General features: G+C 42.5%; 1 protein-coding gene across 5 annotated transcripts; it reads right to left on the reverse strand.

Annotated features, from left to right (window-relative positions):
• Positions 1–10,347: 10,347 nt before the first annotated feature.
• ZNF330 (zinc finger protein 330) lies at positions 10,348–49,241 on the reverse strand. Of its 5 annotated transcripts, none has more exons than XM_056562915.1 (10): positions 49,088–49,241; positions 40,191–40,320; positions 34,443–34,462; positions 34,267–34,337; positions 30,197–30,276; positions 22,174–22,300; positions 16,293–16,397; positions 16,089–16,135; positions 12,990–13,107; positions 10,348–10,962 (listed from the first exon to the last, which is right to left on the reverse strand). In XM_056562915.1, exons 2-10 carry the CDS (start codon positions 40,308–40,310, stop codon positions 10,688–10,690), a joined length of 963 nt encoding a protein of 320 aa, XP_056418890.1. In that variant the 5' UTR covers positions 40,311–40,320; positions 49,088–49,241; the 3' UTR covers positions 10,348–10,687. The 5 variants fall into 5 exon arrangements, with proteins under 5 accessions (XP_056418890.1, XP_056418894.1, XP_056418892.1 ...); XM_056562919.1 differs by having other exon boundaries at positions 49,131–49,151; XM_056562917.1 differs by lacking the exon at positions 49,088–49,241 and adding an exon at positions 49,030–49,059.
• Between the last annotated feature and the right edge of the window lie 22,848 nt (positions 49,242–72,089).

Here is a 72,089-nt window from a genome sequence, read left to right on the forward strand (position 1 = left end):
CACTGCATCTGAAGTATCTGTGGGCCTTGGAGAAAATCATCAGACCACCTGCACCATGATTGTGGGGGTCCAATGAGTAAAGCTGTCTGCAAGAACTCTGCTCCTGGGATCTTTGCCTCTGGTCTGACTTCTAGCAGACTAGAAAAGTAGATTGCAGATAACACTGATCAGTGCTATGACACATATGTTTCCTATGGTAAAAGTTTAGATAAAAATTTTTTTTTTGAATAAGCCCCTCCCGGAATAAACATTTTAATTACTTTTTTCCCATTTTACAAAAGCAAACAAACAAACAAACATATAGGGACATTTATCAATGTTTGCTTATGTATTCCTTTTTTTAGTACCTTTTTCTTTACTTTTTTTTTACTTATGTGTGACGTATTTATCAACTGGTTTCAGCCTGTTGATAATTTTCTTTCAAGTAAGCAATTTCTTCTTTTTTACTTTGGTAGTAGCTTTTTCTGCTCCATGTTAGAGCTGGAGTAAATTTAGTCATTTTTTAACCTTGTTGCGACTTTTTTTTTTGCGCAGTTGTGACTGTCGCAGTTAATAAATACCTGACTACCAGTAGTCCATTTTAAAATTATTACTTCAAAGTTAAGTTTTTGAAAACTTGCTTTTCTCGCTTTCCTGTCAAAATGTCGCACGAAAAATCGCGTAGTCGCAGGTGCGACATTTTTGCGACATTTTTTGTAAAGAAAAATCATGTTTGGTATCACTACATGCAGAAATGTCCAAGCTATTAAAATATAATTTTAATGATCCCATGCAGTAAACGGCGTAAAGGTAAAAAAAATGTTTTACCAATTCCCAAATTGCTGATCTTTGATCACAAACCAAAAATGCAATAAAAAGGGACAAAAAAAAGTCACATATATGCAAAAGTGACACCTTTAATAACATCATGGCACAAAAAAATGAGCCCTGCATATAGAAAAGAAATGAGCCCTGCATATATAAGAAAATATTATAGGGGGTCAGCAGATGACATTTTTAAACAAACACTGGTCAACAAAAATAAAGGGAACACTTAAACAACACAATGTAACTCCAAGCCAATCACACTTCTGTGAAATCACACTGTCCACTCAGGAAGCAACACTGATTGACAATTAATTTCACATGCTGTTGTGCAAATGGAACAGACAACAGGTGGAAATTATAGGCAATTAGCAAGACCCCCCCCCCCCAATAAAGGAGTGGTTCTGCAGGTGGTAACCACAGACCACTTCTCAGTTCCTATGCTTCCTGGCTGATGCTTTGGTCACTTTGAATGCTGGCGGTGCTTTCACTCTAATGGTAGCATGAGATAGAGTCTACAACCCACACAAGTGGCTCAGGTAGTGCAGCTCATCCAGGATGGCACATCAATGCAAGCTGTGTCTGTCAATGTAGTGTCCAGAGCATGGAGGCCCTACCAGGAGATCAGGAGACATGAGGAGGGCAACAACCCAGCAGCAGGACCGCTACTTCTGCCTTCGTGCAAGGAGAAGCACTGCCAGAGCCCTGCAAAATGACCTCCAGCAGGCCACAAATGTGCATGTGTCCACTCAAACAGTCAGAAACAGACTCCATGAGGGTGATATGAGGGCCCAATGTTAACAGGTGGGGGTTTTGGTTACAGCCCAACACCGTGCAGGACATTTGGCATTTGCCAGAGAACACCAAGATTGGCAAATTCGCCACTGGTGCCCTGTGCTCTTCACAGATGAAAGCAGGTTCACACTGAGCACATGTGACTGACGTGACAGAGTCTGGAGACGCAGCGGAGAATGTTCTGCTGCCTGCAACATCCTCCAGCATGACCGGTTTGGTGGTGGGTCAGTAATTGTGTGGGGTGATATTTCTGTGCTTGCCAGAGGTAGCTCGACTGCCATTAGGTACCGAGATGAGATCCTCAGACCCCTTGTGAGACCATATGCTGGTGCAGTTGGCCGTGGGTTCCTCCTAATGCAAAACAATGCTAGACCTCATGTAGCTGGAGTTAAGATACGTGGAGGGAGAGAGAAAGAGATGCAGGGGGCGCTCCCTGAAATAGTATATTCACTGATGTGCACCCTCCACCACACCAATCAGTGAAATACCGACCTTAGGAGGGCTGCACTGGAACTTGTGCAGCCCTTACATTGTGAATGATGACCTTTATATGAACTGCAGCTCTCCCACCGGCATCGGACTTCTATGTTAGAAGCCGATAGGAAATGCAGGGAAACAATGGAAAAAAAGCCGGGCTAATGGAGGCGCTGCTCAGATGTCGAATTGACGGAGAGACTCAGGCGGTACAGGATAACGAATTTTATTAATGATATAAGGACAACGCGTTTCGGCATCTGCTGATGCCTTCCTCCGGTCCACTTAACAGTTCCCAAACTTCATTGGTGTTCAGTAAGGGACAACTGGTTATCGATCCTGGTAGCGTCTGTACCGCTGCACAAACACCACGTTGCACCACAGACCATCCTCCCCCTCATCAGGAGAATGCCCAAGTGTTGTAGGGAGGTCATATGGGCTTGTGGAGGCCACACACACTACTGAGCCTCATTTTGACTTGTTTTAAGGACATTACATGAAAGTTGGAGGAGCCTGTAGTGTGGTTTTTCACTTTGATTTTGAGTGTGACTCCATCTCCAGACCTCCATGGGTTGATAAATTTGATTTCTATTGATAATTTTTGTGTGATTTCGTTGTCAGCACATTCAACTATGTAAAGACGAAAGTATTTCATACGAATAGTTCATTCATTCAATAGGATGTGTTATCTTAGTGTTCCCTTTATTTGTTTGAGCAGTGTACATTTCATTTTAACAAAATAAGTTTGACTTTTAAAAAGCAGTACAATAATAGAAAAGAATGGGTATCCTTTTATCGTACTGAGCCCCTATAATACAGCTAACATGTCAATTTTACTGTATAGTGCACTACATAAAATATGGGTCTGTGGATGAAAAACTAAAAGATTAGGAAAAAATGAAAACGCAAAACTGAAAAGCGGCTGTGTCTTCAAGGCCAAAATGGGCTGTATCCTTAAGGGGATAGAGGTGCTTATAAATATTATTTATGTTAACGTATATAAACATGATAAACTTTATTAAACTGCTTTTTCCAATATGATTATTGTATTTGAAATATCCTATATCTAATGTGAAAAAGTAGTGATAAACCTACATGATACATATTACTTGGACAGGATAATACTGAACATTCTAGCATGGAGATGCTGGCGATCAATGCCTCTTATTATTCTTTGCATTAGCTTGCCTTTAGAACCAGATGTGCCAATATTAATTCTTAAAGCCACTTTTTTCTTTGTAAAATCTATATTTTCCATCACTTTTTATTGCAGTATTGATTTAGAATCATGTAACAATAAAAGTATGCATTATTCACAAAAAGTTCTGTATATTCATATAACTTTTGTTTTAGAGTTTACATATTTTATTAATATTGATTTTTATGCAGCTGAAATTAAATTGTTACAGTTCCCTTTAAAATTTATATTTTTATAGATGCAAAGGCCTGCTGAGGGATCCAAAGTCACAAGAGTCCAAACTAGGTCTCCAGATACATGTGGTGCCCCATTTAAAAGGGGTACTCCCGTGGAAAACTTTTTTTTATTATTATAATTTTTTTTAAATCAACTGGTGCCAGAAAGTTAAGCAGATTTGTAAATTACTTCTATTAAAAAAATCTTAATCCTTCCAGTACTTTTTAGGGGCTATATACTACAGAGGAAATGTTTTACTTTATAGATTTCTCTGTTATCATGACCACAGTGCTCTCTGCTGACCTCTGCTGTCCATTTTAGGAACTGACCAGAGCAGGAGAAAATCCCCATAGCAAACATATGCTGCTCAGGACATTTCCTAAAATGGACAGCAGAGGTCAGCAGAGAGCACTGTGGTAATGACATCAGAGAAATCTAAAAAGTAAAAGCATTTCCTCTGTAGTATACAGCCCCTAAAAAATACTGGAAGGATTAAGATTTTTTAATAGAAGTAATTTACAAATTTGTCTAACTTTCTGGCACCAGTTGATTTAAAAAAAAAGTTTTCCATGGGAGTACCCCTTTAAAGTGGTACTCCACTGGCAAGCATTCAGAACATTTAGATCCGAACCCTGTGTGCACGGTGCAGGGGTTGGCCACGCCCCCTCAATGCAAGTCCACGGAAGGGGGCGAGACAGCCATCATGCCCCCTCCCATAGACTTGCATTGAGGGGGCGTGATGTCACGAGGGGGCATGGCCGACCCCCCGCAGTGTTTGGAACTAAATGCTCCGAACGCTGGCCAATGGTAATGGTAAAACACCCATTTATTCCTTCCAGCACTCTCCTACATGTGTGGTGTAATGAAGAGCAGCTTTTTATTTTTGTTTCTATATATCCAGTTATTAGGACAGTGTACAGTACACAGAAATCGTAACATTATACATTGTGTGCTATGTACATTTATATGCCTAGACACAGCAGTACCAAGTCTAAATTTTGCATGCTACATGTAAGGATATGAATAGTTTTTTTCCCGACACTCCTCCAAAAGATTTCCAACACACTGTCCATAATGAATCATGTGTTTATTTTAGCCTTAAACAAGGCAAATTGAATTGTAAGCCAACTTAGGACATGAGCCAATGATGATTCACATTCAGAAAAGTCCTAATATCTACACAATGAGAAATCCCTGAGAAAGACACTATGAAAACTACGAGAGTCATGGAATTTGACCTTCAGGGACTATAACCTCTCATTCTAATGCTTATATTACACAAACATTACTCTGCAGGTGCACAAAGGACTACTAGAGAACACATGCTCGTATGTGTCCTATTCCTTTCCTCTTATTATTCTTCCCTTAAGGCCTTAAACTGATGTAAATTTCATCAATACTCAACCCCAGCATTAGGTCTTGAAAGGCTTGGCATGGACCACGGCACCCAGCAAAGTAACCTTTAAAACAGATGTTTTAGACTTTCATACAAACCAGCCCAAGCTTTAATCACCAGAAACTATTTGCTGAGGGCTATATATTTGACTTCTAAAAACTGCAGTTGCTCCCTTAAGATGTAACCTTGCAGTATAAATGATGCTCATTTTATATCCAGCAGGTGCCTTGTGCACCTGGTGTAAAAGCCTTCATTTCCATTTGTCTGCTAATAACAGATGGCCTTAATCTTAAGGGAGTTTGCAGGATACAACTTTATTTCAGCTGCAGCTGAGACTTTCATTTACCAGCTGGGTGCCCGCTCCTTGCTGCGGAAATTCATCCTAAGAAAGAAGGAAAAAGCAGAGGGAACACTAGACACATAATTAAAACGGGTTAAGTCGTTCCAATAGAATGAAACGCAAGTGTAAACACTTTTGAAACAACGACGGGGGGTGGTGAAATTGATGATCTTAAATGGAAAATGTAAGTTGTATAAGGACCATGTAATTATATAATACTACTGCAATGGAAGCTCACGCTCTATTTATTACGATTCGCCCAGGTCATTAAAAAAAATAACAAGTGCAGTTTAATGAAAAACAAATACATTTTCTAGACAGATATTAAACATAAAATTAACTACATTTTCCAGAACCTAATGTCTGGGCAATTTTGCTTTGTTGACCTGCATAAATATAGTGAAAGGTTTACAGGGAATCTTCGGCCTTTTCAAAATAAAAAAAAACAAAAGTCTGCAGCATCATCCATGTGCAGCTACTGTTTAATGGATGCGAGTGCTTTCTTTTTTTTCCTTCTACCCTTTTTCATTTGGTGCCTTTACTTTAGGTGCCTGATCTGCTAACGAGGGCCTGGACTTCTAAAAGTGTCGTGACCATCATTCAGTTCTTAACAGGAAGAGCTTCAGGTTAACACCATGTTGAGAGCGGTGGTGATCAACCTCATGAGATTACGGAGCTGGACTCTGTGGACGGTCAAGGGGGTAGCCACGACAGCTTTTAATGCATAGTGAACCCGAGGTTCTCCCTTAGAAGATTAAGCAGCAGTGAACACCCAGTTGACAGTCTAGGCCCTTGTTATGATAATGAGCATAAAAAATGAGGGGGAGGGGGTGCATAAAACTTAGCTTTTAAGAGAATAGAAGGATAAAAAGTCACCAGCAATAGTGCAGTATATGAATAGACAATCCACTAGTGGGCTATACAACAGGGAAAAAAAACCTACACCACATGTTAAAACATAGTAGGGTAACAAATCCACAAATAAAGCATCTCATACACAAAATTCTAAGTTAGCCCATTTGGACACATACGCCTTTTCTAGAAGTAATCATGTCAATAAACTGCTATTTGACCCTACTAGGTTTATCAAAACCTCTACAAAGAAAGCTGGCCCATTGCCTATAGCAACTAGATTGCTTATTTTATTCTTTTTTTTTTTTTTTTAAAGGCTTCTGAAAAATAAAATGAGCAAAAGTGGCAACAGTATCCATGAAAAATCCAGCCGACTGCCCCAACATGAAAAGCCACTGGCAGTCTGAATTGTGTTAAGGGAATACTCTCCTAATATTCCTATTTCTCAATATCTCTGAAGCATATAGGTAGACTACCTTTTCTTTTTATTTTAGCTGTTCTTAATACACCTAGGACTCTCTGCATTGAGCTACAGTTGTGCACAGTTATTAGCTCACATATACTGCTCTTTTGCTTATTTCTTATTTTCTTTGTTTACTTAACTTTTTTCATTTAGAGGAATACTTAAAATAGATAAGAGTGGTGAAAGGAAACAGAAGTGAATGTATCAACACTGTCAGCTTGCAAGTTTTTCTGCTTGTTTTTTGGTTTATGAAAAACAAAAACAAAACCAACAGAACAATGGGGGGAAGGGGGTCTTGCCAAAAATGTGTGGAGGAGTGAGAGGCAAGGGACTTTGCATCACTAGTTAAAGGGGTTTTCCCCTATGGTTGTCCAGCTTATAAATTGTCATATCTGACTGCAGCTCTATTTAACCAAGAAGACAGAGATTTGGGAGACTCAGTAGTCAGACTGCTATCGATCTGACCCTCATCACCTATCCTGTCGGGTAACAAGCTGTTAGATCAACATTCACATACCAAAAGTAAATCCTACATCAAAAATTTGAGCACCCCCTTTTAAGATATGGTAACTTTATACTGTTTTTTTTTTTTTTTTTTTTTTTTTAACAAATCATCCTACATGTATAACTGCTTTTTGTCACACATGTCCCAGCAAAAGAGATCTATCACAGACTGAATGTTTCCCATAAGGCCCTTTTACAGGGGTGAGGATTAAAGGAAAACTGTCAGCTTGCTCCCTCCTGCACTAACCAGTGGTACTGGCTGGTAGTGCAGGGGACGCTTATCAGTTTAATGCCTACCGTGCCCCTCCGTTTGGCTGAAATCTTCGTTTTTCAGTATATGCTAATTAGGTGCTAACTGGCAAAGGCAGGGTTACTGGCACTCTGACGTCAGCACCGCTCGTCCGCAGCGCCGGCCAGATCATCAAAATTCCTCCCCCTCTCCCAGCTCTGTGATGAAGAGGGAGAGGCGGAGGGAGGGGAGGAATATTGATGAGCTGGGCGGCGCTGCAGCCAGTGGCGCTGACGTCAGCATCCCAGTTTGCACAAAAAAAATAAATTGGAACAAAAACATCTGCTCCAAATTCAGAAACCTCTTATTTCACCTCTATAATAATCATACCAAAGGGCCTTACCATTTGTTTGTTATGTGTTGTCAAGGGCCACACTCAAAGCACACTGACCACCACAGTTCTATTTCCTAGGGCTTTAGACAGTGGTATACGAACAGTAAAAGGAACACACCATGTCTCTAGGGGGTAATTGTAGTGCCCCTATGCTGTGCTTTTAACGTGCTCGGACGTATAGAATCATAGCCTTGTGAGAACTTTGATATTTATGAAATTCATTTGAATACGTATCCTGAATGTCAGAGAAGGTCTGTTCTCTCTAAACAGTAATATCGGTATGGCTTACCTAAGCAAGTAAAGGATTTAGAAAATACTTACATAATACCGATGTATAAGCACTTTGCCATGAACCTGCACAAGGTATTTTCTCTCTATAATCTAGTGGTCACAGCATTTCATCGTTGACAATATTCAGGAAGTTACTGCACAGTGTAAAATTCCTGTTTGGCAGCTAAAAGTATTATTCATTGCATTATTTCCCCCCCCAGCATTATTACTGTACTTTTACATTTTGCTATCTAGTTGAATGCCTTCAATTTCGCAAGAATAGGAAACTGTATGCTGGGTTATCAAAGGTCAAAGCAAATTAATGAATATAATACTCACTTATCACTAATTTGTTTTAAATCCTCCTTGCCTAGAAGCAGGAGGAAATGGCGGTGACTGCAGGGGAGTCAAGGGGAGTACAGTGGTCCCTCAACATACGATGGTAATCTGTTCCAAATGGACCATCGTTTGTTGAAACTATCGCATGTTGAGGGATCCGTGCAATATAAAGTATAGGACAGTGGTCTACAACCTGCGGACCTCCAGATGTTGCAAAACTACAACACTTTTGCAACATCTGGAGGTCCACAGGTTGAAGAGGAAGTTGTACTCACCTGTCCCCACCGCTCGTCACCGCTGCCCGGGATGTCGCCGTCCATCGCTGTCGCCGCGTCCCCGGCGCTCCGGCAAGGCCTCTGCTTCCCCGGCATCCGCGCGCTCCGTCGCAGCCATCACGTTGTTACGCACGCCGCTCCTATTGGATGACGGGACGGCGTGCGCAGCGACGTGATGACGCCGATTGAGAGCGCCGACGATGCACGGGATCCCGAAGAGGACGCGCCGGAGCCCCGAGGACAGGTAAGAGACATCACCGGAGCTCACTGGGCACCGTAAACGGCTATCCGGCGGCAGCTGAAGCAGTCAGGGCTACCAGATAGCCGCTTATGCGATAGCCCCGACATAAAAAAGCATCGTACCTCTGAGGGGCCATCGCATGTTGAAATTATCGCGTGTCGGGGCCTTCGTAGGTCGAGGGGTCACTGTGTGTTTTTTTTTTTTTTTTCACATCTTTAGGGAGGTTTCATGTACAAGTGGCAAACTATCTACATAGAGCAAGAAATCTACAGGGGCATCCTATATACAGGGGGCAGACTACCTAAAGGGGTTTCCTATATAAAAGGGGAAAGATACCTACAGGGGCAAGCTTCTCCCAGTACAAACATCCTCAATATCAGCTCACATCACATGCCTCCCCAAAGAAAAGCAGTTCCAGCCATCACATTAAAAGGGAGTTCATTAAATGTTTGACCAAATATATTGGCTATCATTTTTTACAGCCTGCACATAAATATCCAAATGGTCCTCTGTAGAGATAAGGTTCCCCACTGTTGACTTAGAAGATACAAATTTTGTATGATCAGCCTTTATGCATTATGAGATATGGGATTCCAGAAATGTCAGTAGTTCCTTTTAGAGATGGCAGTATTCACACAGCAAGCCTAACAAATGTAAAAATGCCCCTCCAGCTATAATGACATACACCTCTCCTTGTGCTCCATGGTGTCCAAATAAATACAGACCTTCTGTCCATGCTGCAGCCAAGAAAATTTTATAAACGAAATGACCATTTATTATATAAATTCCCTGCAAAACAATGTTCTCCCCAAGCATGCTTATCTAGTAGTTCCTAAATTATATAGTGAATGCAACAATAGAAAGAGCGCTTCGGCACAGCCACCACAAAATTCTGAGCAAAATGGAACAGGTGTATGCAAGTGCAGGACAGTTCACGTGACCCTTTAGGTGGCGTGCTCAGTCCAGAGACATAGAATAATAACGTTCATGGAAAGCAGGAAGACGGCACTCACCAGACTGCAGGGATCAGAGGAATTTAATCGTGCTACCAACGGATTACAGCATGGGGAGATGAGGGGCAGCATGATTAAATTCCTCTGATCCCTGCAGTCTGGTGAGTGCCGTCTTCCTGCTTTCCATGAACATAAATTAGATAGTACAGTGACCCCCCAACTTATGATGGCCCCGACATATGATCATTTCAACATGATTGCCTCTCAGAGCCCATCGTATGTTGAAGGCAGCATCGACATATGATGCTGCTGTGTGTCGGGGCCATCGTACAAACAGCTATCTGACAGCGCTGACATACACTCCACATACAATGGTCATCCCAGAACCAATTAGCAGTTTCCCATAGAGATATGTATTCAACATACAATGGTTCCAAGGCCCCAGAACCAATTACCATTTTTACATAGACATATGTACTCGACATATGATGGTTTCAACATATGATGGTTCTCCTGGAACCAATTAATATCATATGTTGAGGGACCACTGTACTGGCAATTTCAAGTTAAATTTCATGTTCCTGGATAAATGAGTAATGCAGAATTATTTGGTCTTGAATGTATTTTAATACATGGACAAGAATCATATAAGCATACATTCATAACAGTTTTACACTGAGCAAGAGTTACTCAATATCCGATCAGTACTAAGATTAACGGTACTGTGATGTAAGCATTCAGAATGTTTGTACGGTGGGACTGATCAAACCAAATATTAAAAAGACCAATAATATGAAGCAAATATGGCACCTCACACTTTTGTTTGTACTGAATTTTCTCTGCACAAAATAACATGACCTTATATATTTTTTTACTGCTATGGGACTTGGTTGTTTTACAGTCATGTCATTGTTCAAAAATGCTTTTGCAATATGCATCATAATTCACTCTTGAGATTCTTCATAGTGGGCATAGCCACTGGCATATGTCCTGCCTAAATTTAAGTGACCAAATAGATCAGATGCCTCAGAGTCTGAATCTTTATCCCCTTCCTCATCACACTCCTCATCATCTTCATCTTCCTCTTCATCATCGTCTTCGTAGTCATAGTTTGCGTTTGAACCACCAGAGGCAAGATTCTTCCAATAGTTCTCATAGCCAGAAGCACCATCATCATCTTCATCAGCTCCACTCTGCCTGCCAAACTTCAGTGTGCGTGCTAGAGAATACAAATAAAATCACTAGTTTAATAGCATTAAACATCAAACTGGTTATAGGGACATGGTGAAATCTTATGCCTGGACGTCATTAAAGGAGTAGTCCAGTGGTGATTCAGTGGTGAGCAACTTATCCCTTATCCTAAGGATAGGGGATAAGTTGCTGATCGCGGGGGGTCCGACCGCTGGGGCCCCCTGCGATCTCCTGTACGGAGCCCCAACAGCCCGCGGGAAGGGGGCGTGTCGACCTCCGCACGAGGCGGCGGCCGACACGCCCCCTCAATACAACTCTATGGCAGAGCCGAAGCGCTGCCTTCGGCAATCTCCGGCTCTGCCATAGAGATGTATTGAGGGGGCGTGTCAGCCGCCTGGCCTCGTGCGGGGGTCGACACCCGCTATCTCGGCGGAGAGCCAGGGCCCCGTACAGAGAGATCGCAGGGGGCCCCAGCGGTCGGACCCCCCGCGATCTCAAACTTATCCCCTATCCTTAGGATAGGGGATAAGTTTTTCACCACTGGACTACCCCTTTAATGTGCAATCGCTGACCATGAGAACAAACAATGCTGCAAAGGGCCAGTCACATTGTTTACAGCCATTAACTGTTGGATTGCACCCCAATATCCAATCAACCATTGGCTAGTCTAGCCTGGCCAAATTAGTTTCACTTTCAAACTGCTCCAGTTGCCCAGAAAAGTCCAAGACAACAGACCATGATCTCCTAGGGCTGTGTTCATATTTCCTGGGCAACCGGAGCATTTAACTCATTGATGGCTGATCTGTCTTGGGTTTTGCCAAGGTTATTTTAGCCATCCTTTCTGATATACTGCATTACTTTACTTTGCATTGCCAAATACAGTGATCCCTCAACTTACAATGGCCTCAACATACAATAGTTTCAACATACAATGGTCTTTTCTGGACCATTGTAACTTGAAACTGGACTCAACATACAATGCTATGGAATCTGTGAAACGTGTCAATGGCTGGAAGAACAGACCAATCAGAATGGATATTTCACTGGTAAAACCCCCTGTATTCCTAAACTTCATGCACTGACTGGTGTCTGGTAGCGCCCCCTACAGTACAGGGAGGTATTACATGTTCTGTACTCTTTACCTTTATTACTGAAGTGCATGTACTGACTGGTGTCTGGTAGCGCCGCCTACAGTACAGGGAGGTATTACACGTTCTATACTCTTTACCTGTGCCAGGGTTAGCTGCTCCTTTGGGCATCAGGTGAGGGCGGCTCCATTTTTTTTTTTTTTTTTTTTTTACACTGCGTGTTCTGTATAGGACCCTGAAGAAGCTACTGTTCTCTACATGGAACAGTGTTTACCAAAGCGGTTGCCTCCAGCTTTTGCAAAACTACAACTCCCAGCATGCCCGGACAGGGAGTTGTAGTTTTGCAACAGCTGGAGGAACCCTGGTTGGGAAACACTGACATAGACAGCGATTACAGCTCCCAGCAGATCTTTATTACTTTTATATGTAAGGATTTGCTTTATCTGTATCAGTTATCTACTTATTTATCTTTAATCCTCACTCTTTCTTATTTTTGGATGACATCTTGGTGGCTTCAGAACCAATTGCCAGGTTTCCATAGAGTTCTGGTCTCAACATACAATGGTCGTCCTGGAACCAATTAATATTGTAACTTGAGGGACCACTGTACCCATCTCTAACACATTTTTCAAAGATTCCACAACAAAATAGCCTCCTCACTTTATTTATAAAATAAATACATTTCATTCTGTATTCTGTTTACTAAATATTTTAGGGACTTATGTGCACTGAGATGTGTTCATTTTTACAGGTAGTGCTGATGGAAATAAGCTGATATGTATGGGAGAGCACCCAAAAAAAACATACATCTGATATCCTGAGCCGAGAACCAGGCGATCTTTTACTAGTAAATTTTTTAACTGAGGACTAAAAAAATATTGTTCCCCAAAAATATAATCACTCAATGTAAATATTTTCAGTTAGGCTGCTTCAATAATAAAATAAATAAATAAATAAAAAGTCTTACTAGACATGCTCAGATTCTTTGTTTGCTGTGTCTCATGGCCACATTTAGGGCAAGGCGGTTCCTTCCCTTTCTCAGTCTTGAAGACTTTGCTCCGAGCATGATCATCGCAGAAGCACGCCTGTCCACATAACAATAAGAGAAGTTATTCCAACAGGAAATATTTTTACACTTGAAATAATAAATATTTCCTCATTTAAAAATTGAAACAAGCTGACAAATCTGCTGGAAATTGTAAAGGCTCTTCGCACAACCCCTTTCAATATGCCCTATGCATAGGGACTTCATAGAAGGGGAAAATCTATCACCACAACGGCTTCTATCTGAAAAGGACTCGTCTTCTTGAGACACTGGCTGGAACTATCTGACAAGCTGGTGCCCTTTTTCTTTTGGGAGCTGAACTGGATGATTAATAATTTATTTTGCATCTGCTTGAAGTTGGTTGAATTCATTTTCCAAAATTACCATCAATTCACTTTCAATTTAACACTTCTGGCATATTTATTTCCTGTATACGGGGAATGAAAACTAATTAGTAATGGAGCAACATCATTAGTCCTTATACAATACAGCGCAGGCTGTTACTGACCGTCATGTAAAAGGAAACAGATCAGAACTACAACAGGCTTAATTCGTTACACATGTTAAAAGCATAGCAAATGGATGCCAAATAAACCTCGGAAACTATTTACACTTATTACTGAAATAATTGGGCAATGCTAAAGTCAGGATCAGAAACGTCCAAGAAAAAACACAAGGAGGAAGTTGTTTCTTTTACATGAAATACAACCACGTGAAATGCAACAAAACCCTTTAGGTGCCAGGACAATTTTCACACTTTCAATATATGTCAATCTGAATTACAATATATAAAAAATTTTTACTACACCCCATTATTTTCTCAAAGTAGTCATCTAGCAGACTGTGAAAATGCCACCCAACACTTAATAATTAAGGCACTTCTGCCTCAAACCATAAAGTTTTATAAAGAAATAAAAAAAATGCATTCAAAATTATGTATGAACACATGCATATTTAACAAAATCAAAGGTTTTAGAAAAATTAAGCTCTGTTCACGCAACAGTATACTTTTTATGTAAGGCTCCATTCACTTCAAGGTTTGCTGATATCTGGGGTATTCATTGGGATACTTCAAGGTATACCATGGTGTACTCATGACAGACCCATTGATTTTACTTGACCAACTGAAGCCTACTAGTGACTATGTTTGGCCTATATATTGGCCATAACATTTTCTTGTGTGTGAAAAAAAATTCCCAGAATATGGTGACAAAAAACAAAAAAAAAAACATTTTTTAAAGTATTTCTTGAAATAAGTAAAAACACCAAAATCTCTATATATTTGATATTACTATAAAGAGTAAAGCTTACCGTGAATACCCTAAAATTAAACCCAAAAAATAAAATGTATATAATTTCAGCTTTTTTTTTTAATTCTATCTCACAAAAAATGTTTAAAAAAGTTATGGACCTTTCAAGATGGAAAAAAAAAAACACAATAGTAACTGTCAAATTGGCTGCAGCATCATGGAGTTAAAGGGTTATTCTAATTTTTTCCCCCTCAGCTTCTTTCAGACCATCATACTGTGCAATATGTTTTTATTATCTCCTTGCACAGCTTTGTCCATTTTCATGCATGGGACCCACTCCCAGAAGTGCTGTAGTGCAAGTCTTTTTATTATACTGTTGTCTGACCTTTTCCAGCATTCTATATGGTCAGAGACAGTGTAGGGTTGCAGGGTGGAAAGGAAAAGCAAAGCAACGCCCCCTGGAGACCATGTGACTTATGACATATTGTCTCTGGCCACATGGAATGCTGAGAAAGAGAAAAAACGAAATATAACAAAATAAAGAAAAAAATGCACTACAGGACTTCCAGGTGCAGGTCCAATGCATAAAAATGGGACAAAGCAGAGCACAGAGGTAATAGAAGTATATTACACAGTATTATAACTTGACATTATAGGCTCAAAGGCCAAAGATAAAGAAATCCTGGAATACCCATTTAGTGTTACTAAAGTCCAGTGTCTACATTACTTCATACTTACGTACAGCCAGTTTTCTGCACAGTCAGCAAAAACATCAGAATGATTTGGCAATAATACACTGCAGTTAATAGCAACAGTAACAAACACATTAAAAGTAGTTGTTACAGGAATATGTAAAAACGTACAAAATTCTTTGTAACATCCTAAGGGGAGGGAATTGTAGCAGAATGAACCCAGTTAGGTGTTTCTTCACTATAGAATTTATGGAAACTCAACATATATCAGGGGTGATTTATTGAAATCTGTCATGAGGCAAAGTTGCCGAGTTCCCCATAGCAACCAATCAGATTCCTTTTTTAATATTTGAAAAGGCCTCTAAAAAAAAAAAAATTAAAGAAGCGATCTGATTGGTTGCTATGGGAAACTCAGCAACTTTTTCTCTGGACAGGTTTTGATAACTCTCTCCCAGCATGTTTTGTTTTTAGAATCTCCCAGAATAACTTAATTAGGGACCATATTATACTTTGTATAAACTAGGAGTTTAATTATTTGGTAGCCTTGGGTGCTCTGATTTCAACATGTCTTTTTTTTGGGTTCCTACATCCCCATTTCTTAAATGTGAGGAATTTTACTATTTGATTGCAGAGCTACACTTTTTCCTGAACAGTCAGATTGGCGTGAACTTTATTTCACAAAGGGGTGTAAATGCTAGGATCAGGATGTGTTAGCCTGATTCACACCCCATGAGCCCGATTCATGACCCTTCAGACTTCAAATCCCACCTTCTGAGTCTAGCATTCACACCCTTTTTAAATAAAGTTCCCACCCATCTGATTATTTAATAAAAGGTGCAGATAGTCCTGTGTATATGCTATAAATGTCAAAATAGCAATAACCTTTCAACAGCTGAAAAGTGATTTAGAAATCTGTAAAACTTTCTTGCACCAGCGGATTTGAAAACCTTTTTTTCTCCATAGTACCACTTTAATAACACTAATCCAGTATACTTAACATCAAATCCTTATATTGCTACATATTCTTCCAGATTATTTAGGTTAGTTCATTAAAAAGCATGTAAGAACGGAAATGATACCTTGCAGCGGAGGCATGAGTGTTGCCCTAAACGATTACAAGAAGCACCTATTAATAAAAGGAAAGAAAGTAAGACATAGTCACTCACACACAGTCATCCAAGCAGAAAACTATTATGAGTATTTGGCACATGTAATCTGTAATCTTTATATATTTGTTATGACACCGCAAGATAGGAAAATCCCAAATGGAAAAAACAACTTACACTTAAAGGTTTCAGCCTCCAATACTTGGCAACTAGCCTGATGTTCAAACTGGTCGTCTTCACACAGGAAGTTATAACAGAAGGAGCAGCTGAATATCCTGCCCCCTGCAGAAAACAGAACGACACGTAACAGGATTATACCTCATATACAATCAAGAATGCAGATACTGTACTTCCCAACCTCAAACACAACTTCAACACCTCCTACTGTCCTGTATGGAATGGAGAACTTCAAAATGACATACTTCTGTTACCAAGTCTAAACACCAGCCACTTTCCAGGGTTTCATCCTATGCATAGTGCTCTGTGCGCTTCTAAGAATACACAAAAGCTTCTGCATCACCCTCCTATTCTGACACCAGTAAGCTTGGGACTGCATAGGAAGTAACCCTGATCAGCTACAGGTAAATAACCAAGTCAACTAAGTAGGTCTTCAAGTTTTTCTAATATGTTTTTTTTAGTCACAAAACACACTTTGGGGGAGATTTACTAAGATGGCCTTATGTAAAACTCCTGTTTGCTGCACTGGATTAACAGATATGCACGTGCCTTTCCAGTGAATCCAGCAGAGCTACTATGTGCCACGCTGCAGATATTTATGTAAGACCTAAATTGTAATAAATATGGCGTGTGCCGAAGCCACACCGCCTCCATATAAAACCGTGCCACCTCCCATTTGGCACGAGTGGTGTAGCCTGTAAAAAGTCACAAAATGTTTGTGCAAGAGGGGGGTTTACGCAAACACTTTGTAACTTGACAGTCTGGACCTGGCATGCATATTGATCCATGTAGTCACATTCAGATGTCCCCTTATGGGAGCTGTAGTGCCAAGAATAGGATTAGATCCCATCTGGGCAAAGCACGAAAACCAAAGCAAATTACCATTGGTCTTAAATGGGCACTGTCATGAAAACAAAAAATTGATATGTTGTAGTACTTAAGTACTACAACATATCTCTAATATAGTTTAATAAAAAAAAAGTGATTTTAAAACAGTTTAAATGCATTCTGCAGTGACGTCACTACAGAATTTCGACTCATTTCAGCCTGGCAAATGAGTCGAAATTCATTCACTGCGCGCTGGCTTCCTGTCTGTCAATCAAACAGGCAGGAAGCCAGTGCAGTAAAGTCCAGGAGCAGCCGCCCTGGCCGCAGCAGGCACGCAGCCTGTACCTCAGCCCAGTTGGAGTCTGCACTCTCTCTGCAGACTCCGGTAACTGAATTTGATTCCCCGTCACGTCCTGCATCCGGATTCCCTGTTTCTCTGCAGCTCGCCGCGAAGGGCAGAGTTCGTGGTCCCGGCTTCTTACCCCCATCTGCTGCCAGCGGCAGCGACCGGAGGTGAGGGGAGTTGGTATGAATGGGTGCCTCCAGTTGTTTCCCCACTACAACTGCCAGCATACCCTGTAAGCCAATAGATGTCAGGGCATGCTGGGAGTTGTAGTTGTGAAACAGCTGGAGGCACTCTGTTAGAACTAAGGGCGGAAGTTGCCTCCAGCAGGCATCAGTGACGTGGTGCCTGCTGGGGAAGTCTGCCTGGTAGTGAGCACACTAGCAGGCAGACAAAATGACATTTATTAGTCAATAAATATAAAAATAAAGGCAGGGAGGGGGTTAGGGATAGAAGGGACAGGAAAAAAAAAAAAAAAAAAAAAAAAAAAAAGAGGGTTGGTGGGAGCTACCCTTTAACCATTTGCAAACTAGAACTTTCTTTTAGAGCGTCTGAAAGTAGAGTTCCAGCTCTCTCAGCATCCAAATCTGACAAGTTATGCATTAATAGAAGGGAACATATTATAAACCATTCAGCCATTCAGGGTACTAGAACAGCTGGATTACAGCCATAGTGAGAGCTGTAAGTGGTCATACTGTTTGTAATTCAGCCTTCTGAGGTGTAGAGACAAAAAAATAAAATAAAAAATAAGGTGTTGCCTGGGCGGTTTGTATTTTATATACCTGCTCAGGGAGGGGGTAATTTAAAGGAAAAAGAACAAACCACTGACCACCTTCTCCTCCATACCGCCTTCAGTATTACGGAACTCCGGTCCCTGCTGTGTGCTGCTTCCAGGCTCAGGAACATGATGTCACACACCTGCAGCTGTGTCCGCAACTGATCACTCTGAACCCAGAAGCATGACACAGCAGGGACCAGAGCAGCTTTAAACCTGCGGTAGGCACAAGCGAGGAAGTTAAATATGCACTGTCAGATTCAAAAACTTTTTATAAGCTATACTTCTTCGCAAAACATTAACATTTCTAATATACTTAAGAAAATGTTATTTCCTTTTTATAGAAATAATGGCTTTTTAAAATCATGGTTTTGTCCGAGCTGAAGCACAAGCATGGACAAAGTCCAGTAAGTGAGGGTGGGCTAGCACTCCTCTGTCAGATAGGACTGGATAGAGAACAAAGGAGTCCTATCAGGCAGGAGAGAGAACAGAGGAGTTCTATCAGACAGGAGAGAGTGGCAGGATAGAGCACAGAGAAGTCCTATCAGACAGGAGAGAGCACAGAGGAGGAGTGCTATCAGACAGGAGAGAGCACAGAGGGGTCCTATCAGACAGGAGAGAGCACAGAGGAGTCCTATCAGACAGGAGAGAGCACAGAGGAGTCCTATCAGACAGGAGAGAGCACAGAGGAGTCCTATCAGACAGGAGAGAGCACAGAGGAGTCCTATCAGACAGGAGAGAGCACAGAGGAGTCCTATCAGACAGGAGAGAGAGAGAACAGAGGAGTACTATCAGACAGGAGAGAGAGCACAGAGGAGCGCTATCAGACAGGAGAGAGAGCACAGAAGAGCGCTATCAGACAGGAGAGAGAGAGCACAGAGGAGCGCTATCAGACAGGAGAGAGAGCACAGAAGAGAGCTATCAGACAGGAGAGAGAGCACAGAGGAGCACTATCAGACAAGAGAGAGCACAGAGAAGTGCTATCAGACAGGAGAGAGCACAGAGGAGTCCTTTCAGAAAGGAGAGGGCACAGGAGTACTATCAGACAGGAGAGAGCACAAAGGAGTGCTACCAGACAGGAGAGAGCACAGAGGAGTGCCATCACACAGGAGAGAGAGCACAGAGGAGTGCTATCACACAGGAGAGAGAGCACAGAGGAGTGCTATCACACAGGAGAGAGAGCACAGAGGAGTTCTATCAGACAGGAGAGAGCACAAAGGAGTCCTGTCAGACAGGAGAGAGAGCACAGAGGGGTCCTATCAGACAGGGAGAGCACAGAGGAGTCCTATCAGACAGGAGAGGGCACAGAGGAGTGCTAGTCCACCCTCACTTACTGGTTGAAAAAGGTTGAAGACAGACCAGAGTCCATTAAGTTCAACCTGTAACCCAAATTAATCCCTACTGAGTTGATCCAGAGGAAGGCAAAAAACCCTCGTACTCAAGGTAAAAGTTCCACCCCGACTCCAAATATGGCATCAGAATAGATCCCTGGATCAACCTTCTGTCCCTATAGATCTAGAATCCATAACCTGTAATGTTATTATTCTCCAAAAATGCATCCAGACCCCTTTTAAATTCTTTTACAGAGTTCACCATGACCACCTCCTCAGGCAGAGAGTCCCACAGTCTTACTGCTCTTACAGTAAAGAACCCCCATCTGTGCTGGTGTAGAAATCTTCTTTCCTCAAGACTAGAGATGAGCGAACTTACAGTATATTCGATTTGTCACGAACTTCTCGACTCGGCAGTTGCTGACTTTAGCCTGCATAAATTAGTTCAGCTTTCAGGTGCTCCGGTGGGCTGGAAAAGGTGGATACAGTCCTAGGAGAGACTCTTTCCTAGGACTGTATCCACCTTTTCCAGCCCACGGGAGCACCTGAAAGCTGAATTTATGCAGGATAAGTCATCAACTGCAGAGCAGAGAAGTTTGTGACGAATCGAATTTACTGTAGGTTCGCTCATCTCTACTCAAGACGTAGAGGATGCCTCCTTGTTATAGATACAGTCCTGGGTATAAATAGATCATGGGAGAGATCTCTGTACTGCCCCCTAATATATTTATACATAGTTATTAGGGCAACCCTAAGCCTTCTTTCACACCACGTTTTGTACATACGGGTGCTGGATCCGGCAGGGGAGGGGCAAACGGGGCGCTCCCGTACCCCAGCCGGATCAGCCCGTGACTCCATTTACTTTAATGATCCAACCGGAGTCAAACGGTGACTCCGGTTGGCTCAGTTTTGACCCGTATGCGGTTTTGGACCGGACCTAAAACTGTAGTATACTACATTCAATGTATTTCACCTGGCATTTCATTTACCTCATGAATACAGAGGAGAATAATTTGTTTAATATATTTGCTTTTTCCTGATCCCCGTTTATAATTTCTTCTTTAACCTTTTTGCTATTTACATAGTTAAAGAACTTTTTGGGGCCAGTTTTACTCTCTGTGGCAATGAGTCTTTATGTCTCTATATTTGCGGCTTTTATCAGTTTTTTACATATTTTACATTTTTCTCTATACCCTTTTAATGCTTCTTCACTGCTGTCCTGTTTTAGTAGTTTAAATGCTTTATTTTTGTCATTTATTGCCCCCTTAACATTTTTATTCATCCATATTGGTTTTCTTTTACCGGTACTTCTGACCCTTTTATTCCAATAAGGTATATACATCTTACAGTGAGAATTTAAGATATTTTTAAAAGTCTCCCATTTAGTGTCAGTATTCTTGTTTTTGAAGACATTATCCCATTTTATATTGTTCAGGGCTTCTCTGAGTTGATCAAACTTTGCCTTCCTAAAGTTCCTTGTTTTTGTGGCCCCTCGAGAGATTCCCTTATTGAAGAACAAGTTATAATGTATTATATTATGATCACTATTTCCTAGGTGTCCTTTTACTTGCACATTAGTTACTCTGTCAGGTCTTTTGGTTAATATAATAAACTGTAATAAACTCTGCGATGAAGCTCACGAATGGAGCTCTGATGTGAACTTGACCCAACAGTATACTTTTATCCAGGGGAGTTTCTTTTAACTTACAAGGCCAGCATGCATATGTGTTTGGTATTATGTCTTTAAAAGGGGTTATCCTGGGGCTAAGGTTTTTTTTTTTCTTCTTCTTCAAAAGTATGCCCATTGTCTGAGATATAAAAAAAAATAAACATGTACTCACCTCCAGTGTCCTGCTCTGGTCCCATGACGCGGTTGTCTTTCTGAGCTGCAGTTTGACTGTTCGGCCCAGGAAACTTCACCAAGACCAAATGTGTCATATTGCCCCTCAGCAAATAGCTGGCAGCAGCGATGTCCTGCCTCAGCCAGCAATTCACTGAGTATGACACATTGGACCTGGGTGCTTCTGGGGCCTGACATGTCACACTGCAGCTCACCAGGAGCAGGCATCGTGGGAGCACTGGAGGTGACCAAAGGTTTAATTTTTTTAAATCACACATAATGGGCAGTAAAAAAATAAAAAAAACACCTCCCGGTGGATACCCTTCAGACTATACATACAAGACTTTACTGGTGTATTGTCTATGTATAACATTGTATATCTCTCTTTCTCAATTGAACTTCCGCTAATGCTTGAATTGACATTAGCCCACACAACTGATATTGCTGCACTGTTTTTTAAGACACACATGTACTTTTTTCCTGCATAGTATACAAAACATTATTAAAAATCTTTGATAGATGAACTGTACTTGACTTTTAGTAAAAGGAAGCCAACTATTGTGTTTCTATATCCGGATGGTGCCCTACCCACACAAGATCTACTGATTTTCTCTACAATGACAGCAGCACACAGCATCTCATTCTTTCAAGCTAACGTTATGGCATTATCAAGGAAGCAGCTTGAAGCCTGCACTGCCTCACAAATGACAGTGTGTCCCCCTGGACATTAGGAAGTCTAGGATAAGGTTAATGCAGAAACGCACCATGGTCCCAGACTGCTCGTTCACATTCAACGCACTCAGCAGAAGCTAGAGGGCAGCTGCATGCATGGACGCTGAGACATTTCCTGCCGTGGCATACCCAGGCCTCACAGAAATCACAGATCGCACCCTGCAAAAAAAAATGGACAATGTAAAATTCTACAACTAATTTTTCCTATAAATCCAGACTATTAGAAGATGGTTTTGTTTTAGGCATTACACACAATATATAAGAAATGGACCTAAAAGAAAAGAGATATGTTACCAGGAATGGGGGAAAAAACTTGTGATATTAGAAGGCAGAAGATAAACCCAGGAGCACATACACATGCATATAAAACATACAGTACATGCACATGAGCACTAGCCATTGGTTCCCTAGATTTTTTCCTGTTTTAATCTTTCCTGATAAGGGGACTTTCCATTTTATGCTTTCATTGATGTTGTCAGGATAGGCCATCATGATCTAATCGGTGGGGGTCAGACATCTGGCACCCTTGCTGATCAGCTGTTTGTAAGAAATGTGGTGCGGTTCTACACAGTGAAAAAGACCTGGAAGCAGATGGTTCTTTACATTATGTAATGGCTAATCTGTGGGTTACTGTTGTAGGTTATAGATTCCAGCTCTGCTCACTGTGTATTACAGATGCCAAGGCTTTGGTGAACAGCTGATAGGTGGGGGTGTCAGACCCCTACTGATCAAATATTGATGGTCTGTTCTAGGGCATTACAAAATTGCAAAATAAAGTGGAGGTGCTTCATGTGCAGGACCCTATACAATAGGAATGTAACAGGAGAGAAACAATGCTGCCCACCTTGTTCAGTTTTGCTGGTGAGGCTTGTAGTAATGTTACACAATTGCCACTGTAGCAGCTCCTTCTGTCTCGAGGGAGAACAATGAAAAAAACGTCTTCTGCAAGAATAGATGGGCTCAACATGCAGTGTCACAATGCACAAGGAGCGTACAGCATAGGACTCCATAACAGCAGACATTTACCATTAGAGGTTTATTTGTTAGAGAATTACATTTCACGTCATACATTGGACGCTTCCTCAGATTTTTCAGAATCCAAAGAAGCATCCAGTGTTTAGTATAATTCTGTAACCAATAAAACCTGTATTGGAAAAATGACTTCCACTGTCTCAGAGTCTATCGTTATAAGCTATACACTCCATGGGTATTGTAACACTCCCTTGTGAGCATTATCCAACACCCAATCTTTCACAATAAGAGAATTTTTTCCTCCACTCTTCCTCTGTTTTTACATATCCTAAGGATAGGCCATTAAATATAAAAAAAAAAAAAAGTCCAGAAAAGGGAGTTAACTGGCTACATCTTAAAGGAGAAATGTGGCATATAACTTTAAGTCCCCCTGTGCCCGGGCTACAAAAAACTAGAGACACTTTAACTCCCCTTCCTACGTTTCCACGTTACTCCAGTATCTGTGTCCCGTTCCTCCAGCGCTACCTGGCTCCCTGCTTCTTAGGTTCCGAATGTCACAACGCAGTCAGCGTATCTCGTTGGCCGCAGCGATGTCCCGCCTCGGCCAGTGATAGGCTGAGTGCACTGTCATGTAAGGAGCTCGGGCCCCGCCTTCTCCCTGCTGCACAGACTCCTTACATGACAGTGCCCTCAGCCTATCAAGGGCCGAGGCGGGACATCGCTGTGGCCAACGATATGCTGACTGCAGTGTGACGTTCCGAGCCTAAGAAGCAGGGAGCCGAGTAGCGGTGAAGGACCGGGATGCTGATATCGGCGCAATATCGGAATGCAGGAAGGTGAGTTTAAGTTTGTTTTTTAGTTAATGCAGCCCTGGAACAGGAGGAGTTAAAAGTTTTGCGCTGCATTTGTCCTTTAAGCTGGTCATACACAATAGATTGTTGTTGGCCAAACAGCCAACATCTCAACTGATCTTGTCATAGACATGCATGCTTGGTCACACATACATGTCTTCTCAATGGGGAGAGAGGAGAATGCCCCTGCCCGACTCCTCTGGTGGTGGTTTATCTCCACTAGATCAAAAGGATCGAGAACTTGAAATCTACCCATACAATCCTTATCTCCTCCAACATTTGCTGGTGGTCCAGTCCAGCTAAAATCAGCAAGTTTGGCTATGCATATTTATTTATTGTATAAAGCTGGACAAATCTCAGGAACTAGGTAGCCAATTATGTTAGGCGATCAGTTGTTTAAATAAAGATAAATAGATGCCGTTGCCTCTTCTGTGGGACATGTTTGTTATCATGCCTTTCGAATGTAGTTAGGTGGAGAATACTTTTACCACCATTAACCTTTGAAGGGTCCCATGCTTTGGTATTGTAAAACCTACCAATATACAAAATATTGACTTGCTACTACTTAGATTCCAGCACAAGGTGGTAGCACGGACCACGTTGCCCTTATAGATTATAAGTAGATCTCATCTGACAAAGATGTTATTTATACCACAACATCCTACACATTGGCTTAATAAGGATTCCCCTTAAGATTTTTCTATAAATGCCATTGGCCTTGTGAAAGATTTTATTTTGTGGATAAAGTTTGTTACATCACAGCTGCCCATAGAAAAATCTAAAGATTAGCAATCCTTGGCTCTGTGCAGCTTCTGCTCCTGGGGAGAGGGGTGCAGATGAACACATCTCTTTAGCAACAAAGGTTCTAAGCTACTTTTCCCAGTTAGAGAAATTATTGCAATAAGCTTTTTCACCTTAGAGGGATACTCCCACCCCCAGACATAAGATGTCTGATCGCGGGGGTCCCTCCGCTTGGGACCCCCGCATTATTGCTTGCGGCACCCACCTGTGTTCTCACCGGAACCGCTGGAGGGTCTGAGTCGCGACTCCGGGAACGGAAGTCCGCGACGTCAGGACTCCACCCGTGTGTGACGTCTCGCCCGTCCCCTCAATGCAAGCCTATGGGAGGGTGCGTGATGTCACACGGGGGCAGAGTCCTGACGTCACGGGCTTCCGTTCCCGGAGTTGTGCCTCAGACCCTCCAGCGGTTCCGGTGAGAACACAGGTGGGTGCCGCAAGCAATAATGCGGGGGTCCCCAGCGGCGGGACTTCCGCGATCAGACATCTTATCCCCTATCCTTTGGATAGGGGGATAAGATGTCTAGGGTGGGAGTACCCCTTTAAAGATAACATCAAGGTAGAAGGAATGAGATGGCAACTCACTTGCATATAGACAGCTTTATTCCACGGGATAAGGTGCATACAGGTGCGTATAAAACGAGCAACGTTTCGCCAAGTGCTTCTTCCGGATCACTCAAGTGAGCCGGAAGAAGCACTTGGCGAAACGTTGCTCTGTTTATACGCACCTGTATGCACCTTATCCCGTGGAATAAAGCTGTCTATATGCAAGTGAGTTGCCATCTCATTCCTTCTACCTGGATGTTATATTAGACTGTTAACTATGAGGATGTAGCACCGCTTACAGCAATACCCGGGCTTGCATATTTTTAAGCAGATACTTGCGGTAGCACGTGACCCTAAGATACTTGCTTGAACAGGAGTAGTGCCAGCAACTCTCATTGTCTGGACCCCTTTAAAGATATTGGTTGAGTGGACTGTGAATACCAAGAATAGCATGACAGACCCCAATTCCTTATATTTAAAGGTTCTATAACAACAGGGATAGTTTCACAGGACTTGATCTTAGGGTATTCTGAAAGATGCTATTCAGAAGTAGACACAAAAGGTTAGCACATACAATAAGGATGCTCGGAATAGGGCAGAATATATGTAAATGGATTAGCAACTGGCTCAGTGATAGGAAGCAGAGGGTAGTTGTCAATGGAACGTACCACATGGGGCATTTCTTTTCTAAATGTTTATTAGTGACCTTGATAGAGAAGAATTTCAATATTTGCAGATGACACTAAACTGGGTAAGGTGATCACCACAGAGCAGGGTAACATTATATTACAGAAGGATCTGTGGAAGCTGGAGGCTTAGGCACAGACATGACAAAGTTTACTGTGGATAAATGTAAGATTATGCACTTGGGCTATAAAAACAAGATGTACATATATGTGCTAAATAATAAGATATTATGTAAAAACTACTATTGAAAAGAACTTGGGGATATTGGTGGACAGTAAGCTCAACTTTACTGATCGGTGCCAGGCGGCGGCTGCCAAGGCTAACAAAGTCATGGGATGTATCAAGAAAAGCATAAAGGCACGAGATAAGGACATGGTTCTGCCTCTGTATAAATCACAATTCTTGGCACCTGTATATAAGAAGGACATGGCTGAAATGGAGAGAGGTGCAGGGGTGGGCGACCAAGATAATTAATGGTATGGGAGGATTGCAGGACCAAGACAGATTATCAAGCTTGGGGTTATTTAGTTTGGAGAAAAGAAGTCTCATGGCGATTTGATCACAATGTACAAAAATATAAACGGACAGTACCGAGATCTTTCTAGTCATCTTTTTCTACCTAGGCCAGTACCCACAACAAGGGGGCATCCTCTATGTCTAAAGGAAAGAAGGTTTAATCATCATCATAGACAGGAATCTTTATTTTACAGGTTATGTATACTAGATTTGTGTGTTAAGCCAGGGATTTATTTTGATCACAATATTGGAGTCAGGAAGGAATTTTTCCTCTGTTATGGGGCAATTGGCATCAGCCTCATGGGAAGTTTACCTTTCTTTTGGATCAAAACAGTAGGGTTTTAGGTTGAACTTGGACTTTTTTTTTGCAATCTCAAACCATCATAGAAAAAAAAAAAAATTACCCCAGCAGACTGAAAAACTGTAAGGGCAAACATTTTTTTCACAGGATGACATACTAAAATTCATTGTAATTTCCCTTTTGTGTCACTTTGACTATTCATGTATGTCTAGCACCATCTTGTGGTGAAATGATAATATATACAAGGGTATGGCATTCTGGCAGCTAAATGTTATTTGATTAAAACGTACACAATTTTCCAACATAGTTTCAATATCAATTCCTCAGGGTTTTTGAAGATTTCCACTTGCAGTCATTTAATCATTTACTTTACTCTTTATTCCTATGGACTGATAATATCCGTTTGCACAGATGGCAAACAGATCTGTCTGCCCACAGACTACAATAGTACAATAGTAACTGACAGATCATGAAGAGCTACTTACAAGCTCATGACATATTCCTTAAACAGATGCCTGTCATGGATTCCATACGTTGGCACCCATTATTTTATCTTTTTGTTTTTTAAGAATGCTGAGGTATGAAATAATGTTGACTACTCTTTCATAGTATTATACCATCACATAATTATTTTTTTTCAGTATACCAGCTAGACAAAGGCCAAAAGGACACACTTTTGGCCTATGTCTGACAATGTACCCCTATGGACACATTCAACATGTATATCAGGAGCTTTCCCTGTATTGATGCTAGGGCCACGTTCACACAACACAATCTGTGAATCTGCAACCTTCCTTCTCCTTGGTAAATGGATCAGAAATGATCCGGAATCAGCACCCGGAGATCAGCAGCACTGATTGGGAGGCGACAGGCGGAAGTTTAATTCCTGCGGGATGTCAGGCAGCTCCTAGAGCTTACCTGTGGATGGGGGGGATTTCTGGAGGCTTCCAGGAACTCTAAGCAGGCATCTACAATCTCCCCATCCAGTGAATCGCTATGGAGGCTGAATTACATCGTCGTGGGATTCAAACCTTCCGCTGCCCGACATCGTCATAGGATTCAAAAAGAGACAGATCCTCTGGGAGTCGCTTCAGATCCATGCTGAGAGCTCTCCTACACCTGCACTTTCACCACCAAAACCACCACCACCACCACCACCACCATCATCATCATCATCAGCATGTTGGAAGTTGCAGTTTTGCAATAGCTGGAGGCACCCTGGTTGGGAAACATTGACTTAAAGGGGTACTCCGCTGAAAATTTTTTTTTTTTTTTTTTTTTTTTTTTTTTTTAAATCAACTGCTGCCAGGAAGTTAAACAGATTTGTAAATTACTTCAATAAAAAAATCTTAATCCTTCCTGTACTTATTAGCTGCTGAATACTACAGCGGAAATTATTTTCTTTTTGAAACACAGAGCTGTCTGCTGACATCATGAGCACAGTGCTCTCTGCTGACATCTCTGTCCATTTTATGAACTGTCCAGAACAGCATATGTTTGCTATGGGGATTTCCTTTTACCCTGGACAGTTCCTAAAATGAACAGAGATGTCAGCAGAGAGCACTGTGCTCATGATGTCAGCAGACAGCTCTGTGTATCAAACTGAAAATAATTTCCACTGTAGTATTCAGCAGCTAATAATTACAGGAAGGATTAAGATTTTTTTTAATAGAAGTAATTTACAAATCTGTTTAACTTTCTGGCACCAGTTGATTAAAAAAAAAAAAAAAAAAAAAAAAAAAAAAAAGGTTTTCACCGGAGTACCCCTTTAATGTATGGCAGAGCTAGTTCTCACTGGTATCAGCCACAGCTTTTTAAATGGGTCCATTGGTGGAAAACATTTTTTTTTTTAAATCAACTCTTGCCAGAAAGTAAAATAGATTGGTAAATGACCGTTATTAAAAAAAAATCTTTACCCTTCCAGTACTTTTTAGCAGATGTATGCTACAGAGTAAATTCTTTTCTTTTTGAATTTCTTTTTTGTCTTGTCCACAGTGCTCTCTGATCACACCTGATGCCCGTATCAGGAACTGTCCAGAGCAGGAGAAAATCGCTGTTGCAAACTTATGCTGCTGTGGGCAGTTCCTGATACGATCATCAGGTGTCAGCAGAGAGCACTGTGGACAAGACAAAAAAGAAATTCAAAAAGAAAATAATTTCCTCTGTAGCATACAGCTGCTAATAAGTATTGGAAGGGTAAAGATTTTTTTAATAGAAGTGATTTACAAATATGTTTAACTTTCTGGCACCAGTTGATTAAAAAAAATATATACCGTATTTATCGGCGTATAACACGCACTTTTTAGGCTAAAATTTTTAGCCTAAAGTCTATGTGCGTGTTATACGCCGATACACCCCCAGGAAAGGCAGGGGGAGAGAGGCCATCGCTGCCTGCTTCTCTCCCCCTGCCTTTCCTGGGGTCTAGAGCCCTGCTGCCGACCCTTCTCTCCCCTTGACTATCGGTGCCGGCGCCCCATTGCCGGCGGCGATAGCCAGGGGGAGAGAAGCGGCGCCGACAGCCAGGGGGAGAGAAGGGGCAGCGGCACTCATTGCCGGCACCGCTGCCCCATTGCCTCCCCCCATCCCCGGTGGCATAATTACCTGTTGCCGGGGTCGGGTCCGCGCTGCTTCAGGCCTCCGGCGTGCGTCCCCTGCGTGGTTGCTATGCGCTGTATGGCACGGTGCATGACGTCAGGTAACTACTGAAAACCCCCACCCCCCATGCTCCTGTTCCAGTTCAGCTTTCCCACACCTGAGCATTTTTCTACAGGATATTCAGAACGTGTTTGACCACAGTTACACTGAAAACCCTAAATGGCCTTTAGTCCCTGAATGGATTTGTACACTACATTGTATATAAACATATTGGAAATGATCCTTGGATAAAATGACACCTGAAAATAACAGTAAACTTGTATTAAATAGTTTAGTCTAGAATGACTTTACCCATAATTTAGATGACATCAATCACTTGCTGACATTACTCAAGCAAAGGACTTTAAATGAATATACAATGAGACAATGGTGCCCCAGTGACACAAGGAACCTCACATATATGCCATATATAACATTATCCCTGTCAATGAAACCTACTGAATGTCAAAACTACAAGCTTGCAGATAAATTTCACTTCACTGATTAGTGTGTACAACGTTAAAAAAATTTCTTTAGGGTACGTTCACATGTACGCAGATGTGATGCGCAGGATTTTCTGTTGTAGATTTCAGTGTAAACTAAATGACTGAGCACCGCTTCTAATCTGCAGTTACAAATCCTGCGCATCAAATCTGCACAGGATCCTGTACATGTGAGCGTACCCTTAATATTCAGAGTGATGATGGTAAGAAAGTGTACTTTCATTTGCTAGGGCATTTTGGTACTTACCACCATTGTCATTCCAGTACTATAAACTCCAGGATGCCTGATCACACAGTCTGAGGATTTCATCATACATTTAGTTTTACCTGCAAAAAAAATAAAAATAAAAATGTTTTATCTGGCTAATTTTAAAACAAATCTGCTACTCCCAACAATACAGATGTGAACAGAGCCTTATACTGTTACTTCTACATATTACCTGCCACTTTAAAAATCCTTTGATATGTTATAGAGACACGTATAAAGTTTTGATTGGTTGGGGTCGGAGTGTTCAGACTCCTAATGATCGCTAGAAAAGACAGGAAGAGAAGAGTGCGGCTGAGCTCCTCTCTCCCCACTTACAATGCGCAAGACCAAGACGGGCCTATAGACTTATTTGGGTGTCCTTTTTGCACAGAGATGGGAAAGAAGGCGCTTAACACACACTTTCCTTTAGTTGTAGAGAACAGTCGAGGTCTGTACACCCAACCAATCAAAATGTTTGACATCTCATTTTTTTAAATGACAGCCTATTTTATGGAAGGCTGTTTGTGAGGTGCATTGTCAGGATCTGAATCGTTTTTATAACCTGCAGGTTATTCCCTCAGTTAAGGGAAGAGAATGTAATATTTTTTGAAACACCACAGTGAACACACCATATGTGAGAAAAACAAGAAAAGGGGTGGGAATAGTACGTGGTGCTGTCGTGACTACGAGGAAATAGAATTACCGGTGAGTAATTACCGGCTTTCCACCCCATCACGACAGCACCACCAGAGAAGTATTGGCGAGGGACCACCGCCTGAAGAACTTTGCGCCCAAAAGCCAAGGAGGACAGATCGTCAGCCCTGAGCCTATAGTGCCGGAGAAAAAAAAAAGGATGTGGGGACGACCAAGTAGCCGCCCTACAGATTTGAGCAATAGAAGCACCTCTTTTCTCTGCCCATGATGAGGCGACTGCTCTAATAGAGTGAACTCTCAGGTTGGCTGAAGGAGACAGACCTGCAGAGGAATAAACTGCAACAATGGCCTGCCTAACCCATCTAGCAATAGTATCTGCTCTGACACCATTTCCCCTATTGGGACCTGCAAAGTAAACATTTTATCTCACTCCCTAAAATTTTTGGTCCTTTCTAAATATTGTATAAGACATCTGAGGACATCAAGCACGTGGAACAAATTTTCACCTTCTGAAGATGGATTCGCACAGAAGGATGGAAGAACAACTTGTTGAGATAAATGAAAATCTGAAACAACCTTAGGTAAAAAAGCAGGGTCAGGTTTTAAAATAATCCTACCATCTAAGATTTGAATATAGGGTTCTCTAGTGGATAGGGCCGCTAGCTCCCCTACTCTCCTGGCAGACGTGACAGCTATAAAAAAGGCAGTTTTTTTTAACCAAACTCTTCAGGGGTATAGGAGACAAATGCTCAAAGGGACTCCTACAGAAAGAGTTAAAGGGGTACCCTGGCACTAGTGCTGGGCGGTATACCGGTTCATACCAAATACCAAAATTTTTGTCCTGCACGATATGAATTTTTCCCATACCGCAATACCGGTTGGGCCCCTCCCCCTCGGGAATGAATTATGAGCCCAGCGTTTCGCAGTCCCCACATCGGGGAACTTATCATCTGTGACCCGCGAGCGCTGTTGTGCTTCTCCCTCCCCAATTAATTATCAGCGCTGCGCTGTCCCCATCGGGGAACTAATCACATGTCACCTGCAAGCGCTGCCCTCCTTGTCCTCCTGTTTGTTGCGGGCCGCCGGCGCTGGAACTCTATACTGTACGCTGTATCCCTATGCCCGGTCTGCAAAAGATAAACAAAATAAACTTTAACTCACCTTCCCCCGTTGGAGAGCCATCAGCCCATCACCGGCCGCAGCGATGTTCCACCTCGGCCGGTGATAGGTTGAGCGTACAGTCATGTAAGAAGCCGGCTTCTTACATGACAGTGGGCTCAACCTATCACCGGCCGAGGCGGAACATGGCGCATCCGGTGATAGGCTGACGGTTCTCCGATGTTCCCATCCCCAGGAAGCAGGTGAGGCTGGTCCCGGACCAACAGGAGGTGAGTTAAAGTTTATTTTATTTATCTTTTGCCGCCCGGGCCCCAGGCATAGGGATACAGCGTACAGTATAAAGTTTCAGTGCCGGCGGCCCGCAACAAACAGGAGGACGAGGAGGGCAGCGCTTGCGGGTGACATGTGATTAGTTCCCCGATGGGGGCAGTGCAGCGCTGGGCTGATAATTAATTGGGGGGGGGGGGGGGGGGAAGCAGAACAGTGCTCGCAGGTCACATGATTTGGGGGTGGGGGTGGGGAGAAATACCGTTATATACCGTGGAACCGTCATAAAATTACAAAAATACCATGATACACATTTTTGTTCATACCGCCGCCCAGCTCTACCCAGCGCCAAGACAAGGGAATAAGATGCCTGATCGCGGGGTCCCGCCACTGGGGACCCCCGTGATCTTTCACGCAGTACCCAGTTACCATCAGCCCCTGGGGCATGTTCGCTCCAGGTCTGATGACTGACGATCACGGGGCCGTAAGGAAACCCCCCAACCAGGGGGTTATCGGAGGTCCAGAACACTCTCCACCCCCCCACCCCCCCCAGTCACTTAATCCACTCCATCAGAGGCATGGACTACTCCAGGCTTCCTGCAGGAACAGGAAACCACTGAGGCAGAGAGGGATGTGCATCCTTATTATACTCTAGATAAATCTGGTCTCACCAGCTGGGATTTCTTCCTTAGTACTTTATCCAGCATGGTGGATCCATCTTGAAATGTCCTATTAAGATGGCCGCCTCTGTTAGCTTCCTCTAGCTGTCATCCTCCTTGTGCTGGAGGGCTGTACAGGACTTCCTGGAGACCTTCATCCATTCCTCCGTGCCCTCCTTCAGGCTAGCTTGGCCCCACCTGCTTCCTCTAGCTCTTTCAGGTTTGAAATCTTGAACTTGTATACCATTGACTAAACTCTGATTGGATGTTGAACACTTCCTTACAAGCCAAAGATTTGGTATACATTTATGGTCATGAAATACTTCTTAGCTTCAGCTATTCTATCTATAAGATTCCGCTAGCTCAACTTGTATATATTTTACTTGTTTCAAAAGGCCATCTTGTATTCAATACCCTTGCTCAATTACCTTGATGGGAGGAACATTTCTACTCTAATTTAACATAAAGGTCTTAAAGGGAAACTCCGGTAGAAACAAGTAGAGAACAAATGTTTTCAAATCAACTGGTGCCAGAAAGTTAAACAGATTTGTAAATTACTTGTATAAAAAAAAAATCTGAATCCTTTCAGTACTTATTAGCTACTGTATAAAACAGAGACATTTGTTAAATTCTTTTATCTGACCATAGTGCTCTCTGCTGACACCCCTGTCCGCGTCAGGAACTGTCCAGATTTGAATTATATCCCCATAGAAATCCTCTCTTGCTCTGGACAGTTCCTGACACGGACAGAGGTGTCAGCAGAGAGCACTGTGGTCAGACTGGAAAGAACTTCACAAATTTCTCTGTAGTGTACAGCAGCTGATAAGTACTAGAAGAGTTAAGATTTTTAAATTGAAATAATGTAAAAATCGGTTTAACTTTCTTGCACTAATTGATTTAAAAACATTTTTTTTTCCACCAGAGTTCCCCTTAAATCAATTTTTCCACCTGTGCTTGAGTGTTGTTCTTGTCTGAGCACACAAGCTTCATAGACTTAAAGGGGTACTCCACTGCCTGTTTGTTCTGAACGCTGGGTGAGGGCTGTGGGGGTTGTGACGTCATGTCCCGTGAATGCAAGTCTATGGGAGGGGTGTGGCGGCTGCGTCACGACTCCCACACCCAGCATTTGGAACAAAATGTTCCGAATGCTGGGGCAGTGGAGTACCCCTTTAAGCTCTTGCGAGCAGGGCCCTCACCCCTCTTGTTCATATAATTTGCATATAATTTTGTAATTTTGTCTGTACATGCACCCTCAGAATGGTAAAGTACTGCAGAATATGCCACCGCTTAATAAATATTTGTAATAATTATTATCATTGGTAACGTGACAATACAAGTGGCTCAGCCTCTCTGTGCACTTTTACCACTTACCGCAGTGAGCACACATAGGTAGCTTCTGTACAGAACTGCAGAAATAGCAAAATGCCCGGTTTTTCTGTCGTCTTTACACATATAAGGGAATAGAAAAAAAAAATTAGGCCTTTAAAATATTACTGACTACCTGTCTAGAAAGAACAATGGGAAAAAGAATAAAAGATTCACAGTACCTTTGACATTTGTCACATTCCTATAAACATAAAGAGAGAAGCACGTCAGAGCAGAATGAGCATTTACATGACAAACTCCCAAAGGACTTTACTTAAGCGGTACTTTATGTCCCAGAAAAATAATGGTTCCCATAGTGAAGATTAGTCCTGGATATGGTATATGCTTACTAGGCTTCTATATGCACCTGTCAGTGAATGTGTAGCTTCCCTTGTTGAATTATTCTGTGCAACTGGGTTTTATCTTCCTACACCTGCCTGTAACAAGTTCTCAAAGGACACATGAGCCATTACAGCAGGCAGGGGAGCAATAAATATGACGACTGCAAAGTATCAATTATACTTCCTGGATGCTTCATAAAAAAGTGACAAAACCTTACACAGATTAAATATGGCTGGAAGAGATGACTTGTTCTCTCTCTCTAGAGACATTGGTGGTTTTATTACTGCTAAAGGATTTTACATAGATATGGAATTGTTCAAGTAGAAGAGGAATGTGTATTAGGAGCAAACAATGAATAAGTATGTGACTGTCAATTAAAATGTAGCCATCAATTAAAAGGAAAATTCACAGAATAAAATATTTATCTTTAAAAGGGAAACTGTCATCAGGCATCATCTTAAGTAACAAGTGAAGATCAGGCCCTTTACCATGTCTGGATGTCCTCTTTGTCATCTAATAAAGTGAGTAAAGAAATGACACCACTGAAAAGGACCATCCCACCATCTGAGGAGGATCTTGTTGCTCGTATCTGTGACATCTGCTCTCTTGAATCTCTCACTGCCTCATTGAATGACACTGTGCCTTTACAGAGGGGAACAAAAGTTTGGGTACCCCAGGTAAAAAATTGTATTAGGGTGCGTTCCCACAGGGCGTATACGCAGCGTATTTGACGCTGCGCAAAATGTATGGCAGCAGCGGGAAATACGCTGCGTATCCCTTGCTCACTATACACACAGGGCTTTCCGGCGGCAGCCCTATGTGTGTAGTGAGTTTTAGAGGCGGGGCCGTGTGCCGGCGTATCTGTGACGCGCGGCTCCGCCTCCAAAACTCACTACACACATGGGGCTGCCACCGGAAAGCCCTGTGTGTATAGTGAGCAAGGGATACGCAGCGTATTTCCCGCTGCTGCCATACATTTTGCGCAGCGTCAAATACGCTGCGTATACGCCCTGTGGGAACGCACCCTTAATGTGCATAAAGAAGGGGGAAGTACAAGATATTAACTCTGCAGGGTGCCCAAACTTTTGCAGACACCATTTTTTGTTCTCTGTTATTTTGAAAGTGTAAACGATGGAAATAAAATCTAACTTTTGTTGACATATTATAAGAATGTCTAATCTGTAATTTGATGCCTTTTGGAGATGTTTCCATCTTTCCTTGGCTTCTTTATGCACATTAATACAAATTTTTACCTGCCCAAACTTTTCATCCCCACTGTATTTCTCTCTATGTGGGAGCCGTGGGATCGTTTCACTGACCAACAGCCTCCTTGAATATGTGTATTTCTTTTCTATTCTTCTGCCTCTTTTCTCTCTTTTTCTTTAACTCTTGACTGTCCTTCTACGTGTATGTCTGTCTTTTTTTTTTGGTGTGTGTGTGTGCACCTCTCCAGTTTTGCTGTGGGGAACTTCCTCTAGTTTTTTTGTGTTTTGTCGTATTTCCTTGGATTTCTCCCCACCTCCCCCTCCCTGCTATGTCTACGTATTCAGGTGTTTATGACTGGGTTCTGACCGGATCCGGCTGGGTGAGGGTGTGGAATGTGGGCTATTGATGCTTATTTGCTATTTAATGCCTACCATGTTATCCGTTTCTCCTTTTAGACCCTCGGCCCCTATGCGAAATGGTCTTATTGTTTTCCCTTATTTTATTATGTGAACTATGTACTAAAAATTTACAGTTGGGAAAAAAAAAAATAAAAAACCTTACACCACCCTTGATAAATTCCCCTATTAGGGACCATGCACACTGCAGAAATTTCTCTTGGAGTTATTCTGAGTGGAATTCCACTTGCAGCAGCCTTCAATTGTTTACAATGGGACTGAACTGCTCTGTGCACATTTCTGAGGTTCCAAGGTGGAACTGATGTTTATTTAGTGCAAAATAAGCACAGACTCCACTTGCAATTGTGCAAGTAGAATTTCCACAGTGTGCAATTCTTCAGAAATCCCTGTATAATTGCACAATTTTTACCTTGGTTTGTGTTAATAGCAGTAACATTTCTGTGGTATTTACCACAGACATTTTGCTGCCGATAGCAGCGGTACCACTTAAGCACACAGTCCATTTTGGTTTTACTTCTTTCCAACCTATGACGTACCAGTATGTCATGAGTTGGGCGAGAGGAATACGGCGTGGGCCTACGTCATAACTGGTAGATCCTCACTGCTATCAGCAGCTGACATCTGCCGGTAATGACAGACATCGGAGCTGGCTCCGATCTCCATCATTTTAATAATTAAATGCCATGATCAACAGCAATCATGGCATTTAAAGATTAAAGGTCTGTAATCCCTGGGGCCTAGGGGACCCATCTGCAGCTCCGTAATGTAATCACTGGATGCAGATGGGTTGCTGGGAAAGAACTGGGGAGTTTAGCAACCGAGCGCCAAAAACATAGATCAATGTGATGCAATAGCATTACATTGATCTATATAAACCAAAATGGGGCCAAAAAAATGTGTAAAAAAGTTTTTAAAAATATAACAAAAATGCCCCAAATAAAAAAAAATGTAAATCATATCACCCCCATTTCCAATTTTTAAAAAACACTAAAAAATAAACATGTCTGGTATCGCCGCATGTGTAATTCCCCGATTTAATTCTGACAATCCAGAACAAAAAAAGGCATAAACAAAAAAAATCAAAATGCCAAAATAGCTGATTTTTGGTGTCATCATGTCCGTGAACAAACTTAAAGGGGTACTCCGGTGAAAACCTTTTTTCTTTTAAATCAACTGGCAGAAAGTTAAATATATTTGTAAATTACTTCTATTAAAAAATCTTAATCCTTCCAGTACTTATTAGCAGCTGAATGCTACATAGGAAATTCCTTTCTTTTTGGAACACTGATGACATCACGAGCACAGTGCTCTCTGCTGACATCTCTGTCCATTTTAGCAACCATGCATAGCAGATGTATGCTAAGGGCAGCATGGTGGCCCAGTGGTTAGCACTGCTGCCTTGCAGTGCTGGGGACTTGGGTTCAAATCCCACTAAGGACAACAATAAATAAAGCGTTATTATAATAACGTCAGCAGAGAGAACTGTGCTTGTGATGTCATCAGAGAGCATTCCAAAAAGAAAAGAATTTCCTCTGTAGTATTCAGCAGCTAATAAGTACAGGAAGGATTAAGATTTTTTAATAGAAGTGATTTACAAATATGTTTAACTTTCTGCCACCAAATGATTTAAAAGAAAAAAGGTTTTCACCGGAGTACCCCTTTAATCAAAGTGATCAATAAGGTTGTATATACACAAAAGTGGTACTGTTAACCCCTTAATGACGCAAGACGTAAATGTACGTCCTGGTGCGTTGGTACTTAACGCTATCAGCAGCCAGGGACCCGCTGGTAATGGTGGACATCCGCAATCGCGCTGATGTGTGCCATTAACCCCTCAGATGCCGTGATCAATACAGATCACGGCATCTGCGGCACTAATATGAATGATCGGATCGCCCGTAGGGCTGCCAGAAAAAAATTAAATTCAAAAATAAAATTTGCTGAGTCCTTAAATGGCCACTCATTAAAATTATTTTTTGCTATTGTACTCCTTATGGTAAATAAAAAATATTTCTAATATACTTTGTTTAAAAAAAATTAAGTTCTCTTTGTTTTATTTGTGCTTAAAAAAGCTCAGGAGCACATTTTCCTCCATCTCATCCACAGACTTTGGACCGAAACCCAAACACAGAAAGTGCAGCCTGGAGTGCTGAGGGGGGGGGGGGGGGGTGTCCAACCAACAGCATATGGCAGTTAAGTGTGAGAGGAGCTATGATGGACACACCCCCCTCAGCACTCCAGGCTGCACTTTCTGTGTTTGGACTTTGGTCCAAAGTCTGTGTATAAGATGGGGGAAAATGTGCTCTTGAGCTTTAAGCACAAATAAAACATAGAAAACTTAATTTTTTTTAAACAAAGTATATTAGAAATATTTTTTTTTTACCATAAGGAGTGCAATAGCAAAAATTAGTTTTAATGAGAGTTACCCCTTTAAGGCCCAAATGGGCTGAGTCCTTAAGGAGTTAAAAACTACAGCTCACGTCGCAAAAAATAACAGGTGGAAAAATAAAGTTATAGGGGTCAGAACATGGCATTGAACAATTTTTCTCTTCTTTTTCAAGTTTTTAATTTATACTGACCCAAAGAATAAAGATGACATGCTCGCGGTGTTCGGCGACCCCCCCCCAAATCATGTGACCCGCCAGCGCTTTTCTGCACCCCCCCCAATTAATTATCAGCCCAGCGGGGTACTACTCACAGATGTCAGCTTCAAGCACTGCCCTCCTCCTCTTTGATGGGAGTTGTAGTTTTGCAACAGCTGGAGGTCCGCAGGTTGGAGACCACTGCTGTACGCTGTATCCCTATGCCCCGGCTGCAAAAGATACAGAAAATAAACTTTAAACTCACCTACGTCGGCCACACGCTGGGGACTGGAACGCCGGACGGCCGTCAGTCTATCACCGGCCGGAGCGATGTCCCGCCCCGGCCAGTGATAGGCTGTCATGTAAGAAGCCGGCCAGAGCTTCTTACATGACAGTGGGCTCAGCCTGTCACTGGCCGGGGCAGGACATCGCTGTGGCCGGTGATAGGCAGACGGCCGTGCGGCGTTCCAGTCCCCAGCGTGTGGCCGACGTAGGCGAGTTTAAAGTTTATTTTCTGTATCTTTTGCAGCTGGGGCATAGGGATACAGCGCACAGCAGTGGTCTCCAACCTGCGGACCTCCAGCTGTTGCAAAACTACAACTCCCAGCATGCCCGGACAGCCGTTGGCTGGGAGTTGTAGTTTTGCAACATCTGGAGGTCTGCAGGTTGAAGACCACTGGCGTACAGTATAGAGTTCCAGTGCCCAGCGACCCCCAAAGAGGAGGAGGGCAGTGCTTGAAGGTGACATATGTGAGTAGTACCCCGCTGGGCTGATCATTAATTGAGGGTGGCAGAACAGCGCTGGCGGGTCACATAGGATTAGTTCCCCGATGTGGGGACAGCGCTGTGCTGGGCTGATAATACATTCCCGAGGGGGGGGGCCAAACCGGTATTGCAAAATGGGGGAAAATTCATATTGTGCAGCCCAAAAAAAAAACAAAAAAAAAAAAACACGGTATTCGGTATGAACCGGTATACCGCCCAGCCCTACTACAACATGTTCTACTATGTTGGCTCACAATAAAGCATGACTAAAACTATATATTTATTATGATTTCCGTTCAAGTAGTACTGATTGCGGAGGGGTCCGGCTGCTGGGAACCCCTGCCAACTGCTGTATGGTACCCTTGTGAACGGAATGGGAGAGTCAGAGACACATGAGACACATGAGTACAGCGCTTGTGTATCTCTGTCTCTTCCATAGAGATGCATGGAGAGGCATCCATGCACAAGGAGAGCGTAGGCACTGAACAGGAGATCGCAAGGGGTCCCAGTGATCAGACACTTTCCCCTATACTAAGGAGAGGAGATAATGTGTAAGGTAGCGGAGTACTCCTTTAAGAACCGTGAATATATAGAATAAAGTCAGAATAGTTTACACTACCATTGTAGCATTACAAGGATGTTTTGCTAAGTCCACAGTCCCTCGAGATGCTCTCTGCTGTTTCTCCCTTTCTCTGCGACTCTCCGCCTTCTTGCGGGCACCAGTCTTCTTCTTGGGCATTTTTCTGTTGCTGTAGTGAAAGACAGGCAAAGGAGGCATTGTGTATTCATGATCTGTAAATGATACCGCGACTTATCACTTATATTATCACTTAATATAACATTATTATGCCACATGACACCATTAGTACCACCCCCTTCCTCTTTTTTCAGTCATGTAGCTGTTGATAAACGTTATTACTTGTGTTGTTGTAAAAAAAATCTGTTTATTACTTTCAGGGCCTTGGAAATGTCAGACCTGATAGAGCTCCAAAGGGGAATGATTGTTGGTTCGCACCTGGTTAGTTGCTGATTTGAGGATGTGTGTTGAGGTTTACTGTTTTCTTTATCACATCTCAATATCCAAAGGCCAAAAAAACATTTGCAGACAGAGGTAGCTGTGATCAAAAGTCAAAGCTTGACATGTGGAACTAAAAAGCACTTTATCAAATTGTAGCTAGAGCCCTTAAACTTACTCTGGTGCTGTGTGGCAGTATAACTCCTGCACTGTATGGCATTTTTACTCCGATTACTCTGGTGCTGTATGGTAGTATAGCTTGGGAATGGTGCAGCAGTATTACTTTTGTGTTGTATGGCAGCACTATTTGGGTAGATATAGCAGACTGCTTGGGTAATGGCAATCTTACTCATGTACTATATGGCAGTATTAATTAGGTATATGGCAGATTCCTTGGGTAATGTATGGCACAATTACTTGAATATTTTATGGCAGTATTGCATACATAATGTACGGCAGTATTATAAAGCCGTTGTATAGCAATATTATTTGGGAACTGAACAGCAGCATTCCTCAGGTACTGTAACTCAAAAATGGCTGGACCGATTTGTGTAAGTAATACATCATTTTACTCAGGTCAATCTGCACTATATCCCAGTATATTGGTGAACCAGCTGTCAGTTTTCCTTTAAATAACTCTTACCAACCCCATTTGCCACAATTGCAGTCCAGACTGCATTCCATCTGCTCAAAAGCACAGATTTGGTCTCCTGCTGGACTGGCAGGGGACAAAACGCAGGAAGTGCTGTCTGGCTATAGGTAGCAAAGAGCACTCGCTCTCTGCCTGTGTATGAAACAGAAAGAGTGAGTGCTATTAACTGCCAAGACAGCACTTCCTGAGTTTGGTCTCCTTCCAGTCCAGCTAGAAACCAAAGTCTGTGCTTTTGAGCAGATGGAATGCAGTCTGGACCAGAAGGGAGACCCCTAGTGGCCAGATTCAAAAAGCCATGAAAGTGGCATAACTTTTTTTTATTTATTTTTTATTTTTATTTTTTTTACAGGGAGTAAATTACAAATCTTATTTATTTTACCTGCTGTACCATAAGCAAAAATTAAATAATAATTTGAACAATCTTTATAACAAAAGACAGACTAGTAAGGGAGGAAAGTAAGTGTGTGGTATACAGATAGAAGAAAAACCACTGTGACACCCTCCCTAATAGTATTTAACCCATGAATGTGACTCCAAAATTAAACATAAGCAAAAAAAAAAAAAGCAAGAGAAGCCCAAAAGAGTCACTTGTACAAGAATAAAAATACATTTTTATTAGGTTCACACATAAAGAGGAAAACAATACATCACAAAAAGCGGCCAAACCGGATACCCTGCAGCAGGGATGGTGGTGTGGGGGTATTGCACATAAGCCAATAATCCAACGCGCGTTTCGGCACGCTGACCTTTGTCAGTCCACTCCCGGACGAAGGTCAGCGTGCCGAAACGCGTGTTGTAGTGGTTGCATCCCGGTCCCTGCAATCTTCCAGTGATCAATGAATCCTGTTGTGGGTATTATGCCATGTCTATATTTTAGGGATCGACCGATATCGTTTTTTTTAGGGCCGATACCGATAATCGGTGGAGGTTAGGGCCGCGGTGCGGGCATTATCGGCTTATCGGCAAGGTAATTGCCGATACCGATAATGCCCAAAATCGTGCTTATCGGCCATACCGCTAATCCGTTGATCCCTACTATTTTTACCATTATGCACTTTATTAACAGCACCTTACTTTAGTTGCACTTTGCATCTTGTCATACTGTATAAATTTTATGCTGCTATATAGATTGAAGTGTGTAGTTATATACACTGCTTGATTATTGGCTTATGTGCAATACCCCCACACCACCATTCCTGCTGCAGGGTATCCGGTTTTGCTGCTTTTAGTGATGTATTGCTTTCCTCTTTATGTGTGTACCTAATTTTAGTACATATCAATAAAAATTTATTTTTATTCTTGTACAAGTGACTGTTTTGGGCTTCTCTTGCTTTTTTTTGCTTATCTTTAATTTCAACAATCAGAGTGCTTCAAATTGAAAGATAAGCTAGGGAGAATGGATACTCGTGAAAGAATGCAGTTAGAACCTTCACACTTATATTGAGACATATGCCTAAAGCCCCTTTCCCACTACCGGTATGTTCCTGCATTCTGATACCCGGTATTCAGCAATAACGGGTCATGAAAAAATTGATAAAATAACTGAATACAATGGATAACTGATGACCAATTTTGATGGACATTTTATCAAAATAACAGACATGTGCCATCCGTTATCACCCATTATAGTTCGTTATTTTATTTCCATATGACTTTCTGGTTGTGATACTGTACTGAGCATGCTCAGTACAAATAACGGAAGCTAACGGAAGGTGAAAACAAACGGACGCTAACATGTTCTTTGCGACGTTCTTTGTGGATGTTCATCCGCAGACTTCAATGTTAAATTTTAACGCCCATTATTTTTGACAGAACAAAAATGTGCATGCACCATCTTTTGTGCCGTCAAAAAAAACAGACGTTAGTAATAACTGATGCTAAAGGATGGTCAAAAAATCTCAATGACCTGAATGGGATTTTTTGATGGCCGTTTTCAGGATCTGACAGCATTTCATGATGGAAGTTTTTACAGGAGGATAACGGTAGAGTGAAAGGGGCCTTGACCACTTAGGGACCAAGGGCGTACCACTACGCCCGTGGGAATTTCAGGTCCTCCCATGTCGGAGATAGCCACAAATCGCCGGTGAATTCCCAACGACGATTCCGGGTCATACGGGTCTCCAATGACCCGGTGACCAGAAAAAAAAGGGGGGTTCGGGGTTGTCCAAGACACCCACGATCCCCCTGAAGGGACAGGAGTGAGGTGCCACCCCTCCTATCCCTGCTATTGGTCGTTCAGAAGCGACGACCAATAGCAGATCGGGGTCAGGGGGGTGTCAACGTTTGGTTCCTCCGCTCTGCCCACCCACTGTTGTCCGGGCAGAACGGGGGAACCGACGGGGACCGGCGCAAAAGGTCCACTTACCCATCGGCAGTGGATGGCGATCGGTGGCAGTAGAGGGCGGCGATGTGGCTCCCTGGATCCTACGAAAGCTGGTGAGTTGCCTAGCAACGTCTGGAGGCTTACAGTTTTGGAGACAACTATACAGTGGTCTCTAAACTGTAGCCCTCAAGATGTTGCAAAACTACAACTCCTAGCATGCCAAGACAGCTGTTTGGGCATGCTGGGATTTGCAGTTTTGCAACAGCTGGAGGGCTACAGTTTGGAGATCACTGTGCAGTGGTCTCTAAACTGTGGCCCTATAGATCTAGCAAAACTACAACTCCTAGAATGCCCACACAGCAGTTTACTGTCTGGGCATGCTGGAATTTGTAGTTTTGCAACATCTAGAGGGCCACAGTTTGGAGATCATTGTGCAGTGGTCTCTAAACTGTAGCCTTCCAGATGTTGCAAACCTGCAAATCCACTAGCCTGTTAGAGTAAAATGTTTAATTTTTTTACACTAACATGCTGGTGTTACCCCATACATTTTATTTTCACAAGCGGTAAAAGGAAAAAAAAAATATATAAAAAAACATTTGAAACAATTTCTCCTGAGTACGGAAATACCCCATATGTGGGCGTAAAATGTTCTGCGGGCACACAACAAGGCTCAGGAGGGAGAGCGCACTATGTACATTTGAGGCCTAAATTGGTGATTTGCACAGGGGTGGCTGATTTTACAGAGGTTCTGACATAAACGCAAAAAAATACCCACGTGTGACCCCATTTTGGAAACTACACCCCTCACGGAATGTAACAAGGGGTATAGTGAGCCTTCACACCCCACAGATGTTTGACTAATTTTCATAGATGGGAAAATGAAAAAAATAAATAAATAATTCACGAAAATGCTGGTGTTACCCTAAATTTTTCCTTTTCACAAGGGAAAATAGGAACAGCCCCCCAAAATTTGTAACCCCATTTCTTCTGAGTAAGAACATACCCCATGTGTGGATGTAAATTGCTCTCCAGGCGCACTACAATGCTCAGAAGAGAAGGAGCGCCATTGGGCTTCTGAAAAGAAAATTTGTCCGGAATTAAGGGCCACGTGTGTTTACAAAGCCCCCGTAGTGCCAGAACAATGGACAGTCGCAGGTGGGGAGTTTGACTGGGGCGGTACACCTGTCAAACTAACGCAGGTGTCCTAAGGCGAGCTCAGGGAGGACAGAAACCTCCCGGGGAGTAGAAGGGCACATGTGACCCCATTTTGTAAACTACATCCCTCATGTAAAGTAATAAGGGGGGGGGGGGGGGATGTGAGCATTTACGCCCCACAGGTGTGTGACAGATTTTTGGAACAGTGGTCGGTGAAAATGAAAAATGTAATTTTTCATTTGCACAGTCCACTGTTCCAAAGATCTGTCAACGGCAGTGGAGTGTAAATACTAACTGCACCCCTTATTAAATTCTATGAGGGGTGTAGTTTCCAAAATGGGGTCACATGTGGGAGGGTCCCCTGTTTTGGCACCACGGGGGGGGGGCTTTGTAAACGCACATGGACCCTGACTTCCATACCAAACAAATTCTCTCTCCAAAAGCCCAATGACGGTCCCCCTCTTCTGAGCATTGTAGTGCACCAGCAGAGAACTTGACGTTCACACATGGGGTATTTCCTTACTCAGAAGAAAAGGGGTTACAAATTTTGGGGGTCATTTTCTCCTATTACCCCTTGTAAAAATTAAAAATTTGGGGGGAAAAATGCATTTTAGTGAAAATGTTTTATTTTTTTTCATTCACACATCCAACTTTAACAAAAAGTCAAACACCTGGGATGTGTTAAGGCTCACTGTACCCCTTGTTACGTTCCTTGAGGGGAGTAGTTTCCCCATGTGTTTTTTTTTGCTGTTATGGCACCATAGGGGCTTCCTAAAAGCGACATGCATGCCCCCCAAAAACCATTTCAGCAAAATTTGCTTTCCCAAAGCCAAATGTGACTCCTTCTCTTCGGAGTGTAGTTCGCCCGCAGAGCATTTTACATCCTAACATGGGGTATTTCCATACTCAGAAGAGATGCGGTTACAAATTTTGGGGGGCATTTTCTCCCATTACCCTTTGTGAAAATGGTAAATTTGGGGGAAAAACTGCACTTTAATGAAAATTTTTTTTTTTGCATTTACACATCCGACTAACGAAAAGTCGTCAAACACCTGTGGGGTGTTAAGGCTCACTGTACCCCCTGTTACGTGCCTTGGGGGGGGTGTATTTTCCAAAATAGTGTGCCATGTGGGGGGGTTTCCTGCTGTTCTGGCACCATAGGGGCTTCTTAAATGCGACATGCCTCCCAAAAACCATTTCAGCAAAATTCACTCTCCAAAATCCCATTGTTGCTCCTTCCCTTCTGAGCCCTCTACTGCGCCCGCCGAACACTTTTTACATACACATATGATGTATTTCCTTACTCGAGAGAAATTGGGTTACACATTTTGGGGGGCTTTTTCTCCTATTACCCCTTGTAAAAATTCAAAAACTGGGTCTACAAGAACATGCGAGTGTAGAAAAATTAAGATTTTTAATTTTCGCCTTCACTTTGCTGCTATTCCTGTGAAACACCTAAAAAGGGTTAAACTTTCTGAATGTCATTTCGAATACTTTGAGGGGTGCAGTTTATATAATGGGGTCATTTGTGGGGTATTTTTAATATAAAGGCCCTTCAAATACACTTCAAAATTTAACTGGTCCCTGAAAAATTCCGATTTTGAAATTTTTGTGAAAAGTTGGAAAATTGCTGCTATACTTTGAAGCCCTCTGATGTTTTCCAAAAGTAAAAACATGTCAACTTCATGATGCAAACATAAAGTAGACATATTGTATATGTGAATCAATATAAAATTTATTAGTAATGTCTATTTTCCTTAGAAGAGAGCTTCAAAGTTTAAATTTTTTCATCAAATTTTGGAATTTTCCACCAAGAAATGATGCAAGTTTCGACAAAAATTTACCACTAACAAAGTGGAATATGTCACGAAAAAATCGGAATCAGAATGATAAGTAAAAGCATCCCAGAGTTATTAATGCTTAAAGTGACAGTGGTCAGATGTGCAAAAAAAACGCTCTGGTCCTTAAAATGGTCTTGGTCCTTAAAGGGGTATTCCAGATTTTTTTTAATTTTACTATGCTACAGGGGCTGTAAAGTTAGTGTAGTTCATAATATAATGTCTGTACCTGTGTGTAGGGATGTCCCGATACCGATAATAGTATTGGTGCAGATACTATCCATTTGCATGGTATCGGGGACTTGTTGAATGTCCCCAATACCATGTCCGATACCTGCTGCCGCTCCACTGCCCCGTTCTCCCGTCCGCATCATAGTGTTCCATGGAGGAGCATGTGAAACATACACCAGTCTACCTCCTCCCCTGCACCCAGCGTAACGCTACGGAGGAAGCAGAGTGACGTATATGTCACATGCTCCTCCATAGGATGCCATGATGCGGACGGGAGGACAGGGCAGTGGAGCGGCATCACCCGACAGAGGACTGATGTCTACAGGGGGGGCCTGCTGCTGTCCAAAGGGTGGCCCTGCTGTCTACAGAGGGGCCCTGCTGCTGCCCAAACAGGGGACCCTGCTGCTGCCCAAACAGGGGGGGGGATAACCTGCTGCTCCCCAACCGGCGGGGGGGGGGGGGGGGGGGGGGGTATATCGGGACATCCCTGCCTGTGTGTGATGGTTTTCTCACAATTCTTCTGTGATTTTCCCCCCCAATATTTATTTTTACCAGCATACAAAATGACTTGTCTCAGATTTTTCCCAGGTTGCAATGCGGCCGAGACCTTACTCACTAGTCAGCTGATGACAGGGAGCCTGTCTGCTTCAATGGGTAGAGTGATCGCTGGGTGGAAGTGAGATCAATCTGCAACTAATGCAACAGCTGTAGGCACCCTGATTGAAAACCACAGGTCTTTTGAATGGATGCAGCTCATTTATGTTTCAATGGGTGGGATGGCTGATGTGTGGGAGGGAGGAAAATGGAATTATGGGATTTGTAGGCAAAAAAGAAAAGTCAAACAGGAAACACCAGTTCACAAAAAGCTAGCCACAGTGTTCTGGTAATCTCACAGCATAGCCACTTAGCCCCAAGACAAGCGCAGATCCTTCCTAAGCATGTCCATTACTGTCTGACAGGTACGTACTAAAATCACCTTATGGTGGATAACCCCTTTAATGTACAATGTTTACTTTTTCTTTTGTATTAACTTAAAAGAAAAAACTTTCAAAAACTACTTAAAGGGGTTATCCACCATAAGGTGATTTTAGTACGTACCTGGCAGACAGTAATGGACATGCTTAGGAAGGATCTGCACTTGTCTTGGGGCTAAATGGCTATGTTGTGAGATTACCATAACTCTGTGGCTAGCTTTCTGTGCACTTGTATTTCCTGTTTGCCTACAAATCCCATTTTCCTCCTTCCCACACATCAGCCACCCCACCCATTGAAACATAAATGAGCTGCAGACCTGTGGTTTCCAATCAGGGTGCCTCCAGCTGTTGCATTACTTGCAGATTGCTCTCTCCACCCATTGAAGCAGACAGGCTCCCTGTCATCAGCTGACTAGTTAGTCAGGTCTCGACTACATTGCAAGCTGGGAAAAATCCGAGACAACAGTCATTTTGTATACTGGTAAAAATAAATATTGGGATGAAAATCACAGAAGAATTGTGAGAAAACCATCCACACAGGTACAGACACTATATTATGAACTACACTAACTTTACAGCACCTGTAGCATAGTCAAATAAAAAAAAAATCCTGGAATACCCCTTTAAAAAAGAAGTGACATTGCATCACTAGAAGGGAAATTACAGAACAGCCTCACTTAAATATTGTGACACAAATACCTGCATAGACCTTTTATATGCAACTGCTGGGAAAAGCCATATATTGTATTATTCACTTGGAGAAGGGGAATTGCTTGTGGGACAATTACGTGGATATTATGAAACCAAAAACCATATATATATATATATATATATATATATATATATATATATATATATGTTGTAGAAGTTTGATTTCATGAAGAGGATTAAGTTGATTTTTTTTTTTTTTTACTGATTTCTATTGATATACAATTAGGATTTTACCCTTTAGTTCAGTGTTTCCCAGCCACAGTGCCTCCTGCTGTTGCAAAACTACAACTCCCAGCATGCCCGGACAGCCAAAGGCTGTCCGGGCATGCTGGGAGTTGTAGTTTTGCAACAGTTGAAGCGCTCTGTTCGGAAAACACTGCACTAGTTGTATATGTGGTGCCTTGTGAGCTGTCACTGTACACACTGTATCAGTGCTCTGCCCCTCTGTGTGTTGGGGGATCCCCATATCCAAGCAGACTGAAGCCCCAGTGCACGGTGGGGGGAAGTTTAGGAGACGTTGAAGCAGACTGTCTTGTAAGAGCCATGTTCCGGACATCACCTCCTCAGCCCGGGCCACCACACGAGCCCACAGGCGGCTTGTGATCACCAGCACGTACCTTATGGCAGTAACGTACACCGGAAGAGAAGGTCTGTACGAACCTCTGTCCCTGCCGTGCGGCCTGTGGGTCACCAGCTGCTCTACTTACAGCCAATAGCTGAGCCTCTCTCTTTTCACTCTATTACTACAAGGATTGTGATTGGCTACAATACTGGCGAATCCTGTGAGACTAAGCCGACATGTGAAAACTAGAGCGACAACAAAGTGTATAATGATGTCTGTAGGACAGTAGCCATGTTTCAGGAGACCTAGCAAAGGCTATTTTCCCTGTGAGATGTGGTATTATTGACAACTAAACTCTATGAGAAAGATTTATCAAGACCTGTGAAGAGGGAAAGTTTCTCATATTAACCAATCAGATTGCTTCTTTTATTTTTAAAGGGGTTCTTCGGTGCTTAGACATCTTATCCCCTATCCAAAGGATAGGGGATAAAATGCCTGATCGCGGGAGTCCCGCCGCTGATGACCCCCGAGATCTTGCACGCGGCACCCCGTTTGTAATCAGTCCCTGGAGCGTGTTCGCTCCGGGTCTGATTACGGACGACCACAAGGCCAGCGGCGTGTGATGTCACGCCTCCCCCCCCCGTGTGACGTCACGCTCCGCCCCTCAATGCAAGCCTATGGGAGGGGACGTGATAGCTGTCACACCCCCTCCCGTGGGCTTGCATTGAGGGGCGGAGCGTGACGTCACACGGGGGGGCGGAGGCGTGACGTCACACGTCGCCGGCCTTGTGGTCGTCTGTAATCAGACCCGGAGCGAACACGCTCCAGGGACTGATTACAAACGGGGTGCCGCGTGCAAGATCCCGGGGTTCCCCAGCGGCGGGACCCCTGCAATCAGGCATCTTATCCCCTATCCTATCCCCTACCCCTTTAAGAGGCCTTTTTAAAAAGTTCCTACTTGGCAGTTTTTTTTTTGGGAAACTATCACGGCAGTTTTTTTAAGTTAGAAATGGGACCAGAAGAAGAATAAGTTCTTTCTTTATATTTCCCCATTCCTTTTGAATACACTTCTGGCTTTTATTTAAAAAAATGCAGTGGTTAGTTTTCTTAACCCCTTAATGACCATTTTGCACTTTCATTTTTTCCCTCCTTACTTTAAAAAAAATCATAACTCTTTCAATTTTGCACCTGAAAATCCAATTTTGTGCCACCAATTCTACTTTGTAATGACATCAGTCATTTTACCCAAAAATCTACGACGAAATGGAAAAAAAAAAAATCAATGTGCGACAAAATTGAAGAAAAAACACAATTTTTTATTTTTGGGGGCTTCCGTTTCTACGCAGTAAATTTTTTGGTAAAAATGACACCTTCTCTTTATTCTGTAGGTTCATACGATTAAAATGATACCCTACTTATATAGGTTTGGTTTTGTCGTACTTCTGGAAAAAATCATAACTACATGCAGGAAAATGTATACGTTTAAAATTGTCATCTTTTGACCCCTATAACTTTATTTTTCCGCGTATGGGGCAGTATGAGAGCTCATTTTTTGCACCGTTATCTGAAGTTTTTAGCGGTACCATTTTTGTATTGATACGACTTTTTGATCGCTTTTTATTCATGATATAAAAAGGGACCAAAAATGCACTATTTTGGACTTTTGAATTTTTTTGCGCATGCACCATTGACTGTGCGGTTTATTTAATGATACATTTTTATAATTTGGACATTTCCGCACGTGGCGATACCACATATGTTTATTTTTATTTGCACAGTTTTTTTTTTTTTTTTTTAATGCGAAAAGGGAGGTGATTCAAACTTTTAATAGAGAATGGGTTAAATTATCTTCATTAACTTTTTCCCCCCACTTTTTGTTTTGCAATGTTATAGCTCCCATAGGGGGCTATAACACTGCACACACTGATCTTTTACATTGATCATTGGTTTCTCATAGGAAACCATTGATCAATGATTCTGCCACTTGACTGTTCATGCCTGGATCTCAGGCACTGAGCAGTCATTCGGCGATCGGACACCAGGAGGCAAGGTAAGGGACCCTCCTGCTGTGTCACAGCTATTCTGGATGCCGCGATTTCACCGTAGACATCCCGAACAGCCCCCTGAGCTAACCGGCATTGTTTTACTTCACTTTAGACGTGGCGTTCAACTTTGAACGCCGCGTCTAAAGGGTTAATAGCGTGCGGCACCGCGATCAATGCCACACACTTTTAGCCACAGGTCCCGGCCTCACCGTGGCCCTGCGTTACAGAAAGGGAAAGGACTCAGGACGTACCGGTACGTCCTTGGTCCTTAACAGGTTAAAAAAAAACTGGCAAGTGGAAACCCAGCCTTGAGGTACGTTCACACATGCACATTTTGTTAAGATTCTTTGTAGTGTTTTTTCTACCTATAGAAGTTAATATGTAGCAAAATAAGCTTTGCAAAATCTGCAGCAAAATCCGAACGTGTGAACAGACTGCAGTGGCAGTTTTCCAAAAAAGAGGCCAGAAAAACCTGTGTGGAAACCTAGCCTTATAGGGGGACATTTATCAAAGCATTAAGTAGGTTTTTGTTTTTGCTTAAAATTGTCTCAAAAAAAGTCGCATATGCAACTACACTATTTTTTGTGTGACTTTGTGATTGTGCAGTGCCCCAAGCAAAAAAAATAAATAAATAAAGAAACTTGATTTTTGACTTCCAGTGGTCATATTTATCAAGTCGCATCGCATGAAAAAAAATAAAAAAATACTAAATTTACTCCAGCTCAGTCATGGAGCAGAAAAAGCCACTACCAAAGCAAAAAAAAAAAAAAAAAATTGCTTATGTGAAAGAAATTTATACACAGGCTGAAACCAGTTGATAAATAAGTCGCACATGAGCAAAAAAAATTGTAAGAAAAAATAACTAAAAAAAAGGAATACATAAGCAAACATTGATAAATGTCCCCATAGTTTTTCTCGCTCCTGACTCTCCATTTCCACCTCCCTCATGTCTCAGAAGTATATCGTTCAAGACATGGAGGGCTGGTACTACATTGCGTGGTTGGAAACACGCTCGCATGCGGTGACCAATGGCAACACAATGTTGCCGAACTTGTGTCACTATCATGCAGCCATTGGTCATCACATATACTGTGGCAGCAGGCAGGAGATGTCACATAGGCTTTTTTAAGAGCATGTTCTGTCCGCTTAATATAGAATTTATGTCCTGAATGGAGTCCCTAGGTTAGGGTGGGTTCACACTACGTTTTCTCCCATACGGGAGCGCATACGGCAGGGGGGAGCTAAAACCTTGCGCTCCTGTATGCCTTCGTATGCGCTCCCGTATGTAATTCATTTCAATGAACCGGCCGGAGTGAAATGTTCGGTCCGGTCGGCTCATTTTTGCGCCGTATGCGCTTTTGTTGACCACAGTTTTAGGTCCGGTTGTAAAAGCGCATACGGCGCAAAAATGAGCCGACCGGACCGAATGTTTCACTCCGGCCGGCTCATTGAAATGAATTACATATGGGAGCGCATACGAAGGCATACGGGAGCGCAAGGTTTTAGCTCCCCCTGCCGTATGCGCTCCCGTATGGGAGAAAACGTAGTGTGAACCCAGCCTTACTTAGTTTGAGCCACTGAAATGAATGATTTGCTGCATCACCACAGTATACACTGGCATCCTGTTCTCCAGTGGCATCACTAGGTCAAATCATTTGGGGCCCCTGCCCCGAATGCTAAGCCCTGGTGCCCCGAATGTCAGGGCTGTTTGATTTATTTATTTATTTATTTATTTTTTTACTTACTACATTCCTGGTGAAATAGTGGACTTACGGTTTTGCCTATGTAGAAGCAGCCGCAGCCACAGACAAGGGTGTAAACCACATGTGTCGAAGGACATGTGATGAACTGTTTTACTCTCACAGTATGTTCACCTAGTCTGATTGTACTACTTTTAATGTTAAATTTGCAAAAAGAGCACGTACCACAACCTAAATTACCCTGTGGTCTCGTGTTTTCTAACCAGTTCCTAGTTGTTGCCTCTCTCATGTTTTGTTTCTTTTTAATATAATTCTGTAAAGTTTTGTTTTGTTTATATTTTACGATAGTGTTACGCTGAGCGCTCCGGGCACCCAGCTTACCTCGGTGCGCTCACAGCGTGTTTCCCCAGGCAGCGCTCCGGTCACCCGGTCTCGGCGTGCGCGTCCCCGCTCTATAGGACGCGCGCGTGCCGGGACTCTTAAATTTAAAGGGCCAGTGTACCAGTGATTGGTGCCTGGTCCAAAGTGGTTAATCTAGGGTTAAAGGTTCTGCTTTGACTTAATTAGGCCTGCACCTGTGCACTGCCTATAAGTACCATCTCCTCCCACAGCTTCCTGCCGGATCTTTGTTGCCTTAGTGCCCTAGAGAAAGCGTTTGTGTATATTCCCTGCCTGTTGCTGAATCTGTTGCTATTGACTACCGCATGAGAACCGTTGCCGCCTGCCCTGACCTTTTGCTAAGTCTGACCTTGCCTCTGCCTGATCCTCTTGTACCTTGCCTCATCTCAGCAGCCAGAGAGGTTGAGTCGCTACTGGGTGGAACGACCTGGGGGTTACCTGCCGCAGCAAGACCATCCTGATCTGGTGAAAACCAGTGACTCCTTAGACTCAGTTCCCCTGGTACGGCCCACGTCATCTCCTCTCTGGCACAGCAGATCCACCTCCAGCTCCTGCCAGTCCAGATCCTGACAGATAGGTTTGTTTGACGTCACTTCTTTAAGGTCCTCATCTATTTCTATCATGAACCAGTTATTGTATACAGCCTGTTTGATTTTATTGTTTATGCTACTGTTTTGAAAGGAAAATAAACATCTATTCATTTGTTTGTTTTGCTTGGATTTTTTCTTATACAACAATTCGGATCTTGTAATGTTCTCTGCCTTAGTCCTAGCTTGCTCAATCACTTTGCTTGGATAGCCGCGTTCTAAAAAACGCTGTGTTAATTCGGATGCTTGCTGATGGAATATGGCAGGATCATTATTGATGCGTTTAAGACGTATAAATTGACTGAACGGGATGCTATTTTTTATGAGATTGATGAGATGAGTCATAATGTAATAACGAATTTTTAGAAATACTTTTTCTGAAACCAGACGTTACTATACTATTTGTTAAAATATCTATATTGACATCCAGGAATTCCAAGCAATCGCCACCTAAGTTGGATGTGAACTTTATATTCACATCATTAGTATTGTTCAGATAATTCACGAAGGCATAAACATTTTCTTTCGTCCCCTCCCAAACAATAAAAATATCGTCCATGTATCTGTGGTACGTTTTAATGTGGCGACAGTATGGATTCGTGGATGTAAAGATGTGATCACTCTCAAGAGCGGCTAGGAAAAATGTTAGCATAACTGCACGAGATGGGCGTACCCATCGCCGTGCCTCGTAATTGTTTATACCATTTTTCAGCAAAAGTGAAACAATTGTTCTCTAAGATCAGTCGGACAGCATCTGAAACAAAATCCACAAAATTGACAGATTTTTCTGTAAAGGAAAGAAAGCGACGGAGAGCCTGTACACCCGCATCATGTGGGATGCGCGTATACAGGCTCTCAATGTCAATTGATGCCAAGGCATATCCTTCTTGCCAATGAAAATCTTCAAGGAGAGCTTTCAAATACGATGGAATAGATATTAATAGAGGTGACAACAGCAACCCTGCTGCTGGGTTGTTGCCCCCCCTACGGCCTCCTCCACATCTCCTGATGTACTGGCCTGTCTCCTGGTAGCACCTCCATGCTCTGGACACTACGCTGACAGACACAGCAAACCTTCTTGCCACAGCTCGCATTGATGTGCCATCCTGGATAAGCTGCACTACCTGAGCCACTTGTGTGGGTTGTAGACTCCGTCTCATGCTACCACTAGAGTGAAAGCACTGCCAGCATTCATAAGTGACCAAAACATCAGCCAGAAAGCATAGGAACTGAGAAGTGGTCTGTGGTCACCACCTGCTAATTTTATTGGGGGTGTCTTGCTAATTGCCTATAATTTCCACCTGTTGTCTGTTCCATTTGCACAACAGCATGTGAATTGATTGTCAATCAGTGTTGCTTCCTGAGTGGACAGTGTGATTTCACAGAAGTGTGATTGACATGGAGTTACATTGTGTTGTTTAAGTGTTCTTACTACAGGTACTTACTACAGGGTACTAGTGAGCACTGCATATACTTACTACAGGGTACCAGTGAGCAAAGCATATACTTTTTATTTATTTATTGTTTTTAAACAATAACATTCCTTTTGCCACACAGGGCTTTAAAAAAATCACATAATTTACACTTGTTTTTCCACCCAACCACATTTACATTGCATTAAATAGCTTGAGGCCTTCATCCCTCCAAACCCAGCCTTCCATTCGGAGTCAAAACTATTCCACTAATCCTTATATTCCTCCTTTCCCCTTCCTCATTGAGCACTGCATATACTTACTACAGGGTACATGTGAGCACTGCATATGCTTACTACAGGGTACATGTGAGCCCTGCATATACTTACTACAGGGTACATGTGAGCACTGCATATGCTTACTACAAGGTACATGTGAGCCCTGCATATACTTACTACAGGGTACATGTGAGCACTGCATATGCTTACTACAGGGTACATGTGAGCCCTGCATATACTTACTACAGGGTACATGTGAGCACTGCATATGCTTACTACAAGGTACATGTGAGCCCTGCATATACTTACTACAGGGTACATGTGAGCCCTGCATATGCTTACTACAGGGTACATGTGAGCCCTGCATATACTTACTACAGGGTACATGTGAGCCCTGCATATGCTTACTACAGGGTACATGTGAGCCCTGCATATGCTTACTACAGGGTACATGTGAGCCCTGCATATGCTTACTACAGGGTACATGTGAGCACTGCATATGCTTACTACAGGGTACATGTGCACACTGCATATACTTACTACAGGGTACATGTGAGCCCTGCATATGCTTACTACAGGGTACATGTGCACACTGCATATACTTACTATAATGTAAAAGTGAGCACTGTATATGCTTACTATAGGGTACATGTGAGCATTGCATATACTTTAATGTACAAGTGAGCACTGCATATGCTTACTATAGGATACATGTGCACACTGCATATACTTACTATAATGTACAAGTGAGCACTGCATATGCTTACTACAGGGTAAATGTGCACACTGCATATACTTACTATAATGTACAAGTGAGCACTGTATATGCTTACTATAGGGTACATGTGAGCACTGCATATACTTACTATAATGTACAAGTGAGCACTGTATATGCTTACTATAGGGTACATGTGAGCACTGCATATACTTACTATAATGTAAAAGTGAGCACTGTATATGCTTACTATAGGGTACATGTGAGCACTGCATATACTTACTATAATGTAAAAGTGAGCACTGTATATGCTTACTATAGGGTACATGTGAGCACTGTATATACTTTAATGTACAAGTGAGCACTGTATATGCTTACTATAGGGTACATGTGAGCACTGCATATACTTTAATGTACAAGTGAGCACTGCATATGCTTACTATAGGATACATGTGCACACTGCATATACTTACTATAATGTACAAGTGAGCACTGCATATGCTTACTACAGGATACATGTGCACACTGCATATACTTACTATAATGTACAAGTGAGCACTGCATATGCTTACTACAGGGTAAATGTGCACACTGCATATACTTACTATAATGTACAAGTGAGCACTGCATATGCTTACTACATGATACATGTGCACACTGTATATGCTTACTACAGGATACATGTGCACACTGCATATACTTACTTTAATGTACAAGTCAGCACTGTATTTGCTAACTGCAGGATACATGTGAGCACTGCATATACTTACTATAATGTACAAGTGAGCACTGCATATGCTTACTATGGGATACATGTGAGCATTGCATATACTTACTATAATGTACATGTGAGCACTGCATATACCTACTACAGGGAACAAGTGAGCACTACATATATTTATCATCGAGAACAAGAGAGCAGTGCATATACTTTCTATTGGATACAAGTGAGTACTGCATACACTTAGAATTGTGAGGTACAGTTTTTAAGTAGGTGAGTGAAGAGTTGATCACTGTCCCTTACGAGTTGCTTTAATAGCAGATTTACTGACTAAAGTTTCTAGCATGCTTGTACTGTTTAGCAGTTTAACTGGTGAAAATGTAGTTGTAGACACAAAAATTGTCCAATTAAGTGCTCTTGTGTGTAATTTTTCAATATCAAGGTTATTAAAGGGGGTACTCCTGTGAAAAACTTTTTTTTTAAATCAACTGGTGCCAGAAAGTTAAACAGATTTGTAAATTACCTCTATTAAAAAATCTTAATCCTTCCTGGACTTATTTGCTGCTGAATACTACAGCGGAAATTATTTACTTTTTGAAACACAGAGCTGTCTGCTGACATCATGAGCACAGTGCTCTCTGCTGACAGAGATGTCAACAGAGAGCACTGTGCTCATGATGTCAGCAGACAGCTCTGTGTTTCAAAAAGAAAATAATTTCCGCTGTAGTATTCAGCAGCTAATAAGTACAGGAAGGATTAAGATTTTTTAATAGAAGTAATTTACAAATCTGTTTAACTTTCTGGCACCAGTTGATTTAAAAGAAAAAAAAAAAGTTTTTCACCAGAGTACCCCTTTAAGTACATGCCACGTGCTCACCAGTTGTCAAAGGATATCATGTCTATAGATAGACAACATGACACACTATATACTATTTCAGTATATATGTAGCAGGGGAATAGTCACGTCAAGACTTTAGAGAAGTACCATATTTGTTGAACTAATAGTATCCAATCAGATAACAATATAGCCATGACATAATGTATACACCCACAAGTTAAATATACAGGGTGGGCCATTTATATGGATACACCTTAATAAAATGGGAATGGTTGGGGATATTAACTTCCTGTTTGTGGCACATTAGTATATGTGAGGGAGGAAACTTTTCAAGATGGGTGGTGACCATGGCGGCCATTTTGAATTTGGCCATTTTGAATCAAACTTTTATTTTTTCAAAAGGAAGAGGGTCATGTGACACATCAAACTTATTGGGAATTTCACAAGAAAAACAACGATGTGCTTGGTTTTAACGTAACTGTATTCTTTCAGGAGCTATTTACAAGTTTCTCATTGTTTACAGCTGTTGACATGTCGTCGAGGTTAACACGTGAGGAATGGATAGAAATTGCGTTGATGTCTGGTGAACGCAGCAACTGGGTCATTGCAGCAAATTTCAATGCAAGACACCCTACGAGACCACCCATCTCCCATGCTACAGTTAGCAAACCGCTTGCTAAGTTTCGTGAAACCGGTTCAGTGTTGAATTTGCCAAAATGTGGACGTATGAAATATGTCACTAATGAAGAAACATCAGTTGCTGTCCTAGCTTCATTCAGCAAGAGCCCAAAGCACAGCACTCGCCGCATGTCACTGGAGAGTGGCATTAGTCGAACATCCCTTCGGCGGATATTAGCTACTCACAAATGGCACCCTTACAAACTCCAGCTACTGCAGCATCTCAACAAGGATGACCCAGATCGGCGCAATGAATTTGCAGAATGGGCAAAACAAAAATTGGAACAGGACCCTCAGTTTACGCAGAAGATTTTGTTCAGTGATGAGGCAAACTTTTATGTGAATGGTGAAGTTAACAAACAAAACCACCGCTATTGGTCTGACACTAACCCACATTGGATAGATCCCTCCAAGACTGTTGGACGCTGGAACACAAAAATTGATGGTATGGTGTGGTATATGGGGTACAAAGATAGTGGGGCCATTCTTCATCAATGGAAACCTCAAGGCTATCAAGGATATCTGAAATTGCTACATGATGTTTCCCTCTTTATGAACTCAAGCTGGCACGTTTCGAGTTTTTCCAGCAAGATGGTGCACCACCACATTATGGGTGTCAGGTCCGAGCATTCCTAGATGAACAGTTTCCTGGAAAGTGGATTGGTCATCGTGGGCCATCCCGATCTGACCCCCTTAGACTTTTATTTTTGGGGTCATCTGAAGGCAATTGTCTATGCTGTGAAGATACGAGATGTGCCGCACCTGAAACTACGGATACTGGAAGCCTGTGCTAGCATTTCTCCTGCGGTGTTGCTATCAGTGTGTGAAGAGTGGGAGAAGAGGGTTGCATTGACAATCCAACACAATGGGCAGCACATTGAACACATTTTATAAGTGGTCAGAAACTTGTAAATAACTCATGAAAGAATAAAGTTACATTAAAACCAAGCACATCATTGTTTTTCTTGTGAAATTCCCAATAAGTTTGATGTGTCACATCACCCTCTTCCTATTGAAAAAACTAAAGTTGGATTCAAAATGGCTGACTTTAAAATGACCGCCATGGTCACCACCCATCTTGAAAAGTTTCCCCCCTCACATATACTAATGTGCCACAAACAGGAAATTAATATCCCCAACCATTCCCATTTTATTAAGGTGTATCCATATAAATGGTCCACCCTGTATATATTCAGCCAACCCACTAGGAGGAGATTTATACTTTTAATAAACCATATTTGTATATCTATGGATAGAAGACACATGATCAATTAGGATAAACACGAATGAAGGGAGGAATGGACAAAGGTCTCCAGGAAGTCCTGTACAGGCCTCCAGCACAAGGAGGAAGCTAAGGCGGCCATCTTAAAAGGACATTTCAAGATGGATTCACCATGCTGGATAAAGTACTAAGAAAGAAATCCCAGCTGGTGAGACAAGATTTATGGACATGCCTACATAACCCTCCTACATTATTTACTTATGCTAAGGAATGCCTTTATATGAAGATTTCTTGTTTTATGTACTGTCTGCCATGATGTCAAGAAGATAACAATAAATGTATGTTTTTCATATAAAGAGCTCACTCTCTCCATGGTCAGACCGGGTTATAATTTAGCTTTTCGGTTATATTTAACATCTTTACTCTTGGGGGGGGGGGTTGTCTACAAAGGTCGGCTTACTGTGCTGCAGATACTTCTACATACTTTTGCAGCATGATACCTTTTGTATCCGCTATAGAACTTCCCTGATGTGTTAGCCACGCAGCACTTTATACTATTCGTGTATGCAGAGTAGTCCTTATACTGCGATTCTCCTCCTCTGATGAGTAAATACTCCTTCTTGGAGCTGGAAACAGAATTCAGGAAGAACGATGCCCTTACAGCCTGGACTGAGGACAACCTATTAAAGTGAACCTGTTGTAGAGTGTTCACATCCCGACCAATCTGTGTCCTTGTCTATGTGAGCAGGATGGTCCCACAGACTTACATAATAGGACCATCCAGGTCACATGAGAAAGAGCTTAGCATGAACTTCTGTTGTTCTACTGATTGGTTGGGCCTAAATACTTAACTCCTTAACCCCTTGGGGACTGAGCCCATTTTGACCTTAAGGACCAGAGCATTTTTTGCAATTCTGACCACTGTCACTTTAAAGAGGTACTCCGGTGGAAAACTTATATATATATATATATTTTTTTTTAAATCAACTGGTGCCAGAAAGTTAAACAGAGTTGTAAATTACTGGTTGATAGACAAAGTAATACTAGTGCTGGAATGGTTCTCTTAAAGGCTGCCTAGATACACAGGTGTGGATCCTGGCTAGTCTCCACCAAAATATATAAAACTGAATACAGGTAGGTGTGTGTATCGGCGCACAGTAATGAAGATGACAAAAGTGAGTTAATATACTTACAAATATAGAAGGTAGATTGAGAATAGTGGAAGGATATTTAGCTGCAGTGGGTACTCTGATACAGTGGATTTTTGTTCAAACGAAAAACACAGAAGTCTCCTTTAAAGAACAAATAATAGTGATGATGATACTGAGCATAAAGTGATATTACACTGAACGTAGCGCTCAAGATGATTACTAAAAACAGACCTTACATTAAAATAGAATACTGTAGCTTTCTTCCTACCTTATCACTGTTGTAATATTGGCTTCAATAGCTCAATTGGATACAGTTTAGTGTTGTTATATGTGTTGCAATAAGTGGAGAAGTCTTCAGGGCAGGTCTCGCTGAGCCCGATGTGTCAGTGTCTGGTTCTTCACTCTGCTCAGCGATCCTGTTCTGCGATCTCACGGAGATCCTACAGGTTAGCGAGGGTATGTCCTGGCAGCAGGGTTCCAGGAGATGGTGATGGGTGTCCGGATAGTCAGCGGGTATAAGCATCGGGAGAACTGCTCTGGCCGGAAGCGTCTCACCGGTGCTGCCGTGCTGTCAGGTAGTTCCCTGTAGTCTGCAGACTGCTACGTGACGTCACGAATTACAGCAGGGCACAGGGGCCAAAGCAATGATCTAATGCGTTTCTGTCGGAACGCCGACCTTGGTCAGTTAATAAGTACTGGAATGAATAAGATTTTTTTAATAGAAGTAATTTACAAATCTGTTTAACTTTCTGGCACCGGTTGCTTTTAAAAAAAAGTTTTCTACCGGAGTACCCCTTTAACCTCTTGGGGACGCAGGGTGTATGCATACGCCCTGCATCCCCAATCCTTAAGGACTCAGGGCATACCTGTACGCCCAGGTCCTGTTTATCGGGTTTAAACCGTTCTCACCAGCAGAGAACATGTTAAACCAGGCGGGTCCCGGTTGCTACGGGCAGCCAGGACCCACAGCTAATGCCGGGCACGACTGATCGGGCACATGTCCGGCATTAACCCTTTAGACGCCGGGATCAAAGTGGATCGCTGTGTCTAAAACAAAAATAATGGAATCCCTGCAGCTCAGTGGAGCTGATTGGGACTATTGCGACAAAATTGCGATGTCCCGGGCAGCTTACCGGACGACCGGAGGGTCCTCACCTGCCTCTGCTTTGTCCGATCGGTGATCTACTGCTCCATGCTTGTGCAGCAGGCAGGAGCAGCAGAGCGTCGGTTACACTGATCAGTGCTTTGCAGTGGCAGAGCACTGATAAGTGTATGCAATCATACACTGATAAGTGTATGCATGTTTTAGCTCCCTATTAAAAGTTTAAATCACCCCCCTTTTCCCATTTTTAAAATAAAATATAAAAATAATCATATGTAGTACCGCCGCTTGCGTAAATGTCCGAACTATTAAAATAGTAGGTTATCTAAACCACACGATCAATGGCGTACACGTAAGAAAATACCAAAGTCCAAAATTGTGCATTTTTGGTCACTTCATATATTATAAATATATTAATAAAAAGCGATCAAAAAGTCGCATCAAAACAAAAATGGTACCGATAAAAACTACACAGGAATAGCAGCAGTGTGGAGGTGAAAATTCAAAATCTTCATTTTTTATACTAACATGTTCTTGTAGACCCATATTTTTTTATTTTACAAGGGGTAAAAGGAGAAAAAAAATTGTAACCCAATTTCTCTCGAGTAAGGAAATATCTCATGTGTATGTAAAGTGTTCGGCGGGTGCAGTAGAGGGCTCAGAAGGGAAGGAGCGACAATGGGATTTTGCAGAGCGAATTTTGCTGAAATGGTTTTTGGGGGGCATGTCTCATTTTGGAAGCCCCCATGGTGCCAGAACAGCGAAAAACACCCCACATGGCATAATATTCAAGGAACGTAACAAGGGGTACAGTGAGCCTTTACACCCCACAGGTATTTGGCGACTTTGCGTTGAAGTTGGACGTGAAAATGAAAAATGTATATTTTTTTTTTACTAAAATGCTGATGTTACCCCAAATTTTTCATTTTTACAAGGGGTAATAGGTGAAAATGTCCCCCAAAATTTGTAACCCCATTTCTCTGACAATGGAATTTTGGAGAGAGTATTTGGTTGGAATAGAAGTTTGGGGCCATGTGCGTTTACAAAGCCCCCGTGGTGCCAGAACAGTGAACCCCCCCCCCACATACACACACGTGATTCCATTTCGGAAACTACACCCCTCACAGAATTTAATAAGGGGTGCAGTGAGCATTTGCACCCCACTTTGGAACAGTGGGCTGTGCAAATGAAAAACTAAATTTTTCATTTTCCCGGACCACTATTCCAAAAATCTGTCAGACACCTGTGTGGTGTAAATGCTCACTGTACGTTCCTTGAGGGGTGTAGTTTCCGAAATGGGGTATTTATTTTTTAGCGTTTATGTCAGAACCGCTGAAACCAGCAGCCAACCCTGTGCAAATCACCAGTTTAGGCCTCAAATGTACATAGTGCGCTCTCACTCCTGAGCCATGTTGTGCACCCGCAGAGCATTTTACGTCCACATATGGGGTATTTCCGTACTTGGGAGAAATTGTGTTACAAATTTTGGGGGTCTTTTTTTTTCCTGTAAACCCCGCCCAAGTGACGCAGCGGCTGCCTCCACTTGCCTGCCTGCTGCCGGTCCCTGCGTGCCCAAGATACCTGCCGCCATCTTCCCCCGCTCTGTCCCGGCTTCCAGGGCTGGGCAGAGCGGGGAAAATTAACTTTAACCCCTCCCTGCCCCCAACTGCCATTCGTCGGTTAGCCTAACTGACCAATGGCAGGGGATAGGAGGAGGTGGCACCCCTGCCACCTCACTGCTATCCTTTAGGATGATCGGGGCTGTCTCTGACAGCTCTAATCATTCCTATTTTCCGGGCTATCGGGTCACCAGAAACCCGATCAGCCCGGAATCGCTGCAAATCGCCGACATAGGGGGGCCTCAGGACCCCCCCAGGCAATGTCACGGGATGCCTGCTGAATGATTTTAGCAGGCATCCCGCTCCGGTACAGGTACACCCTTGTTCCTTAAGCACCAGGCTGCAAGGGCATACCCGTACGCCCTTGGTCCCCAGGAGGTTAAGGACAATGGATGTAAATGTACGTCCTGATGCGCTGGTACTTTGTGCACCAGGATGTAAATTTACTTCCTGTAGCAACTACCAAACAAAGTAGACAAAAAAATGTGTTACTCACACAGGTTACAATGTCTACTTTTCTCAGGCTGCAATCCTCCGAATGCAAACTCTCATCAATGGTGCAGGTTCCCCACAGCCTCCACTTGCAAACTGAGTTACTCCTAGTTTTAAAGCCCAGTAACTAGCTGTCTTAAGTACCTGTGCTGATCATGCTATTTGAAAACCTGGATATGCCCAAGAAGGCCGAACTATCAACTTTCCTTTCATCCTATGAAAATCCAGGCCCAAAAACAGGACTTACCAAAGTCCTTAGCAAGCTTGACAAAGCTTTTAACTATTTCCCTGGATGAGCTAAGCGCTTCCTGAAAACTGGTAGCAACATACTGGTACCTTAAATGGGCACTGTCAGATAGAAAAACTTTTTCTATGTTGTACATCTTGGCAAAACAAAAGTTTATCTAATATACTCAATATGTCACATTTTATTAAAGGAAATTGCCTTTGAAAATCTCACCACTAGGGGTCCCCATACCTCGTGGGACACTGATGAGTCCCACATCAGCATGAGCATGTCCAAGGGTCAATTGGCAAGGCTGCAGGAGGAAAACAGCCTGAAGCAACACTGCTCTAACACAAAGTTTTATCAATCATGTGCCTCCAGCTGTTGCAAAACTACAACTCCAAGCATGCCTGGACAGTCAAAGGATGTCTGGGCATGCTGGAAGTTGTAGTTGAGCAAAAGCTGTGGGCACAAAGCTGAAGGCAACACTGCTGTAAAAAGAGTTATCCAAACACTATACCTCCAACTATTCCAAAACTACAAGTCCCAGCATTACAGGACTACCTGAGGATGACAAACATGAATGACATAGGAAGATGTAAGTTATACACTCATCATATTGTCTTTGGTAGAGTACAGGCAATCCCCAATAATCATTGTGTGTGTGTGCAGCATAAATCCAGAGAGGAAAGGGTTACAGAGCAGGGCTGCCAGGCTCCCGAGAGCAGTGAATCAGCAGAATGAGGGAGGGGGAGGGGTCATCACAGTGCAGGCAAGAGAAGGACACGCCCCCTCCTTTTTGACAAGATGGAAAAGACATTGAGCAGCTGTAATATGCAATTTTTTTAAAATGAAATTTGGGTGATAAAGACATAAAAATTACATGCAAATGATTAGGATGAGGTACTGAGTAACGTATAACAGTTTTGTGGGATTTGACAGGTATGCTTTAAAACCTTTAGAACCTTCATCAGGATGCCAGATAAAGTCTCTGATGTTGCAAAACAGAAGCATGTTGCCAAATAAAAATTTGGGCCAATTACATTTTAAGTGTGGGTTCACACCACGATTTCGCTCTAAGCTGCCAGATCCGGTTGGGGGAGCGAAAACCAGGCTCTGACGTATCCCAGACGGACCCGGCCGTATCTAATTCATTTCAATGAGCAGACCTGAGTCAAACGGTGACTTTGGTCGGTACATTTTTGCCCCGTATCAGGGTTTCTGACCGGACCTAAAACCACGGCATACTACGGTTTTAGGTCATGGCATACCACGGTTTTAGGTCATGGCATACCACGGTTTTAGGCCGTATAGTGAAATTGTAGTGTGAACCCACCCTAAGAGAACCTGATGCTTGCCGATGTAATTCTCCAAGCTTTACTGTGTAGGTATATCATCTATTGGCCTGTTTCTGGCTGCATTGGAGCTGTGGTTTATATATTGGAGTTGGTCTGTGGGTTTTTCCCAAATTTGCTGGAGTAAATCACAAATTTCTTGTGCTCAATAGTGTTGTGCCTATCCATCGCAACCAAGCTAAGCTAGTGTATTTCCAATGGAAGTTCTGTACTTTACTCACTTATAGTCATAATACAGTCATAATACACAGGAAATTCATGGGAAAAGTAGTACGGTTTTCTGCTGTGGCACACTGGCTGTGTGTGAATGTAGATTAAGGAATTTTACACCTGAATGGATGCTCTTGATCTTTTATGTTGGTTTTTTATCCTCTATACAGCCAGCAGGTGGCATCCAACTATTAAGGATGAATTTTTGTTTATTTTCCAGATATGTGCAGTAAAAAACTGTTTAAGTATGACCCATAAGCCTTCCTACATGACTGATTTCTAGAAACACCTTGGATTGCTTCAATTTTACAAACTGGAAGATTGTTCAACTGTGTACAGCAATGGCGCACAACTTTTTTGGTTAACGGGGCACAGTGTCATATTGTACTACTGGCCACAAGCTTCGAGAACAAATTTTGTTCAGCTAATTGAGCTTTAACCCCTTGGGCACGGAGGGTTTTCCAGTTTTTGAACTTTCATTTTTTCCTCCTTACCTTTTAAAAATCATAACCCTTTCAATTTTGCAGCAAAAAATCCATATGATTGCTTATTTTTTGCATCACCAATTCTACTTTGTAGTGACATCAGTCATTTTACCCACAAATTTACGACAAAATTGAAGAAAAATGCCATTTTGTACCTTTTGGGGGCCTCCGTTTCTACGCAGTAGATTTTTCGGTAAAAATGACACCTTATCTTTATTCTGTAGGTCCTTACGATACCCTACTTATATAGGTATGATTTTGTCGTACTTGTGGAAAAAAATCATAACTACATGCAGGAAAATTGATACGTTTAAAATTGTCATCTTCTGACCCCTATAACTTTTTTTTATTTTTTTTTAATTTTTCTGCGCATGGAGCGGTATGAGGGCTAATTTTTTGCGCTGTGATCTGAAGTTTTTAGCGGCACCATTTATGTATTGATCAGACTTTTTGATAACTTTTTATTCATTTTATCAGGATATAAAAAGTGACCAAAAATACGCTATTTTGGACATTGAAATTTGTTTGCGCATACGCCATTGACCGTGCGGTTTAATTAATTTATATATTTTTCGGACATTCCCGCACACGGCGATACCACATATGTTTATTTTTATTTACACAGTCTTTTTTTGTAATTGGGAAAAGGGGGTGATTCAAACTTTTTATTACGGAAGGGGTTAAATAATCTTTACTCACTTTTTTTTCCCACTTTTTTTTTTGCAATGTTATAGCTTCCATAGGGGGCTATAACACTGCACACACTGATCTTCTTCATTGATCAATGGTTTCTCATAGGAAACCATTGATCAATGATTCTGCCGCTTGACTGCTCATGCCTGGATCTCATGCACTGAGCAGTCATTCGGCGATCGGACAGCATGGAGGAAGGTAGGGACCCTTCTGCTGTCTTTACAGCTGTTCCCTGAGCTAAGCGGCAGTGCTTTACTTTCACTTTAGATGCGGAGTTCAACTTTGAATGTCGCGTCTAAAGGGTTAATAGCTTGCGGCACCGCGATCAGTGCCACGCGCTATTAGCCAAGGGTCCTGGTCGTTGTTAGAGGCCTGGCCCGACCCGCTATGACGTTATAGAAAGGGAGTGGGCTGAGGGCATATGCAGCTGTATGCTACAGAGGAAATTCTTTTCTTTTCGAATTTCTTTTTTGTCTTGTCCACAGTGCTCTCTGCTGACACCTCTGTCTGTGTCAGGAACTGTCCAGAGCCGCATAGGTTTGCAATTAGGATTTTCTCCTGCTCTGGACAGTTCCTGATACAGGCATCAGGTGTCATCAGAGAGCACTGTGGACAAGACAACAAAGAAATTCAAAAATAAAAGAAATTCCTCTGTAGCATACAGCTGTTAAAAAGTACTGGAAGGGTAAATATTTTTTAATAGAAGTCATTTACAAATCTGTTTAACTTACTGGCACCAGTTGATTAAAAAAAAAAAAAAAAAGTTTTCCACCAGAGTACCCCTTTAACCCCTTAAGGACCAAGGGCGTACAGGTACGCCTTTGCTCCCTGGTACTTAAGGACCAAGGGCGTACTTGTACGCCCGTGGGAATTTCGGTCCCCGCCGCGCGCCGGGCGGGGATCGCGCCGGGGTGACTGCTGATATCTATCAGCAGGCACCCCGCGCAAATGCCCAGGGGGGTCATTAGACCCCCCCATGTCGGCGATCGGCGCAAATCGCAAGTGAATTCACACTTGCGATTTGCGCCGATTCCGGGTCATACGGGTCTATGGTGACCCGGTGACCCGGAATAGAAGGGGGATCGCGGGTGTCCTAGACACCCACGATCCCCCTGTAGCGATAGGAGTGAGGTGGCATGGTTGCCACCCCTCCTATCTCTGCTATTGGTGGTCTAGACGCGACCACCAATAGCAGATCGGGGGCGGAGGGGTTTACTTTCGGTTTCCCCGTCCTGCCCTCCCACAATAGGCGGGGCAGAACGGGGAAACCGACAGGGACCGGCACCGAAGATCCACTTACCCATCGGCGATGGCAGCGGCGACGATCAGCGGCGGCAGCGGGCGACGATCGGCGGAAGAAGAGGACCGCGACGCAGCTCCCTGGATCCAACGGAAGCCGGTGAGTTACTTAGCAACATCTGGAGGGCTACAGTCTGAGACCACTATAGTGGTCTCTAAACTGTAACCCTCCAGATGTGGCAAAACTACAACTCCCAGCATGCCCAGAGAGCTGTTTAGGCTTGCTGGGAGTTGCAGTTTTGCAACAGCTGGAGGTCTACAGTCTGAGACCACTGCAAAGTGATCTCTATACTGTGCACCTCCAGATCTTGCAAAACTACAACTCCCAGCATGCCCAGACAGCAGTTTGCTGTCTGGGCATGCTGGGAGTTGTAGTTTTGCAACATCTGGAGGTCCACAGTTTGGAGACCACTATGCAGTGGTCTCTAAACTATAGCTCTACAGATGTTGCAAAACTGCAACTCCCAGCAAGCCTAAACAGCAAACAGCTGTCTCTGCATGCTGGGAGTTGTAGTTGCGATCCCTCCAGCTGTTGCCTAACTACATCTCCCAGCATGCCTTTCGGCGATCAGTACATGCTGGGAGTTGAAGTTTTGCAACAGCTGGAGGCACACTGGTTGGAAAATACTGAGTTAGGTAACAGAACCTAACTGAAGGTTTTCCAACCAGTGTACCTCCAGCTGTTGCAAAAGTACAACTCCCAGCATGCACGGTCTGTCAGTACATGCTGGGAGTTGTAGTTTTGAAACAGCTGGAGGTTTGCCCCCCCCCCCCCCCATGTGAACGTACAGGGTACATTCACACTGGCGGGTTTCCAGTAAGTTTTCTGCTTCAAGTTTGGGCTGTGGCAAATTTTTCACCGCAGCGCAAACTCCTAGCCGTAAATTCACTGTAAACGCCCGCCAGTGTGAATGTACCCTAAAAACACTACACTTACACATAATAAAGGGTAAAACACTACACATACACCCCCTTACACTGTCCCCCTAATAAAAACTAAAAAACATATTGTACGGCAGTGTTTCCAAAACAGAGCCTCCAGCTGTTGCAAAACAACAACTCCCAGCATTTCCGGACAGCCACTGACTGTCCAGGCATGCTGGGAGTTTAGCAACAGCTGGAGGCACCCTGTTTGGGAATCACTGGCGTAGAATACCCCTATGTCCACCCCTGTGCAATCCCTAATTTAGTCCTCAAATGCGCATGGCGCTCTCTCACTTTGGAGCCCTGTCGTATTTCAAGGAAACAGTTTAGTGCCACATATGGGGTATCTCCGTACTCGGGAGAAATTGCGTTACTAATTTTGGGGGCTTTTTTTCCTTTTACCCCTTATGAAAAAGAAAAGTTGGGGTCTACACCAGCCTGTTAGTGTAAAAAAAAATTTTTTTTTACACTAACATGCTGGTGTTGTCCTTTACTTTTTATTTTCACGGGAGGTAAAAGGAAAAAAAGACCACCAAAATTTGTAACGCAATTTCTCCTGAGTACGGAGATACCCCATATGTGGGCGTAAAATGCTCTGCGGACGCACAACAAGGCTCAGGAGTGAGAGCGCACCATGTACATTTGAGGCCTAAATTGGTGATTTGCACAGGGGTGGCTGATTTTACAGTGGTTCTGACATAAACACAAAACAATAAATACAGACATGTGACCCCATTTTGGAAACGACACCCCTCACGGAACGTAACAAGGGGTATAGTGAGCCTGAACACCCCACAAATTTTCATTAAAGTTGGATGGGAAAGTGAAAAAAAAAATTTTTTTTTCACTAAAATGCTGGTGTCACCCTAAATTTTTCATTTTCACAAGGGAAAATAAAAAAAAGCCCCCCAAAATTTGTAACCCAATTTCTTCTGAGTAAGAGCATACCCCATATGTGGATGTAAAGTGCTCTGCGGGTGCACTACAATGCTCAGAAGAGAAGGAGCGCCATTGGGATTTTGAAGAGAAAATTTGTCCGGAATTGAAGGCCACTTGTGTTTACAAAGCCCCCATGGTACCAGAACAATGGACCCCCCATATGTGACCCCATTTTGGAAACTACACCCCTCATGTAATGTAATAAGGGGTGCAGTGAGCATTTACGCCCCACAGGTGTCTGACAGATTTTTGGAACAGTGATCCGTGAAAATGAAAAATGTAATTTTCCATTTGCACAGCCCACTGTCCCAAAGATCTGTCAAACGCCAGTGGGGTGTAAATGCTCACTGCACCACTTATTAAATTCTGTGAGGGGTGTAGTTTCCAAAATGGGGTCACATGTGGGGGGGGTCCACTGTTCTGGCACCATGGGGGGCTTTGTAAATGCACATGGCCCCTGACTACCATTCCAAACGAATTCTCTTTCCAAAAGCTCAATGGTGCTCCTCCTCTTCTGAGCATTGTAGTTCGCACGTAGTGCACTTCAGGTCCACTTATGGGGTACCTCCATACTCAGAAGAGATGGGGTTACAAATTTTGGGGGGTATTTTCTGCTATTAACCCTTGCAAAAATTTGAAATTTGGGGGGAAACACATATTTTAGTGAAAAAAATATATATATTTTTTTACATATGCAAAAGTCGTGAAACCCGTGTGGGGTATTAAGGCTCACTTTATTCCTTGTTACGTTCCTCAAGGGGTCTAGTTTCCAAAATGGTATGCCATGTGTTTTTTTTTTGCTGTTCTGGCACCATAGGGGCTTCCTAAATGCGACATGCCCCCTGAGCAAAATTTGCTCTCAAAAAGTCAAATATCACTCCTTCTCTTCGGAGCATTGTAGTTCGCCCGTAATGCACTTCATGACAACTTATGGGGTACCTCCATACTCAGAAGAGATGGGGTTACAAATTTTGGGGGGTATTTTCTGCTATTAACCCTTGCAAAAATGTGAAATTTGGGGGGAAACACACATTTTAGTGGAAAAAAAAAATATTTTTTTTACATATGCAAAAGTCGTGAAACACCTGTGGGGTATTAAGGCTAACTTTATTCCTTGTTACGTTCCCCAAGGGGTCTAGTTTCCAAAATGGTATGCCATGTGGGTTATTTTTGCTGTTCTGGCACCATAGGGGCTTCCTAAATGCAACATGCCCCCCAAAAACCATTTCTGAAAAACGTACTCTCCAAAATCCCCTTGTCGCTCCTTCGCTTCTGACCCTCTACTGCGCCCGCCGAACAATTTACATAGACATATGAGGTATGTGCTTACTCGAGAGAAATTGGGCTACAAATATAAGTATACATTTTCTCCTTTTACCCCTTGTAAAAATTCAAAAATTGGGTTTACAAGAACATGTGAGTGTAAAAAATAAAGATTGTGAATTTTCTCCTTCACTTTGCTGCTATTCCTGTGAAACACCTAAAGGGTTAAAACACTTACTGATTGTCATTTTGAATACTTTGGGGGGTGTAGTTTTTATAATGGGGTCATTTGTGGGGTATTTCTAATGGGAAGACCCTTCAAATCCACTTCAAACCTGAACTGGTCTCTGAAAAAAAGCGAGGTTCAAAATTTTGTGAAAAATTGGAAAATTGCTGCTGAACTTTGAAGCCCTCTGGTGTCTTCCAAAAGTAAAAACACGTCAATTTTATGATGCAAACATAAAGTAGACATATTGGAAATGTGAATAAAATAAAAAAATATTTTGAATATCCATTTTCCTTACAAGCAGAGAGCTTCAAAGTTAGAAAAATGCTAAATTTTCAAATTTTTCATCAAATTTGGGGATTTTTCACCAAGAAAGGATGCAAGTTACCACAAAATTTTACCACTATGTTAAAGTAGAATATGTCACGAAAAAACAATCTCGGAATCAGATTGATAACTAAAAGCATTCCAGAGTTAT

This window comes from Hyla sarda, chromosome 1 (assembly GCF_029499605.1).
Source record: "Hyla sarda isolate aHylSar1 chromosome 1, aHylSar1.hap1, whole genome shotgun sequence".
In the NCBI taxonomy this organism is placed as follows: Eukaryota; Metazoa; Chordata; class Amphibia; order Anura; family Hylidae; genus Hyla; species Hyla sarda.

What these genes read in the sequence shown, in the direction of transcription:
- ZNF330 (XM_056562915.1), bottom strand. Translation starts at nt 40,310, where the DNA reads ATGCCCAAGAAGAAGACTGGTGCCCGCAAGAAGGCGGAGAGTCGCAGA. An exon ending in ATCCTTGTAATGCTACAATG is followed by an intron (nt 34,463 to 40,190) that starts GTAGTGTAAACT and finishes TTATGTTTATAG; the next exon opens with GAATGTGACAAATGTCAAAG. An exon ending in GTACTGGAATGACAATGGTG is followed by an intron (nt 22,301 to 30,196) that starts GTAAGTACCAAA and finishes TTTTTTTTGCAG; the next exon opens with GGTGCGATCTGTGATTTCTG.